The sequence below is a fragment of the Monodon monoceros genome, unplaced genomic scaffold (assembly GCF_005190385.1).
Source record: "Monodon monoceros isolate NGI ecotype Baffin Bay Population unplaced genomic scaffold, NGI_Narwhal_1 Super_Scaffold_6, whole genome shotgun sequence".
Classification (NCBI taxonomy): Eukaryota; Metazoa; Chordata; class Mammalia; order Artiodactyla; family Monodontidae; genus Monodon; species Monodon monoceros.
Window position 1 is genome coordinate 40,913,321 of NW_021703783.1, and position 70,313 is coordinate 40,983,633.

General features: G+C 48.3%; 2 protein-coding genes and 1 pseudogene across 4 annotated transcripts; all 3 read right to left on the reverse strand.

Moving 5' to 3' along the window:
- Positions 1-8,134: 8,134 nt before the first annotated feature.
- Positions 8,135-14,493, reverse strand: ATP5MC2 (ATP synthase membrane subunit c locus 2). Of its 3 annotated transcripts, none has more exons than XM_029206528.1 (5): positions 14,438-14,493; positions 11,876-11,945; positions 10,548-10,625; positions 9,873-10,069; positions 8,135-8,407 (listed from the first exon to the last, which is right to left on the reverse strand). In XM_029206528.1, the coding sequence occupies exons 2-5, from the start codon at positions 11,912-11,914 to the stop codon at positions 8,293-8,295; spliced, it is 429 nt and encodes a 142-aa protein (XP_029062361.1). In that variant the 5' UTR covers positions 11,915-11,945; positions 14,438-14,493; the 3' UTR covers positions 8,135-8,292. The 3 variants fall into 3 exon arrangements, with proteins under 3 accessions (XP_029062361.1, XP_029062363.1, XP_029062362.1); XM_029206530.1 differs by lacking the exon at positions 14,438-14,493 and adding an exon at positions 12,658-12,828; XM_029206529.1 differs by lacking the exon at positions 14,438-14,493 and adding an exon at positions 12,058-12,229.
- Positions 14,494-26,357: 11,864 nt separating this feature from the next.
- Positions 26,358-35,344, reverse strand: LOC114886164 (annotated as a pseudogene).
- Positions 35,345-40,911: 5,567 nt separating this feature from the next.
- On the reverse strand, positions 40,912-56,124 carry CALCOCO1 (calcium binding and coiled-coil domain 1). The gene is given in 16 exon segments (XM_029205625.1): positions 40,912-41,927; positions 41,929-41,980; positions 42,939-43,045; positions 43,664-43,866; positions 44,089-44,197; positions 44,566-44,661; positions 45,149-45,274; positions 45,735-45,989; positions 46,192-46,347; positions 48,257-48,347; positions 50,027-50,175; positions 50,579-50,737; positions 52,304-52,494; positions 53,229-53,331; positions 53,670-53,849; positions 56,059-56,124. Coding segments are annotated over 15 exon segments (2,079 nt in total). The 5' UTR covers positions 53,826-53,849; positions 56,059-56,124; the 3' UTR covers positions 40,912-41,801.
- Positions 56,125-70,313: the final 14,189 nt, after the last annotated feature.

A 70,313-nucleotide genomic window follows, 5' to 3' on the forward strand; every position in this document is an offset into this window, starting at 1 on the left:
AGCCTTATGGAAAGGCCCACTTGATAAGACCTCTTGCCAACAACCGTTTGGGTGAGACATCTTGGAATTGGATCCCCTGAGCCCCAATCCGTGTGTCAACAGGGGCTGCAGCCCCAGCCACCATCTTGTCTGCAACCTCATGAGAAATCCTGAGCCAAAACCAACTAGGTAAGCCAGTCCTGAATTCCTGACTCACAGAAACTGTCAGATAATAAATATTTGTTGTTTTAAGCCAGTAAGTCTGGGGTAATTTGTTATACAATTATAGATAGCTAACATATTATAATAGAGATGAGAGGAGTAATCTGAGGTGAAGTTGGAGAGGTAGGTAGAGACCAGATCTTGTAAAGACCTAACAGGCATTGTGAGGACTTCAGGTTTGATTTGGTAAGCCATTGGTGGTTTCATTCAGAAGAAAAACAAGCACAATTTCATTTTCAGTAATCATTTCACTATGGAGTGGTCAAGAATGGATGCAGGAAGACCAGTTAGGAGGTCATTTTGGCAGTACAGGTAAGAGATGATGGTGGCTGAGACTAGGGTGGTGACAGTGGAGATGGACGTATAGAGTGAAGGAAGTAGAGGAAACAAGGATGAGCCTACAGTTTTGTTGTTTGAATAGTTGAAATGAGGGTAACTGTAAAAGGGACATATTGGGAGAAGTGATGGATGAAATCAAGGCTTGAAGGAGTGTATAAGCATAATGTGTTTGAGAAACTGCAAACAGGTCAGTATGGTTGGAGTTTATGGTGATTGGATAGGAAGAGAGAGTGGTGAGAAAGTAGGCTAAAAAGACAGGCATGAAAGAAAGACCCTGTTTATCACCATAAAATGTCTGACTTTATCCAGTTAGTCTGGGAGCCACTAAAAGATTTTTTAAGTAAGAGAATGATTGATCAAATTCACATTTTAGAAAGATAACCAGCAGCAGCAATACAGACTTTGGATTGAAGATGAGAGATGCTGGAAACCAGAAGACATTCTGAGTAACTTTCTGATTTTTAGGAGGCAGCATAACACAGTAGAAAGAACATACAGGCCTTTGGAGTCGGATGGACCCGAGTTCAAATTGGCATAGCAAGTTACCATCTACTATGGGTTGTGTTGTGTCCCCCTCCAACTTCAGATGTTGAAGTCCTAACCCCCCAGTACCTCAGAGGTGACCTTATTTGGAAATATTGCAGATATAATTAGTTAAGATGTAATTAGTTAAGGTAAGGTCATACTGGAGTATGGTAGGTTAATCCAATATGCCTGGTATCCTTATAAAAAGGGGAAATTTGGTCATAGACATGCACACAGGGACAATGCCATCTGAATATGAAGGCACAGATCTACAAGTCAAGGAATGCCAAAAATTACCAGCAAGCCACTAGAAGCTAGGGGAAAGGCATGGAACAGATTCTGCCTCATAGCCCTCAGAAGGAACAAACTCTGCTGACACCTTGATCTTGGACTTTTAGCCTTCAGAACTGTGAGATAATAAATTCCTGTTAAGCCACTCAATTGGTGGTACTTTGTTATGGCAGCCCTAGTAAAGGAATACACAATCTGTGTGACTTGGACACATTGCTTTACCTTGCTAATCCCTAGTATCCTAATCTGTAAAATGGGGATAATTGTGTCTACCTAATAAGGTGGTCACGAGGATGAAATGAAATGGCATTTGCAAAACACCTGGCACTTCATAAATATTATTTTACATTTGTGAGACACTAATGCTACAAGGAAAATGGGACATTTTTGAACATTTTTGGAAAGACTGACTACAACTTTAAGGGTCATGTGCAATACAACTTAAAGGAATAGGATGGACAAAATGATCTTGGAACCCTTATTTCCTGTTGGATTCCTTAGAGAGGAGCCCTGGGATTGTCTTGCATTCTGTGAAAATGCAGCTTCTTTTGGGATAGAACACTAGTACAAGAACCAAAAGCACTCTCCAAGGCAGGAAGGTTGAGGCTAACGAACATCCTGTGGTGTGGTAAAGTTGGGAAGGGAAGGAGGTGAACAAAGCTAGAGAAGAATGGGCCAGATGCCTTAGGCCTCCAGGTTTCCCAGCACACTTCCTTAGGTAAAAGATTTAGGCTGGGGGTTGTCCTCTCCTCAGCTCCATGTGGGAAGGCAGAGGCCTCTCACCGGTCTCTGGAACCTAGTCTTTTCAAGCAGGGAGTCCATTGCCAAAGCAAACAATCCCAGCTCTACGATTGTGCTCTGGCTGGGGTAGGGGAGAACAAAGCTCCCTTTCTTTGCTTCCCCAACTCTATGGCTCCAGCCAAAGGCACTGTTTACACAATCTTCCCTGGTGAAGAATTTGTTCCTTTTCTCTCTAGGTTACAGCTGGAAAAGATTGACTCCCTCCTTGCCTGTTCCTTTTTCCCAGACCCCTGGACAAGAAAAGTGTCCAATACCTGAAGCCTCCCACCCTCAGAAAAGAGGTCAGCACACTTAGGAGTAACTCCAGGCCCTTTTGTGATGTGACAGAGACCCTCAGTTTTAGTGGCAGAAAGCCTGTCTGGCTGGTAAAGGGAGGCTGGCTGGAGCTATCAGGAGCCTCGCTTGTCTCCATTCCAACTCTGTTTATTCCTCCCTCTCTCACTCCCCAGGGATTCCAAGGCTTTCCCAGGTCCATATCAAGGAGTGAATCAAATAATCAAAATCCAGGGCAGATTTGGGTTTCTTATTTAAAAGGATGAAAACAATGTTTTCTAGTGGGAGATGTTTTCTGTAGTCTTCAGTTCACTAACTCCAGCAGCACATATGTTTCCCTCCAGCCCCAAAAACAAAAGCAAGAAGGAGAAAAGGAAGCCCCAGAGTGGTGGAGTCTAATTTTAGCACTGGCAGAGAGTCCCAGTGTTAAGTTACTCCTGGTAAATTGTAACTAAGAAAAAGAAGAGATAGAGACAATTTACAAGGTCTAGGCCCCCAGCAAGAAGTTTTAAAATCGACTTTCATTTATTTCTATGACATCTCCAGGAGGCACATCTCAAGGAAATGTGCCTCCCATTTCACACAAGGGAAGGAAATTGAAGCACAAGAATTTACCAAAAGTGACTTGAACCCAGGATTCTGGCACTTTCAATTTGGTCAACTCTATAAGCCAAGTTGCTTTCTGAAAATTTTATGGGTCTTTGCACTGTACAAATTTTCCCTGAGCTAAATCCCCACTGGCTATCCTCCTGCTGTTAAGGGAGTTATGGGCTAGGTGTTTATTACCCTTTGCAGCTATGTTTTGGAAACTTAAAGTCCTTGCTCCAGCTGTTGGGAGATGTGGATGGAAAGGCCTTAGGGGTGCAAAGGGGATGCAAGTCTGTTAGGCTCAGGTATCACCCCTACACCTATACAAACACCATCACCCCCCCACCTCACGCCACCACCAACCACCCTCCCCAGTAAGACCTGCAGAGTTGGTTTCTGAAAAAGCAGCTCCACAGTTCCTGGAAGGCTCTAATCCACAATAGTTAAAAATATCCATCTTGGGGCCAGAGCTGAGCCAACTAAGCTGACCCTACCCAGAAACCCAGGAAATTACCCAGCAGTGGGTAAAATGAATACAAGGGTAGGCAAATGCTACCTATCCACAATATAACAACAGGAATGATAATTATAAGAAAAACAGATCCATCTCCTTCACTGAGAGATCTAAAAAACTGTCCAGATTTGTCTTTCCCTCTCCTTCAATGATATCCTGGCCCCCACACCTTGTGGTGTGGCATAATGCAAGGAGCTCTGGTCACGGGTTTCTATTCTGTTCTATCTAGAACTAAGTCATGATTCTTGAACAGGAGTCTTAGTTTTCTCATTTGTTAAAACGAGAAAAAAATATCTACTCCACACAAATGAAATAGCTATAGTAAAAATAGCTATAGGCATACAGTTTTTGTTTAAAGGCCTTTCCTGGACTTCCCTGGCGGTCCAGTGGTTAAGACTCCCCGCTTCCACTGCAGGGGGCACGGGTTCAATCCCTGGTCGGGGAACTAAGATCCTGCGTGCCACAAAGACTTGCCAGAAAATTAAATAAATAAATAAAATAAAGGTCTTTCCTTATTTAGCCTTCCTGAGCTAGGTTAGAGTCAACACAGTTAGGAGGCAGAGCGTCAGGTAAGTCAACTTTACAGTTTCCTTTCAGTGCAAGATTCAGATGAAACTTCACTCCTTTTGCAGACTGGAAGATTGCACCTGTGTTAGCTTTCTATTGCTACATAACAAACTACACAAACCTAGTGGTTTAAAACAAATTCCATTTATTATCTTACTGTTCTGTAGATCATAAAATCCACGCAGGCTTGATTCCATTTTCTGTTTAGGGTCTCCCAAATCCAAAGTCAAGGAAGGTGTTGACTGGTCTGGGCTCTTATCTAGAGGTTCTAAGGAAGAACCCACTTCCAAGCTTATTCAGGCTGTTGGCAGAATTCAGTTCCTTCCAGTTGTTGGACTGAGGTCGCATTTCCTTGCTGGCTGTTGGTTAGGGGGTCAATTTCAGCTCTTAGAGGCCACTTTCCAATCATTGCATACGGTCCCCTCCAACTTCAAAGCCAGTAATAGTGCAACGAATCTTTTCTTCAAATGTCTCTGATTTTTCCTTCTGCCACCAGTCTGAGAAAGCTCTTTGCTTTTAAGGGCCCATGTGATTAGATCAGGCCCATGCAGATAATCTCCCTATCGTAGTCAACTGTGCCATATATAACATAACCACAGGTGCAATAGCTCATCAAATTCACAGGTTAGGGATTAGAGCATAACATTTTTTAGGGGATCATTTAAGAAATTCTGCCTGCCACAGCACTTATTCAAAAGATGAAAGGAAATGATCTCTTTTGGGGTGGGGTGGGGAGCAAAGAAGGAAGTGGGAATAGACTATCACTAACTAACCGTTTATACCAATAAGAGAAACCAAGCGTTTGAGATCAGAGAGTCCTGACCCCATCCCCGGTATTCTATCCATTATATCTTCTGCCACATTTTGACTGGCTACTTTGGTCACAATGTCCTAACATAGTGCCTTGAGGTAAATGCTCAATCATAAAGACATGTTAAGGAATGCTTGGGGACTAAAAAAAAAATCTTCCCATGTTTTAGTTTTTTCTCATTAAACAGTGTGAACACAAAGCTGTCCAAAGCTGTCCGAGAGTGTGTCCTAAGAATACATGTTGGAAAATGCATATTTTCAGATATGGCTCAACCAAGTCAAAATTTCATCGCTCAAAACTTGTAGGACCAAAAAAATAAAAATAAAAAAACAAACAAAAAAAACTTGTAGGACCAGGATAATATTCCCTGTACTCCTTTTCCATTTTCTATTTCAGAATTCAACATGAATATTCCTTCACCTGATTTCTCTTCAATGGAGGTAAGACACAGAGCAGCCTCAGGTTCCTGGGCACCAACTTGAGCTAAAGCACCAGGGCTGTTCCTGAGCAGCTTTTTCATCCTGATGACCTAAGAAGGCCTCAAACTAATAAATCCATCCTGAAAGGGAGGCTGGAACAGGGTTCCTCATTACTGCTGTTTAGCATGTAGATGATTTTCAAAGGACGTGATTTTCCTCTAATTAGGATGACTAATTGAAGAAACTGAGAAGAGGGAACCAACTATATGGGAAGAGAACCTAAAAAAGAGTGGATATATATACATTAGTATAACTGATTCACTTTGCTGTACGCCTGCGACTAACACAATGTAAAATCAACTAGACTCCAATAAAAATTAGGAAAAAAAAAAAAAAAAGAAGAGGGAACTCTCTGCCTTCAGCATCCCTGGGTCTTTTCCTCCAGATGCTTTATGGCCAGACTTGCCAACCATAAAAGAGGGAGAAACTGTGTATAAAATACCTGTAATAGGCTCTGAGCTTCATGGAGAATGGAAAGCAAATTATAATCAATATACATTGAACTTTCATGGCACCATCCTTTCCAAATACCCAAGGTACTGCATGCACATAATTCCTGGGATGAGTATTATCCCTATTTAATAGATGGGGAGAAACTGAGGTCCTAGAGTTATTGGTTAGTGATCTGACCACCATCACAATGGCCAGGAGTAGGAGAGATTAAACTAACACCTCCTAATTTCAAATCATGTGATCTTTTTGAAACTACAAGGACAAATAGAAAGCTTTCATTCCATGTTATCAAAATTGGAAAAGACCTTCAGAAAATTTGCTCTTGGACCCTCTCTACTAAAACATAGCACTCCTCTACCCCAAGTTGCTGGCAACTTGAGTTGCCAGTAAATATCTCTTGGGACCTGAAACTAAGAGGATCCAGGTTGCCTTGACTCCTGAAGAAATTTGCTTCCAAGCTTCTTGCAGCACCATCTATCTCATCATTCGCCTTAGAGAGAACAAGAACACGTGGGAGACCAGGTGTGCTCTCTCCAAGCACCTGAGTTGTTAAGGAGTCAGCTAGATTCAATCCCAAAGAAAGGGCCAAGGAGAAAAAGAAAACACAGATGACTCTGATCTGATGACTTGGTAAGGGGATTGGCAAGAGAGGCTCCTACCAGAGGTTCAAACTTAAAGGAACAAAACAGAGGGCTATTTCTCATCCCCACATATGTAGGTATCTTCCACCTACTCGTGTCTGGAGGAGCTGTTCTTGTGAGGTCCACCTAGAGCCCCAAAGTCCAGCATATAGTTATTTGGGAATAGTATAGCAATCTAGAAGTAAACTGTGGATAAGACCCCATTCAACCCTTGATCACAACAGCAAAAGGGCAAGGGTGAATGACTTGGGGTGACCTGCTTCCTGAGCACCAGTTTACTCTGAGGTGCAGTCTCTGCCCTGGGCTTTAATTTTAGTCACTGACTGAACCAAAAGAAAATCTGTTGTGGTCATCTACATTATCATGAAAGGACTTTAATTTATACCCGACTTCAAGCATATGTAAGATAAGGCTTATTTAAAGTTTAGCCTTTAGAAAATAATAATCCTTTAGTTTATACTAACCCCACTGTCCAAAGTCCCTCTTGAGGCATTTTTAAGGGAAAAGGTTTATCTTTGTTTATTCTCCTCTTTCTTGCTTGCTTGGGAAAACAATGGTCATCAGCAACACTGGAAGAGTCCCACAAGACCAACAGTGTGGTAGTCTTACACCCTGGGCTACGAGACATGACCTTTGCTCTAGCTCCAGCTCTGCTAGTAAATGTTCCCAGGAGAATCCTTCGATCTCTCAGAGTCTGTTCCCTTGCTTGTGAAGTGAGGTGGTTGGTTCAGATGATTAAAAATTTAACCAAGATACTGCTGTGTCATGCTACATACTTCTAGGGATACAAGATGAATATGACATAGTCCCTGCCTCAAGAAGCTAACAATCTAACTTGGAAGATAAGGCACACATATGTGCACACATGTATACATAAACCCACAATTTATTGTACACAGTAAGCATTATAAAGGATGTAACATGCTCTACAGCCCTTTATATGGGTTAATGCTCACCTGACTGAAAGTGGATGGAAACCAGATGAAAGCTTCATGGAAGAAGAGGTAGCATTTAAGCTGTCTTTCAGGATAACAGGGAGTTTGAAAAAGAGGAAAGTGACCAAAGATTCAGGGAAAGAAAGCAGAGATGGACAAAGGGAAAGGCCTGTAGATATGTAAGGACAGTAAAGCAGGGAAAGTATTTGGAAAATGACAAATAGTCCACTTTGGGTAGAGTGTTTGGGAATAATAAAAAACAAAGCTGAGAAAGTCAAGTCAGACTGTTTTCGAATTGGTAAATGGCAAAACCAGTCCTATGCTTAAGGATTAACCTGACAGTGGTCGGCAGAAGTAAATGCTAGAGGGTAGAGATGGGAGGCAGAAGACCAATTAAGAGGTTATTGCAATAGACCAGGTGGGTGGCAATGAGGACCTCAGCCAGGAAAGTGGCAGTGGAAACAGAGAGCCCATTAGTCAAAATTTTAAACCAGTACTATAAGTTGCTATTGACCCAGTTCTCCAAGGTAACATGCCATCCCAGGTGAAAACTATTAAAAAGGAGCACTAGTTTGAATAAAGCTTTCCCAACTTAAGAGAATGAAGAATAAGTGAGCCCAGGCCCATGTTGAGCTTAGCACCATCACTAACCTCCAGGCCTTATACTTTCACCAAGGCATTCAGCCAATTGTGGAAAAGAAATATACACAGGAGACTCAAGAAACATCTTTTTAATACAGTATCTATTTGTCTTCCTTCTGTCAAACCCTGAGCTGGCCCCTTTCCCCAGGCTGCCTGGGGAGGTACAGGAAAAGGAACATACAGGGCAGACAAGACACGGGAGAAAGAACTATGGGAGGTGGAAACGGCTCCTTCACATGGCGAAGAGGATGAGAAAGGCCACCATCAGGCAAAAGAGTCCCATGGCTTCCGAGAGGGCAAAGCCCAGAATGGCGTAGGAGAATAGCTGTTGCTTCAGAGAAGGGTTCCTGGGAGAAGGGGAGGAGAAAAGACTGAATCTCTAGTCCGCACAAAGAAAAGGACAATCATTAAAGGTGGACTCAGGGAGAATCCATCTCAAGCTATCATCTCACTTAATGAGATGACAACATCATGCCCCAATTCTTGCTCTGATACACCAAGGGCTCTACAGAGATGAATAAAGGGAGTGGACAATCCAAAATTCTGTAACACAGCCCAGGTACAAACACTACTGCCTCTACTGGATCACCCACATCTTCCTCATAACTTAAGACTCCTGGGTCTGGACACAACTATCCAGGGCTCAACCAGAATGGAAGAGGTATCTGGAGTGGCAGGGCCTATCAGACCAGTGTTTCCAAACTGTAAGCAGCAGAACCCCAAAATACAAAATGCATAAATCTAAAGTGTAATTGTAAAAAAAGTGGGGGATTTGAAAGTCTTGTTTGATTGGTTTCCCCTTCATTCTCTAAGACAGTCTCTGGGGTATAGCCTCAGAACCCTAGGGCTTTATGTAAAACAATTAGAAAAACACTGTTCTTGTGGACAATGGAGCCAGAGGGACAAATAACTTCTCTCATTTCAAAATAGTCAAAAGATTTTGGGATACAAATGGTCCGTGAGGTTTAGATGATATGATTAAAAAATGGCATAAAGGATTCCCAACTTTGGAAGTCAGTATATAATTTCTATTTCCCTTACTCTGTCACCTCTGGAAGCCTTGATGGATAAGCTAAAGCAACGCCAGCTTTTAACAGAATTGTGGACACAGAAGTTTCTTATTTCATACAAATCCTTAAGAATAACCTTATTTCCCCAAGAACATTAAAAGAACTTGCAGGTCTCTAGAGGATTAATTTAGTTCTAACAGTGAATTGCCCAGAGTTGGTGGGGACCAAATAGTCCCAAGTGTCAGGGAGCCATGGGGCTGGATGCAGAGGCAGTTTTCCCAGGAGTGATGGGGGAATTCCCAGGGATGGGGACAAATGGCAGTGAAGCCACTATGCTGACTGAAGCTCTAGACTGGGGGGAGGGTGGGGGAACGGGATGGGGACGATACTTTTTCTGTAAAGGGCCAGACAGCAAATATTTTAGGCTTTGTGGGTCACATGTGGTCTCTGTTACCTTTTTATTTTCATGACCCTTTAAAAATGTAAAACCCTTCTTAGCTCAGCTATACAAAACCAGGCTGTGGCCCAGATATGGACATCCTGCCTTAGTTTGCTGACTCCTACTCTAAACCAAAGCTGTCCAATAGAACTTTCCAAAATGGCAGCCACTAGTCACGTGTGGCCACTGAGCTACATTAAAAGTTACAAAATTTAAGTCTGTGTACTTTCAGTTAATTAAAATTTACATTCAAACAGCAATAGGTGGCTAGTGGCTACCGTATAGGACAGTGCAGCTCTAGAACCCCGTCGCTGCCCAGACCTTTGGAAACATATCAGAGAGCAAATGGTGGGCCCATCTTACCTGGCATAACCAATGATGAGGCTCCCAAACACAGTCCCAATTCCAGCCCCAGAGCCAGCCACCCCTACTGTGGCAGCCCCAGCTCCAATGAACTTGGCGGCTGTGTCAATGTCCCTTGAAATGGCACTGGTTTGGAAACTGCGGCTAGGAATAAGTGAGGTGGTCAAGGGACGTGGGGCTGCCAAGCTGCTGTGGCTCTGTGAAGAAGTAGGTAGAAAATTTTTAGGAAACCCTTTTTTCGCTTTGGAAACTTGTGTACCATTTAAGTCCTTTATGCTATCAAATCCCACTGCTTCTCCCCCATACAGAAAGTCTTTTAACTCCCTGGAAAACTCCCTAAAATGCTGCCAAGCAGAACTTTTAAATACAAGAGGTGGATGTCAAATACCTTCAAGATTCAGGTATGATCTAGAAATGTAAGACTGAAGCCCTAGCCTGTTCTTGATGCCTTGAGAAGATCATCTTCCTGGGACTAAACACTCCCAACTCAAGTCAGTACAGTAAGTCAAGTAATGGCAGTTATCAACAGCAGCACACACGGACATGCGCTGCCAGTGGCAGAAGCTGGAACATTAGGGTACCATATATGGAGTCCTCAGCACTCCCCCGGTAACCCTCCCCACCCAACCCCCCCCCTCCCCCTCCCCCACAGGCCCAATTCCACTTATTACGAACCTCATCTGTCAGTGTCTCTGGTCGCTTCAGCACCACTGCAGACAGTGATCGGTTCAATAGTGGAGAGGTTCTCCTGATCTAGTGGGAATAACACAAGGCTAAGAAAGTCAAGGAAGGCTGTGGAGAGGAGTTTTAGAACCACCCCCAATTTTTACTCAGATGCCCCATTCATTTGCTAGAACTCAGAATCTCAAAAGAGAATCTGGAATTATTCTTTTACTTTTAAGCAAATTCTAGATTCAAGAACGGCACCATTTCTCTTGCTTCCTAGGCTTCTCCACTGATTTAAGGGAAGAAAGTCTACTTCCTTTTGGAAGGAATCACCTACCCTTGCTATTCCCTTTTACAGGCCTTGAGAACGGGAAGAAATTTAAGCCTCAGAAGCATTTACTTCGCTCAGCAAGAAATCTATACATATACTGGTAATGGCCAGCCCATTAGAAGGAAGCCAATGACTGGAACATCTTTCCCTGAACACACCCTTCTGGAAAATAGGCACAAAAATCCATGCTGAAAATTTACCCCATCCTGGTAGCCTTCTCTGACTAACTCCAAGCCAGTGTCTCCAAAGCAGACAACATGGTGGTTAACAGCCAGGGCTTTAGTCAAATATAACTAGATTCAAATCTTATCTCTGTATCAGCTCTGTGATCTTAGGACAAGTCACTTAAATCTTTCTAAGTCTGCTTTCTCATCTATCAAATGGGAATAACATAGCTCAGGCTTGATTTGAGGAATAAATAAGATTATGTATACAAACTGGTAAACTCAGTGCCAGGCACAGTAAGTGTTCAATAAATAATACCTACTAACAGCATCACGCCTTTTCACTTACGAGTGAATGAACCAATTGCCTCCATTATCTAATAATTTGTAATTTCTTCCATGCTGTTGCTTCTGAGTCATATATTTTCCCAATGTGTATTTTAGCTTCCCACCCAAATTTAAGCTTCCAGAAGGAACTCCCAGCTACGGCTCTCTGACACTCAGGACAAGATCCTGTAAACAGTGCATATTCAGTCCAACTTAGGCAATTTAACTCATGTTTACCATTTCTGGTGGGGTTCCAGTTTACAAGAACACAGAGTTTCAGTCTAGAAATAACCTGATCTTAGCCTAGGTTCTCATTTATACTCTTCTTCTAATATAGTTGGATGAGAGGAATTAACTGGCCTTCATGGGACACGAGGCGGGGAATGCCTGGGAAGCATTCATTCTCTCCTGTCAGGCTAGCACAGCAAAGGGCCCAGCTGTGAAGAACAAGGTCGGAGAAGGAAAAGACAAGATGCCTCTCCTTAAAAACTTTCCTGGAAAAGGCAGGTACTCACCAAGGAGGAGGTGGAGATGAACTTGGCGCAAGCGTACATTTTCAGGTGCTGAAGGGCCGTGGCAGGAGAGCTGCAATTACAGAAGCAGCATTGTCAATATTGTCCTTGCTTGCCAAAGGACATCTTTATTAGCAGAAAAGGTGCTCTGGAAAATTTAAATGGCCCAGAGAGCAGTGACTGACCTCAAGTCTCAGCAGAGATGGAATTAGAACCCTGAAGTCAGGATTTCCTCCACACAGCTTCTAAGATTTCCTTATAATCAAGTGACTTCTCCTGGTCTGAACAAGAAGCCCCTTGGTCCCAGCTTTAAGACCTGTTATCCCAGACTTCCCTGGTGGCACAGTGGTTAAGAATTCTCCTGCCAATGCAGGGGACACAGGTTCAAGCCCTGGTCCGGGAAGATCCCACATGCCGCTGAGCAACTAAGCCCGTGCGCTAAGCAACTAAGCCCTACTGCGCCTGTGCTCTAGAGCCCGCGAGCCACAACTACTGAGCCCATGTGCCACGACTACTGAAGCCCGTGCACCTAGAGCCCGTGCTCCGCAACAGAAAAGCCACTGCAATGAGAAGCCCGCGCACCACAACAAAGTGTAGCACCCGCTCGCCACAACTAGACAAAGCCTGCACGCCCCGCGAGGACCCAATGCAGCCAAAAATAAATTAATTAATTGAGAGAGAGAGAGAGAGAAAAAAGACCTGTTATCCCTTTCCATAGCCTCATGCTGGGGTTGTCAGATGAATTTCCCCAGTATCTTTTGCCTAAGTTTCCCTCAGTCTCTTACTCAAAAGAAACTCTTCTCAAGGCTTCATTGGGCCTCAAAATGTTGCCCTTTAAAGACTCTTGGGGGAATTCCCTGGCGGTCCAGTAGTCAGGACTCTGAGCTTCCACCACAGGGGGCACGGGTTCAATTGCTGGTCAGGGAACTAAGATCCCGAATGCCATGAGCTGCGGCCAAAAAAAAAAAAAGAAAACTTAAAAAATGCATACTCTTGGGTCCCACCTTAGACTTTACACTTTCCAGGTCAAGATCTCTGGGAATAAGGCCCAAGTACCCTCTATTTCAATGAAGCTTCTCAAATGATTCTTAGGTACATAGCATGTTCTTAAAAACAGTCTTGAAACTATGGTAGTGGTACAGCCAGGACTTGAACTCTTCTCACTTTTTTTCTCTTCTCACTCTTAATGCTTTCTAATATGCTACAGGTTGAAACACTCAGTGATTACTTAGGCCTGTTAAATGACACCTCCTTGAATGAGCTGGACTAATACTTTCCCAGATTACACTTCTGAATGCAGAATCTTAGTTACTTTTAGATTAAAGGATGTCTTCAACTCTTGTCCTGTCTAGAACTCTGATTTCTGCCCATACCCTAACTCTAACCCAATTGTGCTGTCAGACTATTCAGGTTTTCTTGGGTCAAAAATCCAAAATTTCTTTAAAGCTTTAAAAAAGGGAAGACTGTTTTTTCCCCAAGGCAACAAAAGCTCAATATCATCGTTTGTAAAATGTAGTTCTTAGGCGGATTAAATGAAGTAACATATGGAAAGTGCCTGATGTGGCACTGAAGGGAGCCTGCATGAAGTGGCGACCCCTCCGCTGGCCACCTAACCTTGGCCAAGTCTGCACTTGTTCAGTATCACCTTGGGCAACAGCACTACCCAGATTCATGGGTTTCTTCCTCAGTGTAGATGGGCCAAGGAGTTACAGGGCTGCTACTTAACCATTCCCTTTCTTAACCTTCTTTCCCTCTCGTGGGCAGAGTCCGGGGACTCTCGGTAAACCCCTGACAAGAAAGCTGGCCGGTTGGTACTACCCCATGCTGGCCCCACCCCTTTTTAGGCCTCTTGCCTCTAACGGAAAACCTCAGTGTCAGCCCACGACTTGCGCTTTTCCCAACTTCACCGCAGTGGAAGGAAAAGAACGGCGCTGAGAGACAATCAGTGGTTCCAAAGAAACCGGCCTCTTTTCTCCTATCGCTCTCCCAGGCCACAGTCTGAATGGAGGGAGTGTTCTGGCTGTTCTGTTCATTTCTACCACTTTCAAGGTTTACTTTTTAAATCGAGAGGTGCTGACTAGAGGGGGTGGTGTCTTGAGACGATCCACAATCTCCATTGTTCGGCACCTGAAGTCCTGGGGCCAAAAATCTAGAGGTTTCAGAATAAGAAAGGCACGAATCAGGATGTGAAGAGAAAGCAGAGATAGGAGGGGAGAGTTTGGGGGTTGGGACAGCTCTGAAAGGACAAGAGAATGAGAAAAGAGCGTTTGTAAAGGATGAGTCGGGACAGGTGAAATGAGCACCCCGGCATTTGACTTTCGCCAGCTCCAAGGCACGCTCCCCCAACCCACGAGACATCCAAGATGGCGCCAGGCCCGCGCGGTTGGAGGTCACAGGCACGCGGAAGGGGCAGCCCTAAAGCACGGGGATACGGAGGGTAAGGGAGGGCGTGAGGACCCGGGTGGGAGCATGCAAGGTAAGGCTCTCAGAGCATTGGCGCGAGGTGGGGCGCCTCGGGCGCGCGCGTGCGCGGCGCGAGGTGGGAGCGAGGGCCCAAGGCCTTACCTGCTCCCAGGGCCGAGAAGACAAGAGAGAGGCGGGGAGAGGGCGGGAATAGCGAAAGGAAGGCTGTGCTCATGCGCGGCCCGGACCAACGAGTCGCTCTGCCAAGGATAGAGTGATTGCAAAGTTGAGGGTCGGCCCAGGCGCCACAGCGCCGCCTGCCAGCTCTGTGGCGACATTCGGCCAGTCATTCCACCTGGCGTTTGAGAGGAGAAACTGCAGGCGGAGCCGACCGTGTGCAGAAATGAGGGCACTCCGCAGTGTAAGCCGATCCGTAACGTGGCCTGCGGTTTGCTCTGCACGGTATTTGGGATCTTGGATTTGCTTCCCTTTTTCAAGCATGCGCAGTCACATTAAAAAACAAAACAAAACACAAATAAACAAAACTACCCAGAATTTCGGTGTTAAATAGCATGCAATCATGCAATCAAGATTGGGGTTCAGTGTCCAAAATGTATCAGGAGGAAAATGAAGTCACGGGATTCCTTCTGTTGCCGCGGACCCTGGCTTTATGGATGGGAAACCCGTTCAACGGGCGAATAGTCAGCAAAATGCCCCAGCTGCCTCTTGTGGCTTCGCCTTTATTTCCCTCTCCTTCTTTCTTATTCTAGTGATCAGCTAGGAGAAAACCAGCATCAGCGAACGAGAAGATACGGGCTAAAGATGATTAGGACTCAAGTGCCCTGACCCTAAGCCTTCTTTCCTGAGTCATGAGACAGTCAAGGAATAATGGGCATCAGTGACCTGAGGTGAGGTTGCGAGATCACGTCAAGCATGCCTGTGCCTCCGCCCAGGTTTTATTTACACGAGTTAAGAGAAGCAGCCCCCACAGGAGGTGCTCTTATGGAGGCCCCTCGGCTTCTCCCTCGTGTCCTTTTGCTCGTCCTTTCCCCAATGGGAGGAAGTAGGGGGCTTCCTGGCCCTCACCTCTTATTCTTGGCTGCTTTATCTCCCACATAGGGTCTGACCGGACCCTTTGGAGAGAGGTCGGTACCCACGTCCCCTCATGTCCAAACCTCGGCCGTCCAGGCATCGTATTTGAACGCAGCACAAGAAAGACGGGGAAAGCTCACCAAACCCCCATAAAAAATAAAAAATAAAAAGAAGGCTGTGGCTGTAAATAAAGCCAAATCCGCCACCCTCTGAGGGGCCGTTTGTCCTCCCCTCCTTGGCCCCGTCCTTCCCGCCGCCCCCTCCCGGCTCCCGGGCCCCGCGGCGCCCCGGCCCCGAGCTCCTCCATTTAATCGGATTTGGGAGAAGGGGAGGATAAATCACGGCAGCAGCTTTACGGTCCCGGAGGAGAGGCGAGCTGCAGCCAGGCACACCCCGGCCGGCGATAAAAACCGCCGCTGAAAGCCCACGGAGCAATTTCCCGGGACCCCGAGCGACGCCATTACAGGAATGTAATTTTGCCCGGATGAGGCCCCGAGTTTAATTATCCTCGCGGAGGAATTTCAATGCGGCCAATCCATCTTGCAGGCGGGCGGCAGAGGGATTTATATGGGCCTGTTATTTCACACCGATCCTCCATCTGCATTTTTATGGCCCTGAACTCCTGAAAGGGAGGGGGAAGGAGTGGGGAGAAATCGGAGAAGCAGGCGAGGAGAGACGGGTGGGAGACTTCCCGCCTTTCCTAAATCCACGATCCCAGGCCGATGAGGATTCTCACTGGTTCCCCTGAAATGCCCAGATCTCCCTCCAGTTCCAGTTGTTGACTTGGGGTGGGGTTGGGGGTAGGTGAGGAATGGAGCTGGGATCCTTGGGAATCAATCAACAGGTATTTACCAAGTACCAAGCGGTGCCAGGCACAGGGTAAGATGCTCAGACGAGAACGGAAAGACAGACTAGCAAGAATATCTCAAGTCCCCAGACACCCCCACCCCGCCCACACTGCATTCCTTTTAGCTCTCGGCTTCATATCCTCCGAGGCAAAAAGTCCACAGTTCTGAAGAGGCACCACCACCAACCGGTTGTTGCAGCTGTTCATTGCGACAATTTAGACCACGCTCAGATATCGCTAACAATCCAAAGGAGAATTGGAGAAGGGGCCCGTGGCACAGTCGGCAATGCTTATTTCTCCCTTACCTCCCTGCAGTGGTGGGCTCTGGATTCACATACCTGGTTTCCCAAATCGCTGTGTGACCTTGGGCAAGCTGTTTAATCCCTCTATATCGATCTTCTTTTATGTAAGTTGGGAATAATAATAGTGCCTACTCTGCAGCAAATATTGGGATAATATACGTGAAGCTTTTAGCAAGGGGCTTGGAACTCAGTAAGAGCTCAATAAATGCTAGTAATAGTAATAATAATAATAGTTTTTTGGTTGGTAGTAGTAGTAGTGTTATAGTTGGGAGCATTGCAGCTCAATTCTGCTCTGCTCCCTAGAGACTTTATTGCAAGCTTCTTGCAATGATAGCTCCTGAAAGAGACTCAACTATCACTTACTGAACTTTTTTACCTACGTAAATCACACAAAAGAAGTTATTTGACAGGTTAGTGGGTGGAGATCTGTGGGGAGGGCTGAGAATCCTGGGGACTGTTGCTACCAGGTTCGAAAATAGAAATTAAATCGGTAGGCATGAGACTACAGAAAGTGGTTGGAGGTATGTGTGGAGGGGTGAATTTGAAGACAACAAAATATGATCCAAGAGAGCATTAGCTAAGGGTCTAGGGATCTTCTTAACTAAGGGCTTGGGAAAGGGTCCTTCCTTCACTTCACTGAGGGAAAACTGGGGTCCAGGAGGGAAAGGGTGTGGAGCCAGAACTATCCTTTCCAATCAATCCCTTTCTTTTCCTACCTGATCATGTAACAAGGTTGGCCTGATTGGCCAGTTTTCCTAATGACTGTTAGTGGCAGATTCTGACTGGGTAGCCGCCTCCCTGCACGGTGATGAAGAAATGAGATTGATCTTTTCTTTCTTAGGATTGGTTAACAACCCTCGGGGTGGGGGTGGGCAGAGACTCATTTTAATTGACTGGATAGGCTAGGAGGGAGGTCCAGCACCTCTCATGTAGAAATTCTGAGAGTTCTTTTCCACAAAGGTCACCAAGAAAGAGTCTTGATTGGCTTATGCATGTTTGTCTTTGGACTAGAAACACAATAGCTTAGAGAAGAAAAATCAAGAGAATCATGCAGGCAGGCTACAGCTCAATTTGAAACCCAAACAGAGAGAGGGATTCACAGAGAAACAGAAGAGTGATAAAAAGAGGGAGACTAGGACACAGAGAAACGAAAGAAAAAATATCGCCAGAGAGAAGAGGAAGGATTTGAATAATTTGTTTTTCATTCCTGATGGTTTAAGAGGAGACTACTTTGTGACGTATTTTGTCAAATGCACATGTTGCCAGATGCACAGAAAAAACAGCTGTCTTGGAGGCAGGAGACTAGGAATCTGGTCCCAGCCCTGCTACTAACTAGCTGAGTAACTATGCAAGTTACTTCATCTCTCAAAGTTTCAGTGTCCTCATTTGGAAAAATGAAGGGGAGAAGTAGGTGATCCCTAAGATTCCATCCAATATTAACATTCTACCATTCTCTTTCTGACAAACAGTTTTGTACAAGTTGAAGCGGTAACTTTGCACTGCCAATAAGGACTATTCTTGGGTCCTGTGCTCCTCTATTTATTTGTACTTGTTAATTTCAAGCTTCTGGGGCTGGTGGGCACTGACTGAAGGATTTTTCTACTTTCTCTTGCTAAATCAGTTCCCCAGGACAGCATGACAGTGAGCCATCAGTAAGCCTCCCTACTCCTGGAGAAAGAAAACAGTAGATGGAGGAAGAAAAAGGGTCATTAGTATCCAGGATTGCAAGAGAGGAATCAGTGGGAGGGTTGGTGACAGAAGGATGGCCAAACAAGTTTTTGCTGGGAAGAACCTAGACAAAACAGAAAATAAAAGTCATTGTGATATGTTGTGAAGACCTAAGGACAGCAAGTTAGAGATCTGAATCTAGATTTGGGACTGTTCTTTGTTTTGAAAAATTTTATTTATTTACTTATTATTTTTGGCTGTGTTGGGTCACTGTTGCTGCGCGCGTGCTTCTCTAGTTGTGGTGAACAGGGGCTACTCTTCGTTGTAGTGTGTGGGCTTCTCATTGCAGTGGCTTCTCTTGTTGCAGAGCATGGGCTCTAGGCGCACGGGCTTCAGTAGTTGTGGCTCGCGGCTCAGCAGTTGTGGCTCACCGGCTCTAGAGCGCAGGCTCAGTAGTTGTGGTGCGCGGGCTTAGTTGCTCCGTGGCATGTGGGATCTTCCCAGATCAGGGCTCGAACCCGTGTCCCCTACATTGGCAGGCGGATTCTTAACCATTGCGCCACCAGGGAAGTCCCTAGATTTGGGATTATTCTTAATTAATTATGTGACTGAAAAAATTCCCTTCACCTCTCCGGACTTCAGTTTTCTCAACTGCAACTTGTAGGAAAACACTAGATGATTACTGAATTCTCTTTCACCTTTAAATATAAATGACATAGATCTATTCTTCCTGGTTTGCCCTGTCTCCTGTGACTTCAAGTAATCAACCAATATTAACTGAGCATCTACTGTACTATGTGCGAGGTATTGTACTACGTATTGTGAAAGGGAATAAAAAAGGAGAAAGGACAATCCCTTGTCTTTATAAATTTATAATCAGTAGGAAAGACATATATATATATATAAAACTATAATATGCAGCAAGATTTAATAGGTTATATGGGTTATAGGGGTTGAGGAAGCAGTATGACTTCCAGCTAGAATGATCCAGGGGCACCATGATTAAAAAGTAGGTTTTTTTCTTCTGTTAAAAAAATTGCATTCTTTTATGAATCACATAAAGGAATGCAATTAATGCATATCATTTATTCAACAGATATTTTTGGAGATCCTACTACGTGCCAGGCGCTGTTCTGGGTGCTGGAAACGCAGATGTGAATAAAATAAGACAAAATCCTTGCCTCCTGAGAGCTGACATTTTATATAAATTATGAAGCGTAATAATAAAATGGGCATCCATTAAACAGCCCCCAGTTTAAGAAAAGAAAAAAATTACTAATACCGCTGGGGGGGGGCTTCCCTGGTTGTCCAGTCGTTAAGAATCCGCCTTCCAATGCAGGGGATGAGGGTTCGACCCCTGGTCGGGGAACTAAGATCCCACATGATGCAGGGCAACTAAGTCTGCGCACTCAAGAGCGCAGGCCACAACTAGAGAGAAGCCTGCAAGCCACAGCGACGAACCGCGTGCGGCAACTAAGACCCGACGCAATCAAAAAAATACCACCGAGGGGCCCTGCATGCATCTCTCCTATAGTAATCCTTGAATTTTATGTTTATCATTTCAAGATTTTTCCTCAGATTTTTACCATATTGCTTATTTTGGTCTTTTTTTTTCTACCATTCTAAAAGTGATATAATATTGTTTGTATACTTCTTTACTTGCTCATTTCACTCAACATTATGTTTCTAAGATTCATTCAAGTTTAGGTAGGTAGCTATAGTTTATTCATTTTCATTGATGTATATTAGCCCACCAATTTGTTGATTAATTCCCCTGTTAATGAGTATTTAGGATTGTTTCCCGCTTTTTACCATTACAAACAATGTTGCTCAGAGCATTTCTCCTGGTATACATAGGCAAGAGTTTCTTCAGGGTACATATATATGAATTGCTGGGTTGTAGCACATGAATTTTTCAACTTTTCTGGATAATGGCAAATTGTTTTCCAATATAAGAGTTTATAAGAGTTCGGGTTGCTACCCTATCCTTACCAGCTTTGGTATTTGGTCGATCTGTTGGATGTAAAATGGTGGTTTGAATTTATATTTAATTATATTTGCCTGATTATTCACAAGGCTGAGCATCTTTTCATATATTTATTGAACACTCATGCTTCTTTTTCTGTGAAGTGCCTATTCATGCATGTCTTTTGCCCCATTTTCCTATTGGGTTATTTGTCATGTCCCTATGGATTTTAAGGAATTAACAAATATATATAGCCTAGTCTTGATTCTTTGTCAGTGGCAGCTATCTCCTTCCAGTTTTTAGAGGGGTTGGGATTTTAGTAGAGGCTTAAAGGATGGATAATTTCAGTTCCAGCTCAGACTCTTCAATTAGTTGGATTAATTAATTCTTAATTAATTCATCAAATATTTATTGAATGTCTAGCCAGACATCATGCTAGACTCTGAGAATACAAACATATCCCCCATTGGCTCACCCCTTAACCACTTCCAAGATCTAGCTGGGTCCAAGTCACTGACATCTCCTGCTGGACCACTACAATGGCCTCCTAGCTGTTCTACCTATTCCAGTTTAGTCTTGCCAAGGTCTGCTCTCCACCCAATAAGTAGTTAAAGTGATCTTTTAAAATGTAGATCAGATCATGTAACTTAAAACTTCCCAATGGTTTTCCAGTTCTCATAGAAAAAAATTCCAGGGTTCAGCTACATGAGGTTTTGATCCTCAGTCACACTAGACTTGTTCCCACTCAGGACCTTTGCTGTTTCCTCTGCCTAGATCAGTCTTCTCCCAGATCATGCTCACTCTTTCATTTCATCTAGGTCTCATCTCAAATATCACCTCCTTAGAGAGGCCTTTCCTGACCACCTGATCTAAATAGCCACCACTTTCCCTTCTTTATCTCATTATCCTCCTTCATTTTTCTTTTTAGCACTATCATAGCTTTATTGGTATTTCTTATTGCTTTTTTCCCCACTAGAAGATAAGCTCCACTAGTGCAGAGACCTTGTCACCACTGTATCCTCAGCATTCAGAAAAGCGCCTGGCACATAATAGGCTCTCAATAGAAATTTTGTGAATGATTGAACAGTGAATCAGATAGAGTCCTTGCCCTTAAAAGGCAAATAATTTCAACACAATTCAATAGTGTTATAAGATGGGTAAGCACTGGTTGCTGTGGGAACAAATAGGAAGGGCATGTATCCCAGTCCTGAGAACTAGTAGTCAAGGAAGGCTTCCAGGAAGAGGTGACATTTACAAGAAACTTAAAGGACCTGTATAGGAAGGGAATGGAAGGATGTTCCATAGAGAAGGAGTAGTAAGTACAAAGCTTGAAGAGAGGGATAAAGTGGTCTCTTCCACAAAGGGCAAGTAATTCATTGCGTTCAGAATGAACAGTTGTGGGTGCAGCAGGGTGCAGAGACTGGTGGTTAGTGGCTAGATCCTGAAGGATCTTAAGCATCAAACTAAGGAGTTTGGATTTTATCCAGAAAGCATCCAGGAGCCATTTAACCAGGAGAATGAGAAGCTCAGATTTGCACTTTTTTTTTTTTCCCAGGAGGGGATGTGCTGAGAAATTAGTTTGAACTCTCCAAATGCTTTCACAAACGCAGGGGTCAGACTCTGGGTCACGAACATTCTTCCTAGTTTTACTTAGTTATTTATTTTTTAATATCAGATTTGCATTTTACAAAGATCATTGTAGGTCTAGTGTGGAGAATGGATGAGACGGGGCAGGATTGGGGGTATGGAGCGCCATAAGGGGCTGTCGTCAGAATCCAGGTGGGAGATGGGGGTGGCCTGAGCTCTGAGGTGATGGTGGTGATGGGGAGAAGTAGAGAGCTCAAGAGGTTTAGAAGGAAGAACCAGTGGGCCTCAGTGATTGTTGTGGGGGTTGAAGAAGAGAGCGGTAAAGATGGTGCTCAGTTCTCTGGCCTGGGCCACTGAATGGTGCCATTCCCTGGTTGGAAAAGGGTCAGAGGGTTAGAGTGAGATGAGCAGCCCCACCCCCTAATATTCGTGGGGCCCAGGGCAAGATAAAAAAATAGAGCCTACATACCAAATGTCTAAATATGCACAAGTTACAAATCAAAGCTAACAAACTGTTACATAAAACGTGTTCTACCCTGTTATCTTGACAAATATATCAATATCAGCTGGGAGATTTATATTTAGAATCCTGGGACTCTTCCAGCCCCAAGTCTGACCCTCAGATTCTCTTGCCATTCCTGGCTCTGTCCCACTACCTGAGGGGCCTCACACCAAAGAGCGTGCTTGGGGCAGCCTCACATTTAAACTCCACCCCAACAGGGCTGATGGTGTGCTCTCTGGCAGCTCCTTCTGTACTTTCAGGAAATCGGACCCCAGGAAGAGGTCCTAGAAGTGGGCTTGGCGCTGCTTGGCAGCACCTTCTGGCAACTGGAGCATGGTCTAGGAGCAGGGAGGCATGAGTTCTAGGTAGGCACATCCCCTTGGCCTTGAGTTATCCTCCCTCTGCAGAAGGAAGAGGCCCTCTAAAACAGGTGCCCAGGGTAGAGGTCCCTCCTGCCAGGTCTAAGGACATGGACTCTGAAATCAAATCCCTCTGGGTTCAAATCCCTATTCTGATATTTATTTACTCTTCTTTGAACCTGGGCAAACTCTCTGAGCCTGTTTGCTTTCTTGTAAAACGGCAATAATAATATCTACCTCATAGGGTTATTGTGAGAATTAAATAAGCTAATATGTGCAAAGCACCTGCTATTTATTTTTATTTTATTTTTATTATTATTTTTAAAATTTATTCTTGGCTGCATTGGATCTTTGTTGCTGTGCGTGGGCTTTCTCTAGTTGTGGCGAGCAGGGGCTACTCTTCGTTGCAGTGCGCGGGCTTCTAATTGCGGTGGCTTCTCTTGTTGCGGAGTGCCGGCTCTAGGCACGCGGGCTTCAGTAGTTGTGTCACGACCAGGGCTCGAACCCGTGTCCCCTGCATTGGCAGGTGGATTCTTAACCACTGGGCCACCAGGGAAGTCCAAGCACCTGGTATTTAATAACCACTGCTCAGTTTACATTGTTTTTCTTCCCACTCACCACCATGTTTCCCTCAAAGTAACCATGGAGGCTGGGGAAAAATATGAAGTTTGTTTCAGGTAAATTTTTCTGGGAGGAGTGGGTCCAGGAAAAATGAGTTTATAAAGGAAACAGTAATAATCTAGGCAGCAGTAATCCCAGCACAGGCTGGGGCCATATGGGAGAAAGAGGGAGAGTAAGTTGTCTTGTATGCAGATGAATGAGTAATGGTAATAGCGTAATTGCTTTTACAATCTGTTTGTTTTGCTGAGGGTAGCAGCTGGTTACTGTTTTGATTCTTGTTTTTCAGGTTAAGATAGGGGAAGAAGGTGTGAATAATCTAAAAGAATAGAAAATCCAAACATAATTTCTTGGGGACCAGGAACATGGTCAAAGAAACACATGGTTGCAAACACAGATGGATCCTGTCTTGCAAACACAGAGACTGGCCCTGTTATTAAGCTGATCTTGCATTGTTGCTTAACGTGTATGGATTCTTACCACGCGCTGTCACTCTTGCTACTCCTGCAACTGGAATGCCCTTTCTCTCCTTCTCAGCCATTCCAAATTCTACTCTTTATTTCAGGCTCACTCCTTCCATGGTAAGCATCCTTGCCCACAACCCTCCCCAGTTCTTCTGAGCTCTTCCTAGTCTATATCACCTAGAACTTATTCATGGTCTTAACATGTTTACTGTCTCATATTGTTCTCTTATCCTTTTTAAATTTTTTTAAAAATTAATTAATTTATTTATTTTTGGCTGCATTGGGTCTTCGTTGCTGCGCACGGGCTTTCTCTAGTTGTGGTGAGTGGGGGCTATTCTTCATTGCAGTGCACGGGCTTCTCATTGTGGTGGCTTCTCTTGTTGCGGAGCACGGGCTCTAGGCACGCAGGCTTCAGTAGTTGTGGCACGTGGGCTCAGTAGTTGTGGCTCGCGGGCTCTAGAGTGCAGGCTCAGTAGTTGTGGCGCACGGGCTTAGTTGCTTCGTGACATGTGGGATCTTCCTGGACCAGGGCTGGAACCCGTGTCCCCTGCACTGGCAGGCGGATTCTTAACCACTGCGCCACCAGGGAAGGCCCATCCTTTTTAAATTTTAAAAAAAATTATTTATTTATTTTTTTGGTGGAGCGGCATGTGGGATCTTAGTTCCTTGACCAGGGATCAAACCAGCGGCCCTACAGTGAAAGCATGGAACCTTAACCACTGGACCACCAGTGAAGTCCTGTTCTCTTATCCTTTTATGTATGCAAGTCTTGTCTCCCCAATGAGAGTTTAAGCTTATTAAGGGAAGGAACTACATTTCTATTTCTCTTCCATTTCCCATAGTGTCTATGTATTCATTTAATATACATTTACTGAGTTCCCAAGTGCCTGAACTGGGGTTCAGGTACTGGGGATACAAAAATGAAATATATATATATATATATATATATATATATATATATCTCCTCTTCAGTAGTGGAGCTAGTAATGGACTCATGGTTTGATAACTGCCTACAGAAGTGTTGAGCATATAATGGTTCCTCAATAGAGGTTTGATGGATTGATGGACCATGCTGCTTTTCAACTAGGCATTCAATGAATGAATGAATGAATGAATGAATGAATGAAATAACTGGATGACAATCCCCTGATGCAGCTGTTCCAGGTGTACTCCTACTATATGAACCTAGTTCTAGCAGACGTAAAGGTGTGAGACTTGTTTGAGGGGAGAAATGCTCTTTAGAGTCATCAAAACAGAGAGCCTACTGTCTTTTCAAGGCAGTGTTCACTCCTTCCCTTAAGGCCTAGTGATTAAACCACAAAACATTTTACAGGCATTGGTGAATACCTTTTGCCAATTTGTGTCATTCAGGTTGTGAGTTATGAGAACTGTGTCCATTCATCATGGTAAAAAACAGCTATTATTGAATACTTACTCTGTGCTGGATGTTTTGCTGATTTCTTTACATGAATTATCTAAATCCTAACAGCAACCCTATGAAGTCGGTATGATTATTGTCCCACTTTACAGAAGAGGAAGCTCAGGCACAGCTAGGGAGCAGGAGAGACAGGACTTGAATCCAGGAAGTCTGATTCCACACTGTGCTGGCTACACAATGAATTGGGAGAGTGGAGAGCTGAGTTCTTGAGCCAGCCCTGCTATTTGCTTGCTGTGTGACCTGCAGAAATCCTCTCAACTCTCTGGTCCTCGGCCCCTTCTGATCACCAGTCTTAAAGCCTCTTCTTTTGAATTCAAGTCCTCTGGTCTTTCTACCACCCTCAATTGCCTAAATCTGGTGGTAATTCCCTGAATCTCATCTTTCATCTCCTTGTATCTCCTCTGATGCAATAGTATCAGAGGCAGCTTGTGATACTGTGTCATTCATAAGAGGAGTATCCTTTTTGAGAAGTTATATATGAAGACCTTAATGGCTTCGTGAATGTCTTGGCTGATGGGAAGTATGGAGAGATCTGCAGAAGGACCCCTGAACCCAATTTCTTCCTGTGACTCCATTCCTCAACTCCTAGTTAAATAAAAATATTTCCTAGTATACAGGATGCTTGTTATCATGGGTCCATTCAGAGCTCATAGCTCATAGCGGGATCTCCTCCTCGCGAGCTGGGTGACTTGCTCTCTGGGCAGGACCGGCTCTCCGCGTCCCTCCACCACCTGACCCCAACGGCTCTCGCCTCCTCCCTTGCCATCCCCGGACCCTTTCTTCCACATCCACTCCTAGCTCCCCCTCGATAATCTCCTGACATCTCTTCAAATCCAATTATCGAATTAATTGACGTGCTAACCGAGAGGCAAACAGAAAGGGGCGGCAAACACCGGGCGGCTGAGGTTTATCCTCCGGCCTCCACAGGCCCCGGCCGGGCGAGATTTACTGGGCCTCGAACACGGCGACAGTTCAAAGCTTTGATTAATCATGTTTTTCTCCCGGCCCCATAATTTAGTTGCTCTTTTTCCCTCCCAGACTTTTTTATTTTATCAGTGTAAACAGAGACGTAGTCCTCATCAGCTTCAATTACAAATATTAAGCCCCCGGACAGCAATTTGACAGAGAGAGGCCAGCCCCCACTCCGTCCCGCCCCCCTAAATCATCCCCGAATTAACATCACAATCGGCGGCTGGCGCGCGTTCAGATTTAAATGGTGGCATATTGTTCGCGGATGGTCTAGTTCAGACCAGCGGGTTCGCAGCTCCAGGCGGCAGCCCCCGCCTCTCGCTCCGCCGCTCCCCTCCTGCCTCCGGGGTGTTTGTGACTCAGGAACCGCGGGAGGCTCCGGCGCCCTGTCTCCAGCAGCTGAGGCTGCAGGCGGGGGTGCGCCGGCGTGTGGGGCAAGCCGGCTGGTGAGAGGGGGAGGGTGTGGGGTGGTGCGAGTCAGGCACAGGGAGAGGAGCTTCAGACGTGGGGTGGCGGGGAGAAGGGCAGAGGCTGGTGAGTTTGGCTTGGGGCGGGGGGAGAACTGGGTTTATGCAAATGAGATGCAAATGAAGGCGCGGAAGCTGCGGGTTTGGGAATGCCACGATATAGCCCCTATATGGCCGCCTTGACCCTTCGCAGAGTCTGCAGGGCACCCTTGGGTCGTGGTGGAGTGGCCAGGAGGTAGGGGAAATCTCTTGCTCTTTGAGGCTTGCGGTATGAAAGAAGAATTGGGGCAAGATTTCTCCGTTTCCTGAGCATGTTAGAGAAAATTGGTCTTAAACTACAGCCGGGAGGCTTGAAGATAGGCCTCAGAAAGGACTTCCTTAGTGGGAAGACCAAGCGTGAGGCTGGAATACCTCCTGGAGATTTTTTGGATTAGAAGACCTTCGAAGCACCAGATTTCTCTGAAGGCGTTTTGGGGAAACGATATGATACCTCTTTGGCTCTGTACCACTGTGGAGGAGAAAAGGGAGAGTTATTTCCCTGACCCCCATTAATACTTTAAGAATGAAGGAGCTCAGGAAGAAAAATGACAATTCAAGAGTGTAGGCTTCCAGATATTTTCATATCCACCTGTCTCTCCGGTCTTGCCCACATCGATCTCCAAGACCTCATTTCTGCCTAGCAACATCACAACCAATCAAGATGCAATTAGGCTTGGCAGCTCGGCTCATCCTTAACTAGGATTGGCTGCTCACAGTATGCGCATCACAAGTTTTCATTGGCTGACGGCCACCTGTATGGAAATGAGAATTACAAGGGACTCAGCCGCTTCTCTGCGACGTGGACCTGTGGCTTAATGCACTGAAACTTGCAAGCTCAGAGCCGGAACTCCTGGGCTTCTTCCCCCAAAGAGATATCTCAGACTTTTCCGTCGGCGCCTCTGCCTGAGGCCTAGTCTGAAAGAAATTCGACGAAATAACGCATAAAATAAGGCGAATTTGTATGCTTTCTGCGTCTGCTTTGCCTTCTCTCGGTTCAATGTCAAGATTTTGCCCCTTCCGTCCAATGCCACGACAGTTCTTGCCCCTTTCTCTCTTCCACGTCCATCCAAGGGGCGCCTTCTCTCCGTGTGGAGTCCCTCAGTCCCTGCCTCCTGTTGCCTCAGATCCTCCCTTTGGGCTCAGCTCCTCCAAATTCCCAATTGCCCCCTTCCTCCCATTCAGGATCCAGGCATCTCACACAACGATCTAAAGCCCAGTTTAGGAGGGAGTTAGAGGGGTGGAGTACTGTCCCCCCCCCCAAAAAAAAACCACCCTCCATCCTCACTCCCCATCCATTTTCTCCGAGGGAGCCGAGTTTGACAGCGAATTCATTCCGAGCGGGGAGGGTGATTTATTCTTCAAATATACCGACAAGTGCGGGCATGATGGAGCCCATTAAAATGTTGGGAGATTGTTTTTATGATTGAAGTCTGTATTACTCCAACCATAAAGAAAGAGAGCAAGGAGTCATTAGCATTTTCATGATGGTGTATTTCTGCTTGTCTCCGCGCCATCACTCATCTTTACTGCCCGTCCCTTTGCTCTCGCTCTGCTACAACGAGGAGAGACTGCAGCCTGAGTTGGGGTTGGGGGTGGGGGAAGGTGGGGGCCAGAGATTCCCCGCCGCTCTGCCCTTCACGCCAAATCCTCACCCTCCCTGGGACGCAGATCATGGGGTGAGAGGCCGAACGCTGACGATGATGTGCCTCAGCTTTCTCCTGCCGCAGGCGCTTCCTGCCCTCTGACTGTCCCTGCAGGGGGTCCCGTCCAAATGGTGCTTGGAGATCTGGGCAGACCTGGTTTGGGAAAGGGGGAGTACCCCTTCCTTTCTTTGGCTCTTCCCTTCCTGGCCTACACACCATTTAGAGCTTTCCAGGGTTATCCACATAGGGATAAAGTCAGGAATTCCTGGCTGAGTGCCCTGGGCTGGAGACATCAGAGTAGGAGAGGACAGAGGGAGGAGACCCCAAGTCCCTGGGTTTGGAGGCTGTGTTGGGAGGAAGTTGGGAGCCTGGACCTTTGGCCTCTGTCTCTGCTACTCCCTCTTTAGAGTTTAAGCCTCCTGTGACCACCCCAATTCCCCCACTCCTGCTCTCCTAATTCCTTAAGTCCTTGATTCTTTCTACCCAATCATTTATAAGACTCTCCAGTACTCCAAGGAACAATTTCATAACCTCCATGAAAATAATGGAGCTCAAAATAATCATTGCCAAAGTAGGAGTTCAGAGAAAGTTGGTTATGGGTGAAACAGTGTCTCTAGGTGTCCAAGGATTGTTAGAATCACCTGTCCTGATCCTTGGCTTTGGATAAGTCTCTTAACATAAAGAAACATTCATTCTAGGTTGGACACAACCTGCCTGCATATCCTGTTGACCCAAATTGTGTGGTGGTGCTTGAGTGAGAGTTGGTTGGGATAAAGGCTTGTTAAAGGGTGGTGGGAAAATGGAAGTGTTAGCTCACAAGACATTAACAGTGATAATAACGATTAGTGGACCACTTTCCCGTTGGTCCAGTGCTTTCTCATGGATATCTCACAACAACCTGAAAGGTAGGTTTTATGACTGCCATTTCACAGATGAGGAAACCAAGGATCAGGTGACTGTGTGTGGGGTACTCAAGATCACTTAGCTAGTGAACAGGAGAACCAAGATCTGAACCCTGGGCTGTCTTCATTAACTGATACTGCCTGAGAAGGTGTTCAAGGTCTCTAAAGTGGAAGCCAAGCTGACTGATTGCCCCATATACGTCATCTGAGTTCATAAGAAGGTGGAGAAGACATTCTAGTAAGTGTTAAATATTTTGGGAGAAATCTTAGTAGGAATATTCTTCCCTCGGCCACCACAGCTGGGTAGTTGGGTAGTAGTTAGCATTGCTGGGATTAACCCTTCTCTCATTCAGGGAACATTTATTGAGCACCTAGTATGTGTGATCTTCTGACTGACCACACCCTCCCCTTCCACAGGCCTCCTCCCCCTTTTGAGATGGGTATAATAGGGCTCTGGGGTCCTGGGCAGAGGTATAGCCCCAGGCAGCTGGACAGAGATGGAGCAAAGGGGGGGGTGCGGAGGTGAGAGCCCCCCTACAGCCTGCACAGTGCCCAGAGGCGGCTGCAGCAGCAGCCCCAGATTTACAGCTGTCCTGGCTCTGATGCCATAAAAGCAAACGATCCTTCTCTGTACTAATTTCTGTGTAATTAGATCTCTCCTGGCATGGAAAGTGGGGAGTGGGGGTGGCCAGAAGGGGAGGGGTGCCAAGGACTCTTCACAGAGGTGGGAGGAGGGACTGTGGGACACACATGGCTTCATGTGGCACAGGGATGGGCTCAGGGATCTGCATGCACTGTGACAAAGATGGAAAATGCAATCATGCACACATGGAAGGCAAGGAGGCAGATGAGTGCCCAGGATAGGGACAAAGCAGGGATCCTGCACAAAGATCCTGAAGCCAGAAGAATAACTCCTGGGTAGTCTGTGTACACACAGGGGGAACTGAAATCCTTGGAGGAGCTGCACACAGACTTCCCCACATGCAGCTAGATACTAAAATCTCACAGAGAGGCCTGAACAGTAAAAAATTTGTGCAGACACATCACATTTACAAAACAATATACACACACATTTACCAGCACGAAAGCAGATACACACTTCTCTTAAATGCAAAACTTATAGCATCTGCATTAAATAGGAACTCAACAAATGTCTGTTTCCTCCTCCACCCCCATCCACTGCTTGCCCCCATCCACTGCTTGCCCTATTAGAGGCAGAAAACGAAAAGATGCAAAAAGCCTTTTTTTTTAAAAAGCGAGATTCTCTTTAAGATACTTGAAGATGGATCCTATTAAGCCAAGAAAGAAAGAAAAAAAGAATTAGAGGAATGTGGGGATGGTTAAAGAGGGAACAATCCTGGAATCTTCCCTTTCCTCGGGAAGAACAAAATATCAAACCAGAAAAACATATAGTTGTTATTATTACTGTCCCCCCATCCCATCCCATGGTGACAAACAATGGCCATGGGTATGGCAGTAATGTCGTTCGGAACAACACTTCTACCGAGCTAAGTATTCATTATGCACTGCAGTGTATTTGTGGAGGGACCTCAAGGGGCCTCTTATCCAATCTCCCTCTGCAGCCCAGATTTCTTTCACAGTAAGCCTGCCAGGGCATCAGCCAGCTTCTGCTTCAATACTTCTGCCGAAAAGGAGCTCTTTACTTCATAAGCAGTTTGCCCCTGTCACTGGACTGCTGTAATGGTTAGACTGTTCTGTGGTAGAATTGAAATCCGTCTTCTTTTAAATTTCAGAACACACTATTTCTAACTGCCTGTTATTTCGAGTTATTCTAATGTTTTAAGACCAGTTCAATCAAAGCGTTAATCATCCCCCCCACCACAGCAATAACAATTAGAAACCCATTGGAAAATCAGGAGATTCTGATCTCCACAGATGACTGTCATGTACTTATCTTAAGCCCTTGTTCTAATGGGTAATTCCTGATTAACCTGAGTAATGAAAATGTATCACAATAAAGAAAGATTTGTCATGCCTTGTTATCACTTCATAAGGCCGTCCTTCTAGATACCTGCCATAACATCAGGATATTTCTATCCCAATAAAACATGATCATGATGTGCTTGGCTAATAAAAAGGAAAAAAGACACGCATTAAAAGTATGTTTAAAATGATTTGCATGAGTGATATAAATATAAACCACCACCATCATCATTGTCAACATCATCCTCAGTTTATTTGCCTTTTGAAATCCCTGCCCGACCTTGTGGGTCGAGGTAAAGGAAGAGAGAGGCAGAAAATTAGCACCTATTAAATGCTTCCCATGGCCAGGCACTGTGCTAAACACTCACAATAACCCTGTAAGATAGGTATTCTTATGACCTTACAGGTGAGGGAATGGGGCTCAAAGAAGTTAAGTAACTTGCCTGAGGTCAGACTGCTAGTACAGGGGATCAGGATTGTAACCCAGGTAAGTCTGCTTCCAAAGCCCACACTTTCCCCCCTAAACTCGGACAGGTTAATTTTACTTTGATGCAAGCAGAGCCTCACTGAGTGGATTTATACACTGACTTGACGTTGGTGAGGAGTATGTTGGGCTCAAAGACCTCACCCTTCCCAGTCTGGACTCCCTGCAGGGGAGCCAGGGGTTCAGAGGCTGAATATTATGGCCTTTGTGCCCGGTCACATTACTATCATCACCCAGGGGTGCCCATATATAATTATGGGTGGTGCTACAGGCACCGTCACTGCTGTACAGTGACACGTTCACAAAACTCACTGTCACATTTAACCCATGCTGGGACTCAACAGAGGCTGGTTGTTCCTTCCCTTCTCCCAGTCGGTGGAGTGTGCAGCCAGCAGGGGTCGCCAGCACACCAGGAATTACCACTCGCTGGGCCAGTCTCCTTCGGCCCTAACAGGACAGAATATTCCTCCTCCTCTGCTCTTCTCCTAAAATCTCTCTCTGATCCCTCCCCTTTCCTGCTTTCCCTTTCTAGCCCCCCTCCCCTTCCCCAGGCCTTGTAGCTTCTTATCCTCGAGCTGGATAGTTGCCCCTTATGCAGCACCTAAACTGCCCAATCCCAGCCTAGACCAGGGACCAGGGATTCAGGCTGTCATCCTGCTTTAGTGATGCCAGGGAGCTGGTAAGGAGCTTGGAGTGCCCAACCTTCTGGTTCATCCTTGGCCAATTAAGCTTCTCCCTCCTCTCAGTGCCTTCCCAACACCCTGTCGTGACCGTTCTTTTATTGTCCCAATGTTCGTGTAAGGAAGTGTCGCAAACATCCTCAGACTCCCAGGGTCCTTTAGCTCCCTCATCTTGGGAGAACCTAAGAATGAAGGAGGAGGCAAATCTCTGGTGGAGTGGGTGATCTGCGGCCTGTGGTTTTTGGATGAGAAACCACGATTTGGGGCGTACAGTGGAGGGACCCATGTACCCTGGCTCACAACAGAAAGAAGGGCCAGGTGTCTGCTCCCTGCAGGGAAGCTGTGGCTGCCTTCTGGGAGTGACATCTCTCTGATCTTTTCTGCCTCTCCCCTCCCCTGGTGTAGCAGCAGCGCCCCAGCTTTTCCATGCCCCCTTCTCTCTGCAGCCCCCTCCCCGCAACTTCTGGAGCCCAGTGATTGGCGGCTGCCTGCTGCAGGGCCGGCTGGGTTTATGGCTTTGCGGCCGCTGGGGAGAAAGCGAGGCCAGAGACCGAAAATGGAAACCCACCAAGAAATTGAGAATGATGAAAGAGTAAAAGAGAGGGAGACCAAGACAGAGGCAGAAGGACCCCGAGAATAACAGATACCCTAAATCAACATGATGAGAGGGACTAAAGCAGAGATGGACCCAAAGAAAATTATAGAGATGCTGATAAAAGAGGGGAAAAATGTAAGAAGGATGGGGTGAAAAGGAAAAGAAAAGCAGACAGGAAAACAGTTGGATAAGTCCTGAGAGTAGGGATGTGCAGGGCTTTCCAGGGGGACAGGAATTGCTGGTAATATGTAGAGGGTGGGGTAGACTTCTAGGGACTCCCAGAAATTCTGATACAGAAGAGGCCAGAAGATCTTGCAGTTCTCCTCACACCTGTGCTCCCATTCATCCATTTTAGCCTTTTCCATGTTCACACCCTCCTGAAATTTTAGAGGTTATTACAAAAATGTCCTCCTGAAGAATGATCCATGATCTAGTGTGGAAGGATCTTGTCCCATTTTCCATGAAATGAATGGGAAAACTGAGGTCTGGGATTTGGGAGGGATTTTAACATTAGAGCTACATTTTTTTTGTTTTAAGATTTTTTTGAAGTGGACCATTTTTTTTTAATCTTTATTTAATTTGTTACAATATTGCTTCTGTTTTATGTTTTGGTTTTTTGGCCATGAGGCATGTGGGATCTTAGCTCCCCAAACAGGGATCAAACCTGCACCCCCTGAACTGGAAGGCGAAGTCTTAACCACTGGACTGCCAGGGAAGTCCCTAGAGCTACACTTTGTTGCACATGAATTAACTTGCAAGGTTGTTGGCTCTCTGTCATGGCATCTTGATTGGCGCATACCACATTTACCTTATGTTATAGTAATTTCTCTGTATATCCTTTGTGCTAATATATAAATAGGCTCTTTAATAGCAAGATCTGTGTCTGCCCTTCTTTGTGGCTCCCATAGTGCCTTGTTCTTGTTTATTAAGTGAACCAATTAATGGCCCCTAGAGAGGTATAAGCAGAGGTTGGATGAATATCAACTAGGGGTGGAGTCCAGGGAATTGCTGCACTGAATGAGAAGTTGGAGATATATCTCTAAGCACCTTTTTGGTTTTGAGGTTCTATCAGCCCATGTATAAGAACCTGAGTTTGCTGTTTCTTTTCCCAGTTTTCCAGATATGCAGGGGTAAGACAGACACAAAGTGGGAAACCCCAAATTCCAAAGTAACTACTGTGGGTGGAGCTCTGTACAAGGCATTTTACACATCTGATCTCATATAATCATCACATTAACTGTTCCAGGTAGGCGTTATCCACATTTTGCAGATGAGGGCTCAGAGAGGTGAGGTGTTTTGCTCCAGGTCACATGGTTAGGAACTATGACAAATTAAGTCTAGAGGTCTCTAAAGCCTGGTGATTGCCACAACACCGTGTTTCTACCAGTTTGAGAGATTTCCAAGGTTTCAGAAAGGCAAAGAAGGAGTTGAGAAATGGGGAAAACAGGGAGAAGACATGGCTTCTAAATTTAGGGTTGGGAGAGAGATTTGGAACTCTAAGCTGGGAAAAAAAGTCCACTTTTATGAGAGTTAGAACAGGACGTTTCTGCTCTTACCTGATTATCAACAGACCTGGAGAAAGAGGGACAGGGACAGAGATACCCAGAGGTCGGGTATCGAGCACTGGAATCTCTTGCCATAGGTTCTGGCGTTGGGAGCTTGAGACATACGGGTGCCTATAGAATGCAGTCTTGGGAATTCCAGGCATTTCTCTTTCTGCTAGGAGGGTTGTTGGGAGTCTAGGGATGTCCAGGTTGTGGGTGTCCTATTCAGTGTTAGTGCTGTGCAGTAGAAATTCTTTTTTTTTTTTAATAGAAGAATGTCTTTTTATTTATTTATTTATTTTTATTTATTTATTTATTTTGGCCGCGTCGGGTCTTTTAAATTGTTTTTTTTTAATTTTTATTGGGCTATAGGGGATGGGTTGGGAAATATCTCTGTAAGTTATGCCCTACTAGGGAAATGTCCATTCTCATTTTCCTGCGATAGCTTTCAGAGCTTTTTCTTTTTCTTGGAGCTGCTGCTCTTGCTGGCAGCAGCCTCTTCAGGTCCACTGCTGAGAGGCTCCTCCTTGGAAGAGAATTTCCTCTTTTTCTTGGGGACCCTCTTGTTTCCTGACTCTTCAGGGTCACTATCTGGTTCCTCTTTGGGGAAAGATTTCTTCCTCTTGGTAAGACTTCCACTGCCAGCTGTCTCTTCAAGATCACTACTAACCAGCTCCTCCTTGGAAAAAGATTTCTTCTTTTTGGGTTTGGAGGAGACGGATGGGTCTTCCATTCCATTCTCCTGAGGAGCCTCCTGGGGCTTTTGCTTCTTCGTCTTTTTGGGTCTTTTCATCTGTCTCCTCACATTCCTCCGGGGTCCTACTGCTGTTTTCTGAAGACGCCAGGGCAATCGCAGCCAGCCTTTTCTTTTCCTTCTTCAAGCGTTTCTTCTACTGTTTATCCAGCTTCCTAGTAATCTCAGCAGGTGCTTCCTCTGCCCGAACGATTGCCTCCTTCATGACATCCAGATTCTTTCGTGGAATCTCTCCAGTCTCATAGGACAGCCGCTCCTCAACTTGCTCTCGAAGCTTCTCCCCAAATACACTGGTAGGTACCTCAGAGAAGCAATCGATTCGTGAGGCAATACTGCATTTGTTTGCCAGGTATCAGGAGATGCGGCCTTTGTTCTTGGCAGCTGCTCGGCCAATGAAGGTAGAGTGGAAAATGAGTCCATATTTTGGGGTGTTACCCCTTGTCTTCAGGGCTCTGGAAAGTTGGTCCCTGTGCTGGGCCCATTGAATCACTCAGACACCAGGACTGGCCATCACTGCGTCGGGTCTTAGTTGCGGCATGCGGGATCTTTATTGTTGCAGCGCGCAGGCTTCTCTCTAGTTGTGGTGTGAGGGCTCCAGAGCTCATGGGCTCTCTAGTTGAGGCGCTCAGGCTCAGTAGTTGTGGTGCGTGGGCTTAGTTGCCTTGCAGCATGCGAGATCTTCGTTCCCTGACCAGGGATCGAACCTGCGTCCACTGCTTTAGAAGGCGGATTCTTTACCACTGGACCACCACGGAAGTCCCTGTGCAGTAGAAATTTAATATGGGTCACATACATAAAGTCTTCTAGTAGCCACATTTTAAAAAGTAAAAAACGGGCTTCCCTTGTGGCGCAGTGGTTGAGAGTCCGCCTGCCGATGCAGGGGACATGGGTTCGTGCCCCAGTCCGCGAAGATCCCACATGCCACGGAGCGGCTGGGCCCGTGAGCCATGGCCGCCGAGCCTGCGCATCTGGAGCCTGTGCTGTGCAACGGGAGAGGGTGAAACTAACTTTAATAATATATTTTATTTAACCCAATGTATCCAAAATATTATACCCCTTCAACATGCAATCAATATAACATTATTTTAAATTCATTTTTCTTTTTGGTGTTAAATCTGAGATTTGTTATGCAGTTTGCAGTTGACAAATCTCAATCTGTACTAGCCACATTTCTAGTGTTTAGTAGTGGGGAATTCCCTGGTGGTCCAGTGGTTAGGACTCTGCACTTCCACTGCAGAGGACATGTGTTCGATCCCTGGTCAGGGAACTAAGATCCCGAATGCCATGTGGCAAAAAAAAAAAAAAAAAAAAAAATCAAGTGTTCAGTAGTGGCATGTGGCTGGTGGCCACCATAGTGGAGTGCAGGCTTAGAGCGTGCCTCGAGCCTGCAGGATCTTTGATGTTAGATCCAGACATCTTGGTTCCCACCCTTGATTCTTCTGACACTTTGACATAGGAGTCCTTGTTCTTCTGTGAGTATGGAGACATATTCCCAATTCCCACGGGTCAGAAGAATTGCGTGTCTATTGCAGGGTATCTATTGCAGGCTCTGTGAAGTCCAGCTGCACAATAACTTCCACCGGCAACACACTCCTTAAGCGCCTCTTGCTGAGCTGCCAGTGACCTCCTGCCTGCTAAACCAGCCGTTTCCAGGGATACTTTCCCTGGCTTCTCTGCTACACCTGCCGCCGCTGGCCTTTCTCCTTGACTCATCTGTCCCCAGTTGCTTCCTATCTCTCTGATCGATCCTTCTATCTTCTCCATGATTCGGCACTCTCCATCCTTCCCTTCCATGTTGATGGTCTCCTGGGTGCTGCCCTTGGTCCTCTTACCTCTCACTCTACATGCAGGGAGACCTGGGTAATCTATCTTCACTTGTATCACCTTTATTTACAAGGATCTTAAGTCTCTATCTCCAGCTCTAAACCCTTCTGAGCTCCGGACTTAAATATCTATCCAATTGTCTACTGGAGTTCTCTCCTTTGAACGATCCCAAAGACATTGGGAATTCAACAAGACAAAACGGCATGAATCATCTTTTCCCTCAATGTATGATTTCTCCATTTGTATTATTAATTTGGTGAATGGCATCACTGGTTATCTGGTCATTGAAACCAGAAACCTGGGATCAACAGGACTCCTTCTGTTCAATTCCCATATCTGATTATCAAGTCCCATTAATTCTGCATCCTGAAGAATTCTGCTTCTTTTCCTCTTGACACTACTTAAGTTCAGTGCTCACTGTTTTTTTTTTTTTTTTTTTTGGTTGGGGGACCTTGCCATGCGGTTTGCAGGATCTTAGTTTTCTGACCAGGGATTGAACCCGGGCCAGGGAAAGTGCCAAGTCCTAACCATTGGACTGCCAGAGAATTCCCTAGTTCAGGGCTCACTTTCCTGGCCTGGGTTATTACAGTGGGTTCCTAACTGGTTTCTTTGGACTTTCATGATCCGGCAATAGAGTGTAAGCTCCTTGAGGGCAGGCATTTCTATCTGTTCATGCAGATTCCCAGTGCCTAAGACAGCACCTGGCACATAGTGGGCATTCAGTGAGTATTTGTTGAGGAAATGTATGAGTAAAGGTCTGTTATCTGTCGTTCCAGCCTCACTTCCCACATCGTGTCCAATCCTCATTCGGCAGCCCTGAGTGTTGAGATTTCTGAGTGAATTAGGTCTTTGCCGTCTTGTCCCATCTGCCTGCACACTCTGGGCTCCCGTGTACACACTGTTTAAGACTCAGCCCCCATATCATCATCCACAGGAAGCTTTGTCTTCCGAGTCTTGGTTAATTAAGTACCTGTTCTCTGTGGTCCCACAGCATACTGTGCGTATCTCTAAAGTAGCGCTTACCTTGTTTTCTTCTATTTGTTAGTTTATGTTGACTGTGAGCTCTTTGAGGGCAGGGTTTTTGACTGTTCCATCTCTAGTCCCAGCAACTGACCCATAAAGAACACTCCATAAAGTTTTTTTGAATGAACGCATGAAATCTCTTTTTTTCCTGTAAAGATTTTATTTTTTAATTTTTTAAAATGTAGAGTATTTCGCCATTCTTTTTCTTTTTTTAAATTAGTTTTTATTGGAGTATAGTTGCTTGCATGGAATCTCTGTATCCTAACTGACATCACATCTTGTTCTTTCAGGCCACACAGGGCACTTCAAAGGTACTGGTAATGTTTTTAAAGCTGGTTAGTAAGTCCAATAATGTGCACTTTATTATTCTTTATCCCTTGTATATGGACATATATATCTTCTTTTGTATGTATGGAGTATTTTATTAAAATAACTAAAAAAATTATTTTTGGAGGACTGGCCCTATGTGCCAGTTTCTGTACTGGACTTCAGGGACAAGAGATGTACAAACACAGAACCTACCCTCAAGCTGCTTATAGTCGAGAGAGAAGAAAAACTTGTGAACATGATATAGTGAGTTTTTACAAAGTGCTATGTGTAGTATCACAGAGGATAATGGAGGAAATCACGAAAGGCTTCACGGAGGAGCTATCTTTTGAGCTGAGGCGAAAGCATGTGTTCAGAGGCATGCAAGGGCAGTGCCTATTTCTGTGGAGTGGTTGTGTAAAACTGGACTCCAGGGTTCCTTAGGGTAGGATGGGGAATGGAAAGGCAAGTTGGTGAAGACCCCGACGGGCACACTGAACGATCTGCACATCGCATTCCTGTAGGTAATAGGCAGCCATTGTGGTTCTGTGAGTGGGGAGTGATGTTTGGATTCATTCATCTCTCACCAAATACTGACACCTGAGTTCCTATCTGCTGCTGCTTGGTCTGAGCCCATTCAGGTCCATCACTTTCTGCAAGAATACTGGGAAGCAAGAGGGAGAGAGACGATCCCTTACAGGAGGGATACAGTAGGAAGGCTGAGTTGCCAAATACCGAATGGTGAGTAGGAGAAAGAACTCCAGTTGGAACCCAGCTGTCTTCCCTCCCTGCCCATGCAGTCAGTTACTCTCCCCTGAGCTCCCTGTGTTGGGGCCATGCACTGGACCCTGGGGTAGACAAATCGTAAGTGACGAAGAGAAATGGCTCTACATTTCTGGGGAACTCCTAGTCTGAAGGTGCCGACTGCACACCTGAAGACATACGAAGGGCAGAGAAAGGAGGGACTGGAAACTCTAGATACCCAGGTTAAGGGGTCCAGTGAGGGACTGGAGGACTTCGTGGAGGAGGGGAGTACGGAACAAGCTTGGGAAAGTGAGGCAGAACTGGGCTGGGGGGAAAGGAAAGAGGTGAAAATGACCCATGCAGTTTTGGAGGTGGGAAAGAACAAAACTTATGCTGCAGTCGTCGTAAGTGCTTTTACTCTGGCAGTGTCTGTGTCAATGGCCTTGTGCAGCTAGCTACCCCTGTGGCCCCTGCGTGTGTGCGGCTTTGCAGGGGCTGTGGGATGGCAGTAAAGGCCCTGGGTCCCTCTTTCTGTCACCCTTCCTCCTCTTCTGCACTGGGGGGGGGCACCCTTCTAGAAGCAGGATGTCTGGGTTCCAGGTTCTTCCCTCCCCAACCTCCCCCAGACATAAATCACAAGTGATTTCATTAAATGCACCTCCTGCTGGGGATGTTGGCTCATAATTCCTCTCTGATTAACCCTCACAACCCCGGCAAGTTTACAGGCCAAGAGAGGGAGGGGATAAGGGGGAGGGAAAAAGGAGGGATGGGGGGAATCCCAGGCCGGTGATGGATGCCTCTGTCAGCCCGGCTCGTATTTATTAATAGTCTTAATACAGGAAGCAATAAAGGAAGAGAGGGATTCTATTAATTAAATCATTGTTATAATTAACTTTCATTAAAGTAGGATCAATAAAGAGGAGTTGAGATGGAGAGAGGAGAGATCCATTATCTCTAATTTCCTTGGAAGGGATTCAGGGAACGAGATGGGGTTGCTAGGAGACAGCAACGTGAGGGAAGAAGGAAGGATGTAAGATGTCACCCAGGTGGGGTTGGAAGGGGGGTTGCGGGCAGGAGGGTTTCAGGTGGATGGAGAGAGGGGATGGTGGGGGTGGCCCACCCACAGGCCCTGAAGGGAACGGGGGTGGCTGATAAGGGAGCTATTGGGATGGAAACCAGGGGGCTGTAGGCACGGTTAATGCCAGGCATTGCTGAGAGTCTTGGTGAGCACGTGGGTCCTTAATACATGCTTTGTGATGCTGTGTGTGTGTGTCTGCCTAGCCTGTGAAGCTGGTTAGAGTGGATGAATGTGTTTTTGTGATTGTGGAGTCTGCGTGTCCATATGGGTGTGTGAGGATGGCAACAGAGGGAGAGAGGGAGGCAGGGCTGGGAGGAATTCAAATAATCTCTAGAGGTAGGGGGTTCAGGATATTTTTTACGAAGTGGATACTCAGGTGTGCACTCTTCACAGGAGTAATGCCTGTCCTTTGGCTCAAAGTACAGTGAAGGCCGCTTTGGAGAGTGAAGGTCTCAGCGGCGGAAACCTCCCCCCACTCCCAAGGCACTCACCTTGGCCCATCCGAGGTCCCTCACTGCCCCACCCCTGGGACTAAACCCTTCCCTCCCCCTCAGTTTGCTCCCTCTTGCACTGCAGTGTTCCCCAAGCCAGACCCCACCTGAGACAAAGTTTCCTCCCTCCTCTCTTCCCACTGGTGGCCAGCACACCAGGGAGGGGCAAGATGGGAAAATACCAACAGCCTCCTCCCCAAGGCAGCGGGGGTGGGGTGAGGGGGTCCCTTCCTCCCTCCCTCTTCCCTCCACTAAGGTCTAAGCGCCAGAGGTCTTGACCTTCTCTGATCCAGCCGCACCTCATGATAAGAACACATTTTATTAGAATAGTTATACATATCATATAAATATATTTGTCCAGCTACAGGTAGGGAGAGGGATATGGCGGGGGGAAGCTCTTATTGCTGAGGGGGGACCTGGAGAGGGAGGGAGGGCTGGCAAGTGGGGACACCTGGGACCATTTGTTCTCCCATCCCTTACAGAAGGCACAAACGCATCATTTCTTTCCATGTGAGGACCCTGGGGGGTGGTGGTAGGGAGGGACAGGAGATAGAGTACAGAAAACCTCAAAAATACAAAAGAAACATCCAAACTTAATATCTAATGGTATAGAAAAGGCTGGGCTGGGGTATGGAAGGCAGTGGGGCAAAAGAAGGAGGAACCAGGGAGGTTCAGAACTGGTAGAGACCTAAAGAGGTCATGATGTCAATCCAGGCCCCAGGGAAAACTCAGGTAAACAAACACACACCCCAAACAAGAGAGGGTGGGGTGCCCCAGGAATTGGCTTCGGGGCATCAGCGTGTGAGTGTGTGAGTGTGTGTGTGTGCGTGTGTGTGTGGTGGTGGTGGTGTAGTGGCTGGTGTGAGTGACAGAAGCAACCAGGACCAGGAGGGGGTGATATGATTCCCCCTGGAGAAGGCCTCCTCCATCAGGGTTCCTCCAAAACCACTTTCAGGGAGTAAATTCAGCCACTGCTTCCAAGAAGGAACCCCTGCCTGGGCAGAAGAGCCAGGCAGCAGAGGATGAAGTTGGAGAGCTTGGGATGAAATCACACAGGAGCGGCTCTCGGGCAACAGAATATCATGGAGCTGAGTGTGTTGGAAAAGAGGCATGAAACCTAAGTGTACGTCTATGCATGAGTGTGTGCATGTGTGTAAGTGTGTATTCGTGTGTGTACTGGGGGTGCGGGGGTGGGATCATTCAAAGGTGAAGGGGTCCTGGGTGCTGAAAAAGAAGTGTCCATCCACGTGGTCCTCCAGGGCATCCTTATCGCTCTCGGCTGGGAAGCGTTCCTTACAAATAGGACACTCCTTCCATGGGGGGGGTGGTAGGGCCCCCAGTGCTGGCCTCTGACAAGGGACCCGCCGCAAAGACACTAAAGAGAGACAGGAGAAAGGAGAAGGTCAGTGCGTTCCACTGCCTTCCTGGCTTTTGGACCTCTGGGAGAGGGACCCACACATGTGGGCTCCCAGATGACCCTGTTCCTAATGCAGCACCCTGGCAGTTCCCTCTGCTAGCCTCTCATAGTATCCCTCTCCCCACAATACTGGAAGCCTTAGTTTCCCAGCTCCCCATGCCCTCTTTTCTTTAGTGCCTGCTGGTTTCTCTAGTACAGAGCCCATCCCCCAACCTCCTGCTCTCCTCCCTCCATCTCCGTCTGCTGCCTAATGAGGCTGAAAATGAGTCTGACATTGTCCTTCATCTTCCTGCTCCAGCCTGGAAGGATGACAGCATCACCCGCTCCCTGCCCTGAGCCCATCTCACATCCAGGCAAAGCAGGGGGCTGGATGATAAGATCTCTCTTCCCGCCTGCCTCCCCCTCTTGAACTGTGGAAGAAAAGGGAAGGTAGCGGGCAATCTGATACTTGGAATTCCCCACCCAAAGCGTCCCCCAGGGAAGTCAGGGAAGAGGGATAGCATCTAAGGGGCGACCAGATGGATGCTGGACCCCAGTCTTCTTTCTGTTCCTGTCCCAAGGGGCCTTGGTCTCCTCTCTTCAATCCCTGACAGAGCCTAGGTACTTACCTGGTGGTTGGGGAAGGGGTAGGGGCAGGAGAGAGGGGATGCAGGGCAATTTGGGCTCCACGGAAGATGGTGCTGCTAGAACAACACAGAAGCCAGTTAAAGGCAGGGCCTCTGAGTGCGCACGTGCATTGATAGGCACCAGTGATTTGGAGTGGTGGGTCATTTTGTGTGTCAATACAACTGTATCTTTTTCTTGGTTGGGGCCAAGAAGAGGGAGGTTGGGGGAAGGGCATGAGGACTGTTCACCTGGATGCCCTATCCGCGGGCATCCTCCCACCTCCCTCCTGTCCTCCCCCTTTGGCCCTCACCTGGCCATGTCATAGAAGGCATTGCCCAGTTCCGGAAGTAGCAGGTTGGCCTCCTCACCACCACTCTGCACAGCTGCCATCAGGACTGACTTCTCATCTTCAGCCTCCTGGGCACCAAAGGGATAGGGTTGAGTTTTGGGGTAGCGTCCCCAGATGGGGGAGCAGCACACTGGGACAGGTAAGGGAAGTCTAGGCCGGGACTGTTAACAGAGAGTTGTAGTAAGAGTGGAGCAGGAGAAGTGGTTTTTTTTGTTTTGTTTTGTTTGTTTGTTTGTTTTTTGCGGTACGCGGGCCTCTCACTGTTGAGGCCTCTCCCGTTGCGGAGCACAGGCGCTCCGGACGCGCAGGCTCAGCGGCCATGGCTCACGGGTCCAGCCGCTCCGCGGCATGTGGGATCTTCCCAGACTGGGGCATGAACCTGTGTCCCCTGCATCGGCAGGCGGACTCTCAACCACTGCGCCACCAGGGAAGCCCAGGAGAAGTGTTTTGATGAGGGCTGGTGCACAGGAAGAGAACGGGTGTGGGGAGGAGCCGCTGGCAGCACAGAGGCTACTGGGTCAGACTGGTGTCCACTTGGTGGCCCTGAAGAGAGCCTGTGCCTGCCCGCTCTCCCCCAAGAAAAGAGAGCCCTGTATGGCTAAGACTCCCTGCTCTGGAGGCTGGGCCACTTGGGGTTGGTCCTACCTCTTGTCCCTGCCCCTGCCCCATCTCCCCTCCGTGCTCACAGAGTCAGAGCTACTGTCCTCAGCTGGTCCTGAGAGGTGAGGAGCGATGGGAGCCGGCTGGCTGATGACAACTAGGGGAGAAGCCTCTCGTGGCCCTGTGGCAGGGGAGGAGCCCAGGTCTCCACGCTCACACAGACCATAGGGCGGGAGCCTCATGTCTTCTGGAGACTCATCCTCTGAGTCTGTCAGAGCCACTGGGCAGCCTGCAGGTGAGGGAGTGGGCGGAGAAGAAAGAAGGAAGCATTGTTAGAGGGTCGGCTTCTCTGGATGAGGGATACAGTTAAGCTAATCAGGGGCCAGGGTCTGGGAAGGAAAAAGGCAAAACATAGAGGGCAGAGGCAGCTCCCAGAGGGGTCATGTGGAGCTTTCCCAACACAGGGAGGGAGAGCGGGGAAGAGGTGTCCCAAGACTGGGGGTGTACAGACGCAGCCCCGCAGCGGCCTCCTCGTCCTCTGTGGCAGGGTCCTCATTCCACTTCTCGTCTGCCACCTTCTCCAGGCGGGCCTCCAGCTTTCTCATGTACTCTAGCAGTTCCTGGAGATGGGGAGGAAAGACATGTGAGAGGCTGGGAAGATGCGAACCATGCAGCCCTGCACAGCCTTCTCTTGCATCCAGGATGAACTCTGAGCGCCTCAGGATTAGACGCTTTTGCCAAAGTGGGGGGCAGTTTAAGGCAGATCCTCCCCCCACAGCCCCCAGCCCTCTTTCACCCCTTCTTCCCCCAGCAACCCTCCCCTGTCCTGCCAAGGCGGCTAATAAGGGGAGCCATGGTCCCATTTTTAGCCTCGGGGCCCTCTTCACTGATGCCAGTTTCTAAGCCAAGAGGTGACAAGAAGATACCAAGTTTCCAGCCCTCAAGTCCCCCGCTGGGGCCTCCAGGGGGCTGGGTTATGGCTTCTCACCTGCTTCTCCTCCTGGAGCTGCTCCTTTTCCTTCTGGAGCACGCGCAGGGCTGACCGCAGCTCCACCAGCTCCCGCCTACTCTCTGACAACTGCACCTGAGCAGAAAGGGCCAGAGGGAATCTGGAGCCTAGAAGGTACCTCCCAGAACCTGGGCTCTGACCTGGATGCAACAATCTAGAACCACGACTCTCCGTGCCTTCGCTCCTCTCTTGCCCTGACACACAGGAGGCCCCAACACTCTGCTTCCACGAGTCCCTTGTCTTGGCTGCAGGAGGCTCACCTGAGTCCTAGTCTCTGTCTCCCAAGTGGGGACCAGAGGATGACTGCCTCTGGGCTGGGGTGCAGAGGGCTCGGTCATAGCAGGGGGCACTCTAGAATTCTCCTAAGTCATCCCTACTGGGCCCAGAATGTGTGCCGAGAGCAGAAAGGGACATGGCATGCTTCGAACCAATGAGGGCTGGGGGGCGTGCAAGTGGGAAATGAGTGCCTAGAACTTCTGAGCCCACAGCCAAGACAGAGGGAAAGGGCACTGATGCCTCAGGAGGCCCGGGCCCAGGACTCTCGGGTGGCCGGGCGCCTCACCAGGCTAGAATCCTTTTCCTGGGCCAGTTCAGTCTTGAACACTTGGTTCTGGGTCTTCTCCTCCTGTACTGCCTTTTCCAGTCGAAGTATCTCTGCACTCAGCTTTAGGATCTTGTCCTTCTCGGCCTGGGAGACGCCGAAAAGGAAAACGGGAGGGTAAAGGAAATGGGATGCCACTGGCAACAGCACCATTCCTCACTGTGCCTCTTCTTTATTTAACTGAATATTTTGGAGTTATTTCCCCTTCTTGCCTTCCTCATCCCCTGTACCCCCAAATGGAGGAAGGTCCCTGACAGCATGGCGCCTTGCTGATCAGGGATGGGTATCACGGCAGGGCCGGCGCCTAGGACGGTAAATGTTTCTGAATCAAGATGGTAACCAAGACAGGTGCTACAGAGATCAGGATCTAGACACTCTGCTCAGGGAGGGGCCACACCTGGACAGCGACTGTACCTCCCTCACAGCCCCTCCCCACCCATAAGTCCTCTAAGGTTCTCACCCCCGCCTCTCTCCTCCCAGGGGATCTGACCACACCGAGGCGCGCGCAGTAGCAGCCAGGAGCCTGCAGGTCCCCCCATCCCTCTACCTCCACGCTCTGCAGCAGCCCCGCCCGCTCCTTGCTCCACTGGCTTTTCTCCTCCTTCAAGTGCAGACTGAGCTCAGCCAGCCTGCCGTTGACTCCAGCCACTTCCAGGCGGCTGCGGTGCAGCTCGGCTATGGTGCGGTCCCTGGCTCCCGCTGCGCTGGCCAGCTCCTCCCCGAGAAGGGCGGCTTTCTGCTGGCTCGAGGCTGCAAGCTCCTGGGCCCCTCGAAGCTGCTCCTTCAGGGGCTCCAGCTCAGCCTCAGGAGAAAGGAGGAGATGGAATCAGGGCTCCCAGTGAGTCATTTGTGAGCCCGGAAGGTAACTAGGCTCCCTCCACTCCCCCACCGCATCAGGACTCAGGATTGGGTTGTTTAATCTTGAGCCATGTCTTTCTCCCATACTTGTCTACAACCAGCCCTGGAACATTTTCCACTCCCTGTTGCCTAGGGGCTTCACTCACCACCCGCTGCTGGGCCTGGCCGAGGGTGTCCTTCATCTGGGCCATCTTGTCCTTCAGTCGCTGGGCCTGAGCACTCTGCTCCTCCTGCCGGCCCCTGGCCTCCTGCAGCTCCAAATTCAAGCGACAGTTCTCCTGCTGTGCCACCTGGAGCTCAGCCTGATGGCAGTAGAGAGCAGGTAAGGAAAGGGGATACATATTTGGGGTGGCCATGGAGGTGGGCCTCTGTGATGAGAGAAGCCAAGGTTCCACTCCTCAGATTTAACACAAACTCAAGCATTCAACCCTGGCCAGCCCTTCCTGGGTTCTCAGTGCAAAGCGTCTCAATCCTGAGCAACCCGTCTCCAGTTGCACGGCCTGGGGTCTTCCCCTGCCCCATGTCTGCTTCCCCGCTCTTGCTTTTCGATCAAAACTCAATCTGGATGTCCTGCAGGCCTCACACACTCGGCATATTCTACCTCCCACTCTACCCCCGTCCTTGCCACTCTTGTTTCTGTCCATGGCACTAACTACTTCTCAAGCCACTTGGGCTGGATACCTCAGTGCCACGCGTGGTTCTGTTCTCTCCCTAGTGGCCCAAAGGATGGACGCTTCTCCATCCTCCATCTTGTTCACAGCCATTTTCTCTTTTCTACTGTTACCACGACCACATTAGCTCAGGCTCTGGTCATTTCTTGCTTGGACTACTGAATAATCTCACAACTAGCTCATTTTCCACAAGGCAATCAGATTAATAATCTTTTTTTCTTTTTTCCCCCTGGCCACGCCACGTGGCTTGTGGGATCTTAGTTCCTCTACCAGGGATTGAACCCAAGCCCTCAGCAGTGAAAGTGCAGAGTCCTAACCACTGGACTGCACTGGACCGGAATTCCCAGATCAGTCTTCTTTAAGAACATTCTTTAAGTATGTGTCCCCCACTTGAAAATCATCAATGCCTCTCACTGCTTACAGAATAAAGACTAAACTCAAGAACCTCTACAACCTGACCTAGGCCTTACCTCAAACTCTTTACCCACGCATTCAGCTGCTCTGAGTGTTCTGGACTCTAAGCCTTTGCTCATGTATTTTTGGGTTTTTTTTTAGAATGTATTTATTTTTTATTTATGTATTTACTTATGTGTTTATTTATTTATGGCTGCATTGGGTCTTCGTTGCTGCGTGTGGGCTTTCTCTACTTGCAGTGAGCAGGGGCTACTCTTCATTGTGGTGCGCGGGCTTCTCATTGCGGTGGCTTCTCTCGTTGCAGAGCACGGGCTCTAGGCGCTCGGGCTTCAGTAGCTGTGGCACGAGGGCTCAGTAGTTGTGGCTTGTGGGCTCTAGAGCGCAGGCTCAGTAGTTGTGGCACACGGGCTGAGGTGCTCCGCGGCACGTGGGATCCTCCCGGACCAGGTCTCAAACCTGTGTCCCCTGCATTGGCAGGCGGATTCTTAACCACTGCACCACCAGGGAAGCCCCTCACGTGTTCCTCTGTTCCTAGAATGGCCTCCCTCTCATCTCTGTCCACTCAAATTCTACCTACTCTTCACTGCTGAGCAAATGGTTTTCAGACCATCTCCCACAGAAGCCTAGGGTTCTGATGAAGCCATTTAGAAGCTGAAATATTTGATTTCAACTTCTTCCAAATTATGAAAAATTATGTTGAAAAACAATGCACAAACTCACAAGTTAGCACACTGGAGATCATCAAGCACTGATATGTGCTTCCAGGTTAATTCATTTTTGTGCAAAGCTCAGAATAAAGTTTCAATTGTATTTTCTATTGACGTGGAGAGCAAACTGAGATCGCAAGGTAGAAGCTTAAAAATTATCATTTGCACCTGCTTGTGCATGAGACTCAAGGTGTTCTCAATACTGTACAACCATGACACAATACAGAAACATATTAGCTGCTGAGGCTGACAAGACAGTCATCCATAACCTCCAATTTCCAAGTCTGGTATCCATCAAAATTATCTGATTGCTTTCATTGCTTTATAAGTAAATGTTATACATTTGAATTTATAAAAGTAAATTTATAGTAAAGCACTGGATGGATAATTGAGAAAGCAAACCAACTCTGAGCCCTTACCTCGCTTTGCTCCTTGTCTGCCTGCATTTCCTTCAGCTGCCCAAGGAGCTTCTCTTGTTCCCGAGTCAGGGCCTTCACCGTGTCTCTAACCCTGTGAGTGGTGGATGCGATGTCAGAAGACCGACTGGTCACCAGAGAAGGGACAAAGACTCAGACTTCTGTCTTGAGCCCTTCTGCTGGGGCTCCTCTAGCCCAGACCTCCACTTCTCTCTGGGATGCCCAAATCCCCAAACCAAGATGATCCAGTTCTAAGCCCCAAGTACCCAAGATTCCTAGTTTTAGAGCAGAATATAGAAATAAACAGTTGTTCTTTTCTCCTTATGTATCACTTTAAGGGATGTTCTGCTAATGGCTTCCCAGTTGTTTGCAATAAATCAAGAGACCGGAATTCAGTCTTTTCTAGACAAGGGGCAGTCATTATTGACGATAAACTTTTGATCTAGGTCAGAAGTCGGCAGATGTTATCTGTAAAGGGCCTGACAGTAAATATTTTAGGCTCTGCAGGCCATGTGGACTTCTGTGGCAACCTCTCAACGCTGCCACTGGAATGTGGAAGCAGCCATGGACAATATGTAAATGAATGAGTATGGCCGTTCCAGTAAAACTTTATTTATGAACACTGGAATTTGAATTTCATATGATTTTCACATGTCACAAAATATTACTCTTCTTTTGTTTTTCAACCATTAAAAATTGTCAAAACCATTCTTCCCTTGTGGGCTGTACAAAACCACGTGCGTGGCAGGCTGGATTTGGCATGTGGGTCATAGTTTGCTGAACCCTGGTCTACACAGTCCCTGATCTTTTCCAGATGCTCGGTTTGATCCCAATTTTTCTATTCCATGATTTAGAACCTAGACATTTAGTATCTCCCTCGGGCAAGACTAACATATCCTGGACTGAAGAAGCCTTAGTGATCAACTCACTTTTTACTCTGGGTCTCGGATAGCATGCCTCTTTCCTTTAAAGAGTTTTTCTGAAAATATCAAATCTACCAGTACTGAATGAAAGAAACTTAATTATGTCATTTGATGAAAGAAGTGTTTCTTCTGGTGAAAATCTGAAGGACAGGCATGGGAGGTGGTCAATATTCATGCCATTTGGTAGAAAGAATAGTTGTCTGGCAGAAGAAAGAAATTTATTCTATGTGGCTCCAGAGGTCTAAACCAGGACCAAGGAATGAAAGTTACAGGAGGGTAAATACAACACAAGAGATACAAAAATGACAGCTGTCTGATATTGAAAGAGGCTGCCTTCTGAGGTAGTGATCTTTCCTCACATACCCTCTTAAATACTTTACATTCCTCCCAATGCTAAGATTCTATGATTTGTACCTTTTTTTCAGGGCAGAGATCCCATAACATTTCTGGATCACCGGTTCTAACATTTCCTAATAGTGAGAACAGAGTCTAATCTTATGCTTTGCTGGGGTGAAATCTGAAATCCATCCTCTCTTATCTTGCCTGGACCATCCTATCCATTCTCTTCTTCCAAATCCTCCACTCCTAGCTCCTGCTTTGCCTTTGCTGCACAACAGATGGTAATGATGATTATTTCCGAAGGTAAGGAATACAGAATAGGTTAGGAAAGATGGAAGCGAGCTTGGCAGAAAAATTACCCCCAGTAATTGGAATACCCTGAGTGAGGTTGAGAAGGGAAAGAGAAACCATGTGAGATGGAGAGCAGGTCTTGCCTACCTGACACGGGAAGCTGGGGTTCGAGGGTCACAGGAAGCAAAGGGAAGTAATGGGGGTAGAGGGGTCCCCTCACCTGTCCAGCTCCACCTCTTTCGTCAGCACCTTCTCACTGATAGTCTGGATGTCATCTTCCAGCACCAGGATGCGGGCCACGTGGTCTCCCTGTTGCCGGCTCAGGATGTCCCTCTCTTCCGTGAGCTCCCCGTGGGACCGGGAAAGCCCCTGGAATTAAGGTTCCCCAAGAAGAAGAGGGAAGCTGAGATGCATCTCTCAAAGAGTGCAGTAAAGGCTTAGGAGAACTCCTAAGTTTGACTATCCACCCTTCTACCCGGTCACCTTCCTTGAAGAAGAAACTGTAAGGGAACATCCCCTTCCCGGTGAAGACGGCCACCTCCACCCTAACTCAGCACTCCTGTGTTCAGAGAACTGAGTCTCACTACAAATTTGGGACGTGTCTCCCATCACATCCAGTTTAACACTACTTGTGACCGCCTAAACCTATATCTTAGATGCCAGCACCATCTTAACAGCCCAATAACGTCTCCCCTTTACTGTCTTCACTGGGTTCAGATTTTGGACCCCAGGTGAGCAGGCAGGCCCCTCCCCCCAGCAGCCCTGCTCCCACCTTGTACTGCTCCTCCAGTGCCACGTGCTCCTGCCTGGCGGATGCCAGAGCAGTCTCGAGCTCCTGTACTCGGCTCCTCAGCTCTGTCACCTGCCCCTCCAGCTGCAGCTTCAGCTGCATCAGGTCATTCCTCTCTTGCTGGCTCTCGTCCAGCTGGTTCTACAGGGGACGGGATGAGAAGGGGAACCTGCCTGTGAAGCGCCCATTCCAAGGTCCCATCCCCACCGCTCTGCAGATGCATGTCAGGGCTGGGAAGTTACATCAGTACAGGCTATAAAGAGGCGAGTCAGGGGAGGCCTGGTGTGCTACTGAACCCTGCCCACCACCCATCAGACACACCAGCTCCTGGCACGCTGAACTGCCCACCCCTCTTATCTTTTCCCCGCTGAGGCCTGGTCCCTCCTTTGCCCAGCAATTGCAGGAACCCCTTGTCTGGCAGAAGTCTTTCTCAATCCACATGGACAAAGGGGATGGTTCCCCTAATTTTACCCTATCTGTTCTGGAGTCAGACAGATGTGGGTTTAAATCTTCAATACAATTTTTACTAGCTAGGTGACTTTGAACAAGTTACTTAACTTCTCTGAGTCTCTCTTCTCATCTGTAATGTGATCCCTTAGCCTGGGTTGTTTTAAGGTTTAAATGAGAACAATGAATGTAAAAACAGAACACGGGTAGGAGATCACCCACCTCTGACTTATGTAAGATATAAACATCTTCCTATTCTTGTATTGATTCCATATGTTTAGAGGATTCCACAGGGCAGGAGTTTGTGTAAATCACAAACTACTCATTCCCACCTGTTGAGCTTTCCTCAGGCCTGTCCTCTCGTCTGGGGAATGTACTTCCTCCCCACCTAGTCCTGTTCTTCACCTTCCTTCAGGAAGTCTTCCTTGCTAACATCTGCCTCCACTCCCTAATTCTTCTGTATTTGGTCCAACAGAAAAATAATACAAGCTACATAAATAATTTAAAATTTTCTAGTAGACACTTAAGTAGTAAGCAGCAGATGGAATTCATTTATCTAACCCAGTCAATCCAAAATGTTATCATTTCAACATGTAATCAATATAAACAATTACTGAGATCTTTTACATTGTGTGTGTGTGTGTGTGTGTGTGTGTTTTGGCTGTGCCACACAGCTTGTGTGAACCCAGGTCCTCGGCAGTGAGAGTGTGGAGTCCTAACCAGTACACCGCCAGGGAGTTCCCTACATTCTTTTTTTAAATACTAAGTCTTCAAATCTGGTGTGTATTTTATCCATACAGAACACCTCAATTTAGACCACTCACATTTCAAGCGCTTGAGAGCCACATGTGGGTAGTGGCTGCACAGGCCTGGGGCCCTGCTGATCTGTTCTCACTCCTCACTTGCCGTGGAAGTGGGTCTCATCCTCCCCTTCCTTGCAGTGTTCCTTCCCTGCGTGGCCTCCCTCTACCCTTTGCATCTTCCTCTAGCGCCTAGGGAAGGCTCCTGGAGAAGGAAGCCTCAAAAAATTCTTAGGAAATCTTGAGTGATGTTGGCCTGTGGGTGGCTTGCTTTCCTACCCTATGTGTTCGTGTCTGTCTGTGTCAAATTGAGACTTTCCTGTAGGCAAGGCTTTGTATAACTCCCAGTGAGGTCTGCAGTTGAAGCTACAGCGAGGGGAGGGTGAAGCGTGAAGGGGCCCCTTGCAATGCTATCCTCCGGCACCCTCGCCCAGGAGCAACTCTGTTGCTCTGCTCTCACCTGCAGCACAGTTGCCTTGGGAACAACCAGCAGGATGTCAGAGCCGCCGTCAGTCTCCTCCAGGGTCACCAGTTCATCCATGGGCCGTGGCTCTCGGAACTGGAAAGGGGGGCTCTGCCCACACACCCGGCCCTGGCGGTTCACGTACCGGAACTGGTAGAGCTGGGCTCCGGGTTTGGGCAGGTAGCTGGCTGTGGGAAGAAGTACAGACCCAGGACCCCAATATGATCCCAGGCCCTCAAGCGCTCAGCAGGTTCCCCCTCCCCTTGATGTGTCTTATTATCCATTGTCTTTGGCCCCAGCCCCTTGTTACCTGTTCTATAGACTGTTTTCTCTCCTCTCCACCTCTCATAGGCTATTTCTGATCTCTGGGATACTCTTCTCCCTCCTTTCTGCCTAGCCTTCTCTTTCCTCTCTTTCCTAAACCTACCCTCCTTAATAATAATAATAATAACAACAACGACAACAATGCTAGTTACCATTTTCTGAGTACCCATTACATACCAGGCACTTTGCTAACAGCTTTATCTGTATCATTTAAAATTTTCATATTGTCCCTGTAAGCCAGGCATCCCCTTTTACTGTTAAGATAACAGACACAGAGAGGGTAAATAATTTGCCCAAGGTCAAACAGCTTGTAAGTAATTAGAGCTGAGATTTGAACCTGGGTCTTTCAAAATCTAATGACCATCTTCTTGTTAATATATGAAGCCACTTTTCCCTCTTCCCTACCCCCTAGTCCCACAAGAAGAGTTCCTCCTTTTTTGGTAAGAGGCAGGACTAGCGGCCCTTTTACAGTTCCTTTCTTGTCTGAATCCCTGATTCTTTGAAAATCCCATGATTCTGTATCTGCTGAGACCACTACCCTCTTCCAAACCTCCATCCCCTTGACCCCTCCCTCCCGGTTTTCCCTCTTCCCTTGTACCTTGGAACTGGACACTGGCATGGATGGGGGAACCATCAGTTGCACTTTCAGGCACCGAAGACCACACAAACGTGTGGTAATCCCGGACACAGGCAGCCTCCACCTGTCAAAGCCCACGGTGGGAGAGGGGTATAGTGATGCAACTCCCAGCTCCGGAAGGTGGAAAAGGCTGAGGGATTGAACCAGGGGTGGGTAGGATGGTGTTGCAGTGGCAAGGATGCTGAGAGACAGGGAAAGTGGAGGGATGCTAGTGTGTCAGGAGAGAGCAAGGCTAAGATGGGGAGATGGGCTTTGCTTACACACATGGCCTTGTCATCTGTGACATCATTCTCCCTTCCTCTCTATCATCATGAGGTTGAGAATTCAGAAACCAAATCAATTCCCCTTATTCCAGACAACCCATGGCCCGTAAGCCTGAGCCAAAAGGGGGTCCAGGGATACCTTGAAGATGCCAATCCAGTCGCTGGCACTGGGCACAGTGCCTGGGGGGAGCGTGTAGTGACACTCCACCTTGGTGTTGGGGATGTAGGTCCGGGCCACATTCAGAAAGTTGACTCCACCCCGGGATGGTGCCCGGCTTAGCGATGATTCTTCCATTCTGGCCCTGAGATGGCTGCCCTCCTATGAAATGAAGATTGAATATCCTGAAGTCTCTCCCCCTCTGCCTCTCTGCCCCCCAACTCTGTCCCCACCCACAGCCCCTGCTCCTGGAGATGAAGGCGTATCTGGTTTCCAGCCCCTGAGGGTTTAGGACCCTCTAGAGGTATCAATCTTAGTCTCTAGGGCATAGGTCTGGCCTTCTGGGTCAGTACCCATCCTGGCTCACACTGTACCCTCTGAGTCACAGACTCTCCCTAGAGGTAAGAGCTCTCTAATTTCTGCTCCCTTTTCACAGCCCCATTGACCAAGCCTCAGTCTCCCAGGCTCGGCCTCCTGTAGTCCCTCCTTTTCCATCTCTTAATAGCCTTGACCATTCCAAATTCTTCAGCCTCCATCTCCCCACCCCAACCCCTACATCTTCTGGCTCTTGAATTCAACATCCAACTGAGGCGGGGGGCCCCCTCATTCTGAGCAGGCCTCCTTGCCCACTCCAGCTATACCCAGGAATGACTTAGGACACCTGAAAACAGCAACTCTCTCTGAAAGTAACGACTGAGTCTTTGGAGCTGGAATATGGCTGGGGGTACGAAGAGACCAATCTTCAAGCCCCTGAACTCTCACCCTCTCTCCCCGTCTCTCAGCTGTCTTCCGCCATGAGCAAAAAAAAAAAAAAAAAAAGCCCGCACTCTCATCCAAGAAACAAAGGGAAAGGGAGGATAAAAGGAAAGATAGGTTCTGTCCCTCACTCATTCCTCCAGGAAGTCAAGAATTCTGGAGGCGGCTGCTTCAAAGGGTGGAGTGAAACACTCAGCAGGAACGTGGTGCTGCGGGGAGATGGAATGTGGGGGCCTGGAGCCAGGAAAGCCCCACCCCCGGGTAGGGACAGCCTGGAAGTAAGGGGCCCTGGGAAGGGAAATGTACACATAATGTTGAGAGAAGGAGAAATGGTTCAAAAAGAACCTCATATTCTTCTCTTCAGGTCTTGCCAGGAGCAGGGCTAGAAACCTACTGGTTTGACGGTTCGTTAACCCATCGCTAGTATTCCCCCCCCCCCCCCATTTTCTCTGCTCCCCTTAGCCTCAATTCTAAGTGCCTGAACCCTTCCATCTGCTTGGATTGGTAGTTGGAGGCATGCTATAGGATGGGATTAAGACGAAGCGTTCCAAGTTAGGTGGGGAAAGTTCAATGGAAAATATGAGGCTAGGGTGAGGAAAGATAACAACAGTCAAGAGAACTCCTAAGCCCAGGGCTGTGAGATGGCCCTTGTCATCTCTCATCTCCAGCCCACTGAGCTTTGTCCTGTGTCAGTCACAGTAATGCACGTCCAATCAACCACGGCCACTAGTCATGTGCACGCCCCCAAACATCACAAACCCACAACAGGCTGAAGCCAGGTGGGTAGGGACTTTAAAAGAGGACAGAAAATCAGTAAAGAAGGGAAGGTGGGACAGCTCTACAAAAAGGAGCTACTTCTCCCTCCAAAATAGAGACTGAATTGACGACAAGAAGTTTCTCTGAATTTTCATCTCTGAAAAATCCCTAGTTAAAACTAGTCCATGTTTTTTTCCAAATACAATTCTTCTGGCTTTCTAAGAGGGGGTGAACTGTCCTCAAAGACATTGTCCTGGGGACCCCAACTATTCCCCACAAACAAAATTCAAAAAAGCTGGAAATATCCCCCACGCCTGAATGAGAACTCTGAGCAACTAAGGTGTATATGTGTAGCCAGATTCAGGTGTTTGCATGGGGCGGGGAGGGGGGTGTCCCCATCCCCCCCACGCTGTAGGGCTCTAGAGTTCTTTGACACTCTACACCTTGGAAGCTTCCCCAGCGCCAAGGGATTCAGCGTGGTAAAGGCCTTTGGATTGGTGGCGGGGCGTGGGGGTTGGCGGTTTGGGGAATTAGGGGTAAGGGAAGGTTTGTGGGGTCCAGTCTTGCCGGGCCGAGAACGAGCCGACTTAAGCCTCCCTCACAACTCCCTTAGGCCTATCAAGCTTTATAGAGAAGGACTGAGAGGGAGGCGAGAACAGCCAGGGGGCAGCCCCTGATCAGGGCCCCCTTGAGACCAAGAACTCCCGAAACAGCGGGGTGGCTTCTCCAGTACGGAAAGTGTTAACACCCAAATGCTCCTGCTTCCCCCTTCTACGGTTCCCTTAGATTATCCTTTCACAGTCTGGGAAGTGGGGGGATCCCCCATAAGATCGCCCCCAAATTAGGCCAAGTTTCTTACCCCACCGACGGATCAGCTGTCCCCTCACCTTTCACCAACAACAAAAACAGCACTCGGCTCCGAGAGGGGGAGGGAGAAGGGTGGGCGCGAGGGCTTCTGGGGTTTGTGGTTCCTCCGCGCGTTTTTTGCCAGTGAGATTGAGCATATCTGGGACTACATGTACCAGGAGGCTGTGCGCAAGGAGGGAGGAGTAGAGGGCGGCTGTGGTAGCGGCGTCACCGCCGCATCCTGGGAGGCGTAGTTCTCACTTCCGCGGCAGCAAACGAGGGTGTGGCCAGCAAAGGACTTCACAGCCCAAGAGTCCTTGCGAGGGGGCAGGCTATATGAGTGGCGACTGCTGATTGGTACCGTGCGTGGTTGGGGGGTGGGGAGGAGTTACGGCTCTAACGCCCCCACAGTAATACTTCTGAGAGGGTCGAACGAGTTCGGGTACGCGCTCCCGTTTACTTTTAACACCAACCTGCGAGGTAGGCAGTTTTGTTATCCACCCTTTACAGATGAAGAAACTAAAGCCCAGAACGGTTACGGAACCGGTCTAAAGTATCAAAGCTATGAGATGGTAGGTTTGCACGACTCCAAGTGCTCTCGCCACATCACACCTACGTACCATTTAGGGGATAGGAAACTGTGTGACAGCTGTGGTAGCTGGTTCTCCTTTGCTTCAACCTCAGGGACAGCCCCTGTAAAAACTGTGTTGTGTGCACCGCTGACCGTTTTTTTCCAACTTGAAGGTTTCACTGCCAGGGAGGGGCCTGCCAGTACTCACAGTCGTGGCCTGGGCATCCCTGGAATGGCCTCTAGGTCCAGGAGGAGGATCCATTGGCTGACGTGGTGTTGTGGGGAGAGGGGGAAGCTGAAGTGGGGAGAGGGGGAAGCTGAAGTGAGAAGAATCAAGTTGAAAAGGGAACCTGGCATAATTCAGGACGGGTCACAATTCAGAAACAAGACCCGTGTGGGGCTAGTTTGCCCAAGCCTCTTAACTGGTTTGAAGTAATTAGGATAACAATCCATGTGCTTTTGTTTAGAAGAAGTGAAAGATTCACACTCCTCCCACACATCCCCCCCCCCCACGTCACATTAAAGACTTGGGCATCCTGCGCCCCCTACCTGCTCTGGACCCTCCAAGTAGTCTGAGGCATTCAAAATGATCTCTCTCTCTCTGTCTCCATAGTAGGGATTACAGTCTAAAGATTGATTTGATCTTCCTGGGTGCCTGATTTAATTCTCTGCTGCATTGTTACGGAGCCTCTGCCTTTTCCAAGTTTTGGGGTAGTATTTTGCTTTTATGACTGAATAGGGTGGCTGGTGCCTGCCCTTGGGTGCCTTTCATCTGAAGATCTCCAAGCACTTAACAATAAGTCATTGGGCTTCACAAACATTAAGGTGACATGTCTGTGTCATTAGTCAGGATTTATGAGTTACGGAACAAGCTGGTGGTTGCAGAGATGGCTCAAGGTCCTGGGGTGGGTTCAGAGTGAGGCCTGTTCAGGGACCCAAGTCTCAGTTGTTCTTGGTTTTTGTCTTCCACCCAGAATAAAGGCTTGGGCATCCTGCTCCCCCTACTCAGTCTCAGCTGGAGCTAAAAATAATAACAACTTCCATGTACTAGGTGTTTACCACGTGTTTAAACTATGCTAAGGATTTTTCCATTTAATATAACAGTCTTATATAGTAGGCCTTATTATCAACCCCATTTTACATATGATGAAAATTGAGGCACGGACAATTAAGAGAGTTACCTGGGGTTATCCAACTAGTAAGTAGTAGAATCAGGATTCAAGCACAGCTAGTCAGTACACCATATTACCACCCCGGAAACTCCTGTTATGGAATACTAACACCCTTTGTTCTAAGGAACAGTACTGTTATTCAGGGGACAGGTGTTCACTGAACATTTATGTGCAAGGTGATGTTAAACAGATTAATTCAACAAATAGATGTGACAGGTACTATGCTAGGTATTCAATAAATTTAGTTGAAAGAATAAGTATACAATATAGATATTTGAGGGAGGGATTGGATAGTTTAACAGGACAGGGTCTGAGAAGGATAAGCTTATGCCAGGCTGAAGCAAAGATGCAGCAGTGGGAATGTATAACATGTACTGGAGCCTAGGAAGTCATATAAGAACAGCACATCAATCTCAACTTTTTTTCCCCAAACTCAGATTATTGATAATGACTGCCTGAAATGTTGTGTTGAGGAGGATTCTGAGGAAAGAGTGCTAGGATTAATCAGTAATATCTGTCATGTACTCCAGATGGAAGATGGCCATTGTATTAGATTGACTTATTGTTTGAAATCATTTACTTTCTCCTTCTCTGCCCATTGCCGCATGACTTGCAGTATCTCCTGTGGAAGGAGTATATGTCTCATTTCATTGATTTTGGACTCGATCATTTTTCATGTTTTGGCCAATGGGTTGTGAACAGATGTGACTCATGTCATGTTTGAGCATGTGAATTTACACTTTCTCGTTTCTCTCTGCCACTAAAATGGGCATATTCCACATGAGGGTTGCTCCTTTTGCCTGTGTCCCCGAATGAGAAGTGCTGCCCATGGTCTGCATATACGTAAGTCAGAGATCAGTCTTTGTTGCTGCAAGCCACTGAGATTTGGGGATTGGTTGTTCTGGCAGCAAAGCTGACTAATAGCTATACCTGGGTAATGGTATAAAGTTTGAAAGGTAAATGGTATCAAGTGTGAAAGGTAAGTTTAAGCCAGGGTGTGAAGAATCTTGAATGCCAGGTGAGGCAGGGCCTGCTATGTGTTTATCAGAATCTCTTTCCTTCTTTTTCTTGGACACACAGCTGGACCACATTTTTCGGTTTCCCTCTAAGTGATGCAGTTCCATGCCTGGCCTGTGAAACCTCCCAAGGGAGATCCTTCATGTTCTTTCCTTTTTGGCTTGATGCATAGGACCTTAAGTACAGTGGACTTGAAGGCTAAATGTTAAAGATCGTGGGGCCACAGGTAGGAAGGAACCTAACTCCCTGAATCACTACTTGGCAGAGAACTACCTGCTAATCAGGAACATGTGTTTTGGACTTCACTTGACCAAAAAGTCAATTTCTAGTCAACATTCTAGATTTGATAGAGTTGTCCTGGGAGAAAAGATACCTCTGGAAAGACCTTCAAATGTTGGTGGAGCCTCAGGCCCCAAAGTGACTGGTGATAGAAGTGGTCTTTTCCCCTCAATAGAGCGTTATTCCTATAGTTTTTATTATTTTTATATTCTACTGAAAAGTTTGAAATTTTTCACATTATTACAAAATAAACAAAGCTGTGTTATAGTCATAAATTTAGTCGTTGATTTTATGCACTTGACAGTTCTATCACCTTTCTAGCAGTTTCAAAATACTTCTCCCTGGGAAATTGTGTGGGTGGGCACGTCCCCTAAGCTTTGCAGGCCTCCCCAGTGCCATGAGAATAGAGAGGGTAACCCTGGAGCCTGGGAAAGCAGTAAGGAGGCAGCTCAGTCATCTTGCTGAGAGCTGCTTCTCATCTGCTAGAGAGAATGGAGCCAAGTGGGTAGGCTCAAGAGTTATTTAGGAGGTGGCATGGGCAGGTTGTGGGAGTGAAGGAGAGGGAGGCAAGTCATTTTGATGCCTATGGACGTGTGACTCTAAAAAAGTTAAACTTTTAGCTTAAAAGAATTGTCACTTAAATCAATGAGTGCAACAGACTCCCTAGTCCTATCCCTAACCCAGGGAGATGGAAGAGTCATGGCTGATCCCAGGTTCCTGGCTTGGTGGATGGGAGTTCCTCCTTGAGATGGGGACCTTAGTGGAAGGAGCAGGTGTGGGGCTGAGGCTGGGTGGAGGAAGTTGTTCTGCTTCTGGACATACATGGTCCGAAATACTTCCCAGTCTCCAGAAAGCCATTCCTTGTACTGTGGAGCTAGGCCTTCCTGGCCATCTTTCTGTTGCTCCAGACTTGCTCTTAAAGGAGAAGATTCAGAAATTCAGGCATTGGGAGAAACAGAGGAGCCAATCATAGATCAAATAAAGAGTGTGTGTGTGTGTGTGTGTGTGGGTATGTGTGTGTGTTCGTGTATAAATACCATTAGCAGCAGGTTGGGATTACAAAGACAATAGAGGTTCATCTGCACTCACTGTGCATAACATTTGCACGTTCATTAGTGCACATAAAAATGCATTGAAGAAGGCCCCCCCCAAGTCTCAGCCCCTCTCCCAATTGAGGAATCATCCTTCTCTTTTCTGGTTGCACCGCCAAACCCCTAATTCCTGTTGTGTAAATTTGGGCTCTTCATACTTGAAAAAACTGGTTGGCTTCCCTCCTGCCATTTCAGGGTAACTTCCCTTTGTGCCTGGGTCAGAGTTATGGGGGAGGGAGCAGCTGTTGAGGGGCCAGGATGGGGGTAGAGACTGGCTTAGTCTGGTCTCAGGGGGTGTCCTTGTCTGTATCTATCTGGGTCCCTCTTTCTGTCTCTTTCCACTCACAGATTGTGTGGCATTTTGGAGGGTGGAGTGCCTGGGCACCCAGCCCACTACATCCCGCCCCAATCTGGCCCTGGGCACGAGCCACATGGCGCTGGCCATCAGCCTGGCCTCTTGCCCATCCATTATAGCCTCAGCTGCCAGACTGGCACAGGTATCAAAAGGAACTTCTACTAGGCCCTGACCTCCACCAATTCTGTTCCTGGGGCCAAAGTGAAGGAGAGTCAGATGGAGAGAGCACACTCTTGGGTGGGGAACCAATCCCAACACCCACCCCCCATGGTGGAAGAGGGTGTCTGGGCCTTGGGGAGGACTGCTGAGGCGCTAGGCTGCAGTCCATGGAGGACCACCTTAGTGTGTGTATGGGCTGGGGGTAGTGTTGGGAGGAGACACCATCAGTTGCTATGGTGTGAAGGAAGACTCCCTACTAGGTCCTAGGAGATGTCTCCCTTCTTCTCTCTGTGTCTATGCAAATCATGTGAACTTGTGCCTGTTTCCTACTCGTGGGCTTATCCCCTGGTGGGACCATGCACAGAGCTCTGATGCTGTGGGGAGGGGCCTTTAGCTCTGCCCAGGCAGCGCAGAGGTGAACCTGCAGTGAATATTGCATGTCAGGATATATGACTCTGTCCCATGCGGGAATGACATCTGCGAGAGTGCTGTTAGGGTACAGGAGAAGTACCCGTATGGCTGAGGCATGGGGCCTTTTAGTCCCCTGGTATGGACCAACTGTATCTGCTCTATGGGGCACATGAGTACCATATACACGGACCCTGGTTGTAGAAGACATGCACCCTCATTCCTGAAAGCAGCGGCCTGGTCCGGCTGTAGACTGTATCTGGGTATGGGCAGCGAGGGATGGTCTTGGTGGGTGGTATGTCCCTGGAGAGTGCTGGTCATGCCTTGCCTTTACACCTGTGTGAATTGTATGTTCAAATATGTGAATCCCCTAGAGAGATGTTGGGTGGTGAGGGGGTGGGAAGCCTGAAAAAGATGGGAGAATTTATGAGCTGCTTTTGTCGGGAGACAGTCGTAATGAAGAAAATTCAATTTTCTGCAGCTCGAAGAGTCAATATGTTAAATCTTGGAGAAGCTGTGGAGTGACAGCGGAATGGCAAAGTCAATGGGACGTGTGTGGGGGGAAGCCGTCTATCTGTGTCTGTGGTGAGGCTGCCTCCTCTCTGTACCCTTGAACTACAGCTGGGACAGGATGGAACCAGATACCTGAGTTCCTGAAACTGCCCCTCTCTCCCTTCCTCCTCCAACTCAGTGGCCATCGTCTCTTGCCTCCTGCTTATAGGGAGAAAAGCTGCTCTTTCCCAGGCCCAATCCGATCCTAGCATTTCCCCAGGAAGTCCTTCCTGTAGTCTAACCAGCACTCCCTCTTGCTGCAGTTACTAATTTCGGAGTGACTGTTTGTAGCCCAAAGTGATTAGTAGGAAAGTTCTCTTTTCTTTCTAACTTTTCATCCCCACTCTCCCCTCAGCTACTCCATGACTGGCCTCCTGTTTCCCAGCAAGTTTCAATTTTTCCTAACCAGTCTTTACCCCCTCCTTTCCAGCCTTCTGTTCTAGGAGGCAGGAGTGTGGAGGGGTGGGTGTTGGGGAGAGGAGAGGGAAGCTGGGGATTCCTCTGTGAGCCACAGTGTCACCAGGAGCTATGATTAGCTGAGCTGCTGGCTGTGTAATTAGTGTGTGCCCGCGTCCCAGGGGTCTGGTGTGTTAACAGCGGGTCCCTGTGGTAAGTAACGAGATCATGCCCATGGCTGGTTGCACACACTAATTAATTAGTGCTCCTCTGGTGTTGAGGAATGAGGAGGATCTGGGGGAGGTGATGGTGGGGGTGTCTCAAAGCCCAAGAGCCCAGCTCTTCAGAGCCCAGAGGTCACCTAAGGTCCTGCCGGAATGGGGGCATCAGGGTAGTGTGCAGAGTTAGGGGTCAGAGACTTGGGTGCCCTAGCTGCAGAGAGGGAGTGTGGGGTACTGGGCTCTTGGTGGTGGGTGTCCTGGGCTGGGCTGGTGGAGGTGGATGGAGGGGAGGACAGCCCCCTCAGCTTAGGGAGCTCTCCAGGCTCAGGGCCTGTCTTAGAGCATCCTTTCTCCAGGTGGCCCAGAGAGGGAGTGGAACAGGGAGGAGGCATTCCAGACCCTTCCAGCCTCATTCCTGTCCCCTCTACCCTCCCTCACCTCACTAAGCCCAGCTTCTCAATCAGCCATTTCACACTTATTACACACTCACTGTGTGCACAGAGCTCCAAAAGCCTCTCTCACCGCTCTCACTGTAGTAACCACTGCCTTCCCCCTTGCCGCCCTTGCAGATAGAGACCCGAACTCCTCAGCTCCTGGGTCTATCTTAAGAGCCCAGAAGCCTCTTCTGAAGCCTGGGATGTGGAACCTAGATATCTGGGAGAAATATCATGGAAAACCTGAAGAAACGGGGAGGGGAGAAGATTGGGAGAGAGCCTCACAATTTCGCAGAACACTGTGGTCACTTACAGCAGCAAGAAGGATTAAGGTGAGAGGAGAGGAAGAACCTCCAGTGAGCAGGCAGCTCTACTCGTTTCCTGAGGCAGAAATCCTCCGCCGTTACAGGAAGGGATCAGAAGGGAAAGGGACCCATAGAAGGAGATCCTCTCCCCTTGAGCGGTGGGATTCAGCAAGGCGGGGCGGGAGTGGGGAAGGGGAGACAGAATAGAGAAAACGGGCAGAAAAGAAGACGAGACTGCGGCAGGGAATCTTTGGCTTCCGTGTGGAGGCGCGAGTCCCATTCCTGCACACGGTAATTGCTAAATTACCCGCCATCTGCTCGGCTCTCAGACATAAATTATCTGCGAGGGGAAAAGACGCAGAGGCTGCGCACTTTCCTTTCTCTCCCCCAAACCCAGCTAGGAGCAGAGGGGGTGCCCTTCCCTCCAGCCCGAGTGGAGGCGAGGGTGGTGAGACCACCTGATGGGGGAACAGTCACCCTTTGCCTCTGCCCTCTCCCGAGAGGGAGTGCCTTTGGGGTGACCGAGGTCCCAGCGCCCCCAAGAGTCCTGTCGGACTTGGGGCGGGGCGAGCTGTGAGCTGGCCTGGCCGGGCCTCGCGAGGCCACTTAGGAGGGGGCGGGGCGCGCCTTAGTGGGCGGGGCTTCTCTCAGGTGTGACCGAGTTGCCTCGGCAGGTTTTTCCCTGGTCACCCTCTACCTCCCCCACCTCCCACCCACCGCTTTGCTTGTGGGGAGAAGTCTCTTCAGCTCTCATTTACGCTTGTCCTGTCTGCCAGAAGGAAGAGAGGGAGGAGGGCAGGCAGAGGGCTTGAGGAGAGAGGAAAGGGGGGCAAACCTTCCTTTCATTCTGCTCTGAACCTCGCCCTTCCCCTCTAGAGTCTGAAGAGTGGCAGAGATGTGAAAGCAGATGTAGGGGCAATGACTTGAAATGGGGCAAAATGGTAGAATGCAGCAGGTTGGAGAGATGGAGGTAATGGGAAAGCAGAGCCCGCTGGGAGATGGGTAAGAGAAGCAGGTGGTCAGGCTGGGGAGGTGAGCCAGGAGGAGAAGGGAGCAGAGTGGGAGGTGGGCAGAATGAGGGGGTCAGAGAGATGGGGGTGGGACGGGGTGGGGAGGTGGAGAGATGGAGCAGGTGGAGGAGGAGGGAGTGGTAGAGAGATGGGGTGGGGTGGGGAGTGGAAGAACGAGGATGGGGCGATGCCAGATGGAAACTCAGAGATGGTCAGGGTGGTGAGTCTTCTAGAAGGAGAGCCGGAGGAGGTTCAGGGTGGGGATGACAGACAGGAGTTCAGGAAGCAGGTCAGGCTCTGGAAGGAATGTAGGGAGCAAAGGCTGTGACAGAGAAAGCAAGGGCGTTTGTGGGTCCTTGGAGGGTCCCAGGAAGGTGAGGGTAAGACCCCCAGAGCCACTTCCCACTCTGAGGCAGAGGCGTGACTCTGGAGGGGAGTTGAGGAGGCCACTTAAGAAGCTGGGGTGGGTGTGCCCATGGGGGTGGGGGTGTGTTGGGCGGCTTCCCAGCTCCGAGAGCAGAAGCTAGTGGGGTTTCTTCCGAGCGATTGTTTAGTATTCATGGGGCGACGCAATCTCTCCCACATCTGCTTAGCACAGCAAGTCCTGTCATATAACTGTCTCCCGCACTGTCTGTCCATAAAGAATGTCTCGGAATTGGTGTAATTCAGAGAAATTAATGACGACTTTCCGCGGGACTGCTCCCTGGGGGATGATTAACACTTCATCGTCCATCTGATGCGCGGGGCCCATCGCTCCATTGCGAACATTTGGGCCGTGGCCAGCCGCATTAAAGGTTATTACGGAAAACGCGACCTGCAAACGGGCGAGAGGCATGATGGACCAGGAGGGGCGGGGGCGGGGAGTCGGATGGAGCCGGCCAAGTCCGAGATCAGGTTTTCCGAGGTGCGCGCACCTGGGGGTCTGAGGCTGAGGGAGACTGGGTTTCTGTTTCAAGGACTGCAGGACTGGGAGGGTGCTGGGGAGACGCTCACCACGGGGGACTGGGGAAGGGGAGGAGGTGCTTTCCACGGTGGACGCGTTGCTGATGGAGGCTTTCCCTGTCTTTTAATCCCCACAGAATCATTGGGTAAATTTTATTTAACCCCATCTTACAGGTGATGAAACTGAGGCTCAGAGAGGTTATGTAAGGTGTCCTAAGTAACACAGTTTATTAAGAGGCAAAAGCAGGATTTGAACTCGGGTCCTTGATTCCTGGGCTCTTGCTCTTTCCACCACACCATTGGGCAGAAGTTCTCACTGTTTTATGTGTCCGCCTCAGCTTCAGGCATGTAGGGGTGTGTGTGTGTGTGTGTGTGTGTGTGTGTGACAGATAGGTGCTCCAAAATGTTTGTTGTATTAATGAATGAATGAGCTTTGCAGGTTCCACTTCCCTGGTGTGGGCGAGAGTCCCAGAGACTCTGGAGGCAGGAAAGGGAACACAGCAAAGGAGTTTCAGTTTGGGTCAGGAAACTGGAAATAGGTTTCCTGTGGATTTCCATGCTTCCCCCCCCACCCCACCCCCCGGGGCATTCTAGACCTCTAGAATCTAGAGGGCTGGGCTCTTCATCCTTAGAAGAAAGGAGTTGAGACACATGTATGTATGTATACATGTGTGTTTGATGAATGTAGGGGGGTGTGTAAGTTTGTGTGTATATGCTTGTCTGTAAATGTATGAGATTATGAGCATGTGTCTTTGTGTTGCATACGTGTGAGAATGTTTGTGATGTTTGGTTGTGGATGTGTGTGTATTTTGAAGGTATGTGTCTATGGGTATGTATGAGTGTGTGCCTCGGTGTGTGTGTATCTGCGTGTGTGCAGGTGAGTGTGTGTATGATGTGTGTGGTGCCCCGGGGGGAGCCTCACAGCTGAAGATGTCTTTCATTTGCCCAGATCTCTAGCATGTTCCAGGATGTGGTGTGTGGTGGGGCTGAGGTGAGAGGCCAGGAGAGGAAGGCTGTTTCTGCTTGGGGCATGGGGTATTGGGTAGCCTGATCATTGGGTGCCTCTGCCCCGCCAGGCATGCGTCAGGGTCCCGGTTCTGAGGCTGGGTGAAGACTGGGCCCTGAGGTCTTCACTCAGGGCTTGTATTGGATGTGCTCAGAGGCCCTGCTCTGACCAGTGGAGCCCAGACAGTGGAGGAGTGAGGCCTACTCTTCACCTCTTCCCCCACCAGGTTTTAGGAATGTCTTCTAAGCAGGCTTCAATTCCTAGCTCTAGGCTCCACCCATTCTGCCTTAGGGTGGTAGAGTCCCTGAAAGTCTTTGTGTGAAGCCTTCTGACTCTGGGGGGACCATAACCACGGTGAAAACTCCTCTTTCTAGTCAGCACTACCCAGACAGGTCCAAAATAAATGTCCTTGTCTCTTGGAGACATACAAGCTGAGGCTTTCAGACCCCTTGTGCTGGGAAGTTCTTCCTGAGTCTAACCTCAAATCCTCTTGCTGCACCCTGTGCCCAGTAAGCCCAGGCCGAGTTTGTGAACTTGGAACCTAGCACCTCCTGCCCTTTGGCATGGAAACAGTTTCCTCTGAATAGGGGAGTGGGTCTGGGGTTTAGGGACACTGAGAGAATGGGGGGCTAAAGCCTGGCAGATCACAGATGGGTCGGACCATTCTTGGGGAGGAGGGCAACGATCAACAGGACAATTTCAGAGACGGGAGTTCAGAGACTGTGGGTTCCAACTCTCTTACTGTACAGAGCCTCAAAGGTGGGAATACTCAGTGTCCCCTGCTCCATGGTGGCCACCTCTGGAAAACCCAGGCCCCTGACTCCTGGTCTAGGAATCCTTCTTGTGTCCCATTTGGAGAACCCTAGACTCTGCTTCTATTCTCTTGGTTTTAAGGGGGTGGGGAGAGAGGGAGGAATACTTCAGCTAATTGGGGGACTGTCTCCCTTCTTCTCGCTGAAGCCTCCAGCGACTCCTTCCCAGCCTTCCCAGCTGGCCTTTGAGGCCTCTTACCCACCAACACCTGTTCCTTCAATTTCCCATCCCCCTTGCAGGAGCCCGCCATCTGCTGTCTTAGATGTACCTGGGCAGCCGTCCCAGCATTTGGTCCTCCCCTGCCCTCTCCTAGCCTCATGGTCTATCCCCAGTCTGAACCATTTCCTCTCCTCCTCTTTCTGCAGACTAGCCTCTCGACCCTTTGCAATATCACCCCATACTCTCCTTCTCTGGGAAATCTTCCTTGATTAATCCTCCTGTTTCTGGATCCCAAACGTTCTCTTTCTAAACCACTGCCAGGGGAGCTGCAAGTCTCTCCTCATTCTTTTGTCTCCTCTTTCCAGCTGTGTACCTTGTCCCTGTTTCCTACTCCCACCTCTGAATGGAAGGTGCTTCTGCAGGCAGGGCTGTTTTCTCCTCCCTCCCAGGACTCCTCTCCACACCCCAGGAAGGTCAGGACTGCTGTGGAGAATTGACTGAACCCTGCCCTGTTTTCTGTGTTCTGAGAATGTCAGAGATAATGGCATTCAACTGGGTCTCCTCCCAAGGAGGGAGGTGGCAGTGCAGAATAAACACCTTCCCGGTGTTTATTCTGGGTTAGACCTCACCCCCAGCTCCCGTTCCTCTTCCTGTTCTTGGTTGTCTCTGGCCCAGTTAACAGGCCCCTCTAGACTACTGCCCTAGTAACCCTGGGATTCTGGGCTTGGTGTGGGGAGTGACGGGCAGCTCCACTATGATGCCACAGGGTTGGCATCCTGCCTGGGCAGGAGGGGGTGGGATGAGTGGAGGTCTGGGTGGAGGAGAGGGTCCTGGCGCTGGTGAGGCATCAGCTCTTGCTCTGGACCAATCGGTGTGTTGGCCGCCACCTTGTGGCAGGCACTGAGAACTGCAGGGATGGGGGCCTAGTGCTAAGAGGGGGACCTCCTGGCAAGAGAGCTGGGAAGGCCGGTAGGGGTGTGCACTGTGAGGGTAGCAGGCCTCAGAATTCCTAATTGACATTGACGGTTTCTTCAGGGAGCTTTTGAATTCTTAGTTGACAGGGGAGTAGAAACCTGGGAGGAAAGCCAAGTGGCAAGGACACTTCTACATGGAGAGAGATAATTGAAACTCTGTCCTCAAGTCTCAAACCTACTATTCAAATTCTCCCTCTCCAAAAGAGTCCTAAAAGGGAAACAGCCTGAAACGAAAGCGGGAGGAGTTGAGGTCTGACCTGCAGAAGAACCTCCTAATAAATCCCAAAGTGTATTTGGGTGTCACTGCTTCTGATAGTTGCACAGCTTTTCAAAGCCACCCCCTCCCCCCATACCCAGTAAATTGCCCACCTTCTCCAGCTTCCCTGATCTCATCGTGCTCAGCTCATTGGGCCCACTCAGAAAAGCCCAAGTTCCTTAGCCTCCCCTACCCCAGCCTGTGCTGTGGCTATGACCAAGATGCTAACCTGGGAAGTCCCTTCTGTGGCCTGACTCCAGTCCTTCCTATAGCACTGGAAATGGAGAGAACCACCATACAGCTAGCAGATCTGCAGAGGGGAAGGTGGCCAGAGAAAGGAACCTGTGAGGAAGGTTCTGAGGGAGGGCAGTGCTGCCTCAGTTTCTCCTTCATTCTCTGCTCCCCTGCCCTACTGGCTCCTTGGAAGTGAAAGGGGATGGGACAGAGTGGTCCACTTCATGGGAGAACTCTCTCTACTTGGACCTCAGGATTCACAGGTGCTGGGGGAAGGCGAACCCCTGAGTTCCAATCATGGCCCTTGTTATTCTCTTCTGTAGAGCAGGTATTGTGGGGAGGGAAGATGGGGGCAGGGTTTTGTCTTCATCAGCCTGAGTCTTTCTGGTTCCACCTAGGGTCCCTGTGAAGCCTTCTTCTTTCCCTGCACCCACATCCCGGTTCCTCAGAAGCCCTCACAATGATCCCTCCTCCTCCACCGTCCCAGTCCAGCCCCCTTCCTTGGCAGGCTGAGAGTCAATGAGTCCTCGCCACCATCTTCCCTGTGCTCCCGGTGGCACTGCTTGGAGATCTTGGCCAGGAGCTCTGGCTCTGCAGGCTCCGGGTCGGGGCCATGCCCTGGCACCCTCCCTCTGAGGTGCCATTCCTCCCCTGCCTCATTTGCTGCCGCTGATCTTACTGAGTTAAATTAAAAAGCAATGTTCTGTGTGCGGCTCCAGCCCCGTGGAGCTTGACTCAGGGAAGACGAACACAATTACCGGCCCCTCCATCTCCCTCTCGTCTGGCTGCCTTATAATTTTTCCCCCGCTGCCTGGTATGCAACATTTATGTTTTTAATAACACCAGAATGGTTTTGACCTTGGGATTCATAGCAGAATGGGCACCGTGAGAGGCCCCAACGTGATTGGCATTTGTCTCAGTACTTTGCAGGGAGGAGGCTCTGGCTGGTGCCTCCTCAGTACTGGGGAGGGTGTGGGTGCTGCACCCGAGGGGGACATCTCAAAAGCCAGAGTGGACAAAGGGGCACATGGGGAGGGGGAAAGACAGGGGGAGGGTTTTGTCTTTTCAGATCTCCCCTGGAGGATGAAAGTTGGAATAAGGTGTTTGAGAGGCTGGGATATTTCTCTCCTCTTGTTTTATAGGGAAGGAGTCCTGGATGGGGCAATGGCGTGGAGTACACATGTGGGGGGCTATGCGGAAGCGTGGGGTGTGGCACCCCTGTATGCAGGTACTCACACATGAGTTTGGAGTTTGCATGTGTCCCCCTCTGCCCCAGGCTCCACCCCTCCTCACTCACTCTCACCTTTGTCAGCTCTTTAGCCCCAAGGAGAGTAGAAGGAGTGAGGACCGGACAGAAGACTGGGGTCATAGTCTAAGTAGAACTTCCCCACTGAGTGTAAAGGGAATAGGACAGAGCCCTCACCTGGCTTGCAACTAGGTTTTCTTCCTTGTCCCTCCCACCTTTCCTTCTCTCTCTTTTCTGTGCTCACCTCCCCAGGTGACTCAGCTTTCGAGGTTAAAGGAGGGCTAGTGGCAAGAAGGGTCTGGAGGAGGAGGCCGGTCAGCAGAGGATGGGAGAGGCAAGGAGCAGTGAAGGGCCTGGGAGAGAGGATTTCTGGGAAGAGAGAGTGGCCTCTCTCCTCCATCTGAACAGGGCACTGGTAGGAGGGACCAAGGTTACAACCGAGAAAGTGCATCTCTGTCTCAGCTTTGAGGAGTCTCTGCAAATACGGTGAAAATCGCAAATTATAAATGAAGAGAAATTCCTCTTGCAGTTCAGGAAGTAGGAAGAGAGGGGCGGAGGGGTGTGTGCGCCTAAGGATGAGGGGGTGCAACGCTGTGCTCTGTGGTTAACAGTCCCATGTGCACCAGTTATATATGTAAACATGGGGAAGAGTGTAGCTTTGACATTTT

Bases quoted from the DNA above. Each gene is read 5' to 3' on its own strand.
- ATP5MC2 (XM_029206528.1), bottom strand. From the start codon at position 11,914: ATGTACGCTTGCGCCAAGTTCATCTCCACCTCCTCCTTG. The intron at 10,070-10,547 runs GTTCGTAATAAG...ACTTCTTCACAG, and splicing joins CAGAGACACTGACAGATGAG to AGCCACAGCAGCTTGGCAGC. The intron at 8,408-9,872 runs GTAAGATGGGCC...CCCTTCTCCCAG, and splicing joins CTCATCATTGGTTATGCCAG to GAACCCTTCTCTGAAGCAAC.